This window comes from Mytilus californianus, unplaced genomic scaffold (assembly GCF_021869535.1).
Source record: "Mytilus californianus isolate M0D057914Y unplaced genomic scaffold, xbMytCali1.0.p SCAF_2, whole genome shotgun sequence".
In the NCBI taxonomy this organism is placed as follows: Eukaryota; Metazoa; Mollusca; class Bivalvia; order Mytilida; family Mytilidae; genus Mytilus; species Mytilus californianus.
In genome coordinates this window covers 17,635,837-17,696,368 of record NW_026262668.1, presented here as the reverse complement: position 1 = coordinate 17,696,368, position 60,532 = coordinate 17,635,837, and the positions used below count along the sequence as shown (strand labels likewise).

The following is a 60,532-nucleotide window of genomic DNA, read 5'->3' as shown; positions in this document are numbered from 1 at the left end:
TTTTTCATGACCCATCCTAAAATTTCAGTGTTCCATTGCTTTTGGTATACCACGTTCGTATATTGTTCTTAATATGGTTATAACTGCTGATATTGATCCCCTTCTGGTATCTGTCCGAATATTCAATCAGTTTCTTCTTCTAAAATATCAATCTTCGGTGCAGAGTTCATAACCGTTCCTGACGGAATCCACAATATTCAAATATTCAGTGTAGTGTTACGTAGTATGGAACGGAGCGGATATGAACTCTGTGTGGAGATTGCTAAAAGAGTTCTAAATTCTCATTTTCTAGATATAAAGATAAGTACAAAAATAGGCGTTTGTACGTGTACAAAATGCTGCACAGAAAACAATGTAAACCTGGCGCTATTTTACAAGATGTATTCATCAGTTAGTTTTAAATACTTAAAATAGTAGTTTAGAAGATTTTAACAAAAACAATCAACCAACAACCATTATACGTATCGGATCACCTTGAAATGACGAAATAATAAAAAACAAGAAAAACCCAAGTCCAAAGATTGGTGTTACGATACCAATAAAAGTAAAACTGAGAACAAGATGAAATAATATTATATAAGAAGACAAACGTTTTGGCACTGAAAATGGCTTTCGTCAGTGTCAATCGTTTCCCAAGGAAAGTACAAGTGTGAAAGTTCTCATATCCATATAAAGGTATTATATGAAGATCATCTTGAACTTCATAGTACGAACAAATTGGTACACTACTGACTGGTAAATGCATTTTTTATTTTCATTATCGAATGCAAAGCGAGCTAATTATCCTATCAAGTATTGTTTACTACTAAGTTTGAATTGTTGAATTTAGTTCGATTAACATATGCATATTTTGAGAATTTAAAACATGCATTACATTATCCCCATAATTACAGCAATAAAAGTTTTACATAAAATACCGCCCTTTCGAGGTGTACCACCCAAATAACATTAGGGGATGTGGCACACGCTGCCACATCTTATCTCGGCAAACATCAGACACTTTTCACTTGATCGAGATAAGATGTCCACGCGATAAATAATTTCTTCATGATAACAATCTTCTCTACTTTCAATTCTATTTAAATTTTATTACGAATTAGACATAGTTGTATTCATATCAATCTAACTTGTACATATGTCACAAATCTTTTTAAATGTTATATTTTCGGCTTTGTTTACCGAATAATTTAAATGTTATCTTTCAAAAAACGGTTCGAAAAGGAAATTATAATGCTTCAATTATAGATTAAATTTTTTCCCTACTTATTATTTCGACAGATCATCGCTAACTTGTTCTGATATGTTTCAAAATATATATATATATTTTTTTTCATTTCGCGATTTAACAGATAGTTACAAAATAAGAAATAGGATTTACGTTGTAAATGTCAAATATTGGTATTAGCGTCTCGTTCCGCCTTGACTTTGCTATGAGATGTGAGTTTTTGAAACTTCTAACAATAAGTCTTGTAATACAAAGGTTTGATATTCTTATATCGGAAAATGCCTGTTCCAAGTTAGGAATAAGGCAGTTGTTTTCCAGTCGTTTCTATGGTTCATAAAGTCGAGCGTTTTCTTTTGTCAGGTTTTATGGACTTCTCCCTTTTTTAATTTACCTTGGATCTCGGTATTTTGTGAATACATTTTTCTATCATGAAAGACCATGTCGTGTACAGGACTTTTATTCCTGAACCCTTCCTTGGCATAGATATCAAACAAAAATGAAGTCATTGATAGTAAGCTTTCATCCGTTAGTTTTGAAATTATACAAACATATTTTACTTTTAAATGTAGCTTATTCTGATAAACATTGTTAAAAAGGATTAAATTTGCCCGACAGCATTCCAAAAATTTCTATTTTGCCATGTTTTTATAAAAGAGAGGCGAAAGATACAAAAGGGACATTCAAAGTCGAAAATAAACTGACAACGCCATGGCAAATATATTCTCATGAATTTGTTCTCAAATATGATTCCCGTAAATAAACTTTCAGTCTTTTTGTCATTATTAACAGTAAAGTCATTAAAATTCCGGCGTCATATAGAAAAAAATGTTCACCAAAAATATAAGGCTTTTGATATGGTATGCCAGATTTTCAAAACTCATAAATCAATTTTAAATTTACAAATTTTGAAGGAAAAAAGTCCTTAGGGAGTCTTATGAACTCAAAACATTGCAAGACTGACGTAAATTTGACCACTGACCACAATCAGTGAATATCTTGACATTAATGACGTTGAAATTAAATAATTCAATTATATTCTCTTGTTGCCTTTTTTTGGGAACGATTTGATTAAAAGAAGTTGAATAAATCACCTATTAGTGTTCACGATTTGAATAGACTTAAGGTTTGTTGACCGATGTTAAAATCTTATAAATCGATTAGACAAAGACAAATCAAGTGACAAACAAAAACAGTGGGAATCGCATCAACTCCAAAAGGAACGAGACCGCGTGCGTTCACATGTTAAGCGTCTACAGCTATGCATGTTTCATCTGCCATGCAAATTTACATTTGGAGCAGGATCTGCTTACCCTTCCGGAACACCTGAGATCACCCCAAGTTTTTGGTGGGGTTCGTGTTGCTTAGTCTTTAGTTTTCTATGTTGTGTCATCTGTACTATTATTTTTCTGTTTGTCTTTTTATTTTTGGCCATGGCGTTGTCAGTTTGTTTTCGATCTATGAGTTTGACTGTCCCTCTGGTATCTTTCGTCCCTCTTTTACAAGTCAAAATGTCGCCATCAGGAATAGGATACAATCGATAAAATTACAGTCTTCGGTTTTCTATGTTGTCTTTTGTATACTGTTGTTTGGTTTTTTTTTTTTTTTTATCGTTTTTCGTTTTTTTTTGCTATGGTATTGTCAGTTTGTTTTCGACTTATGAGTTTGAATATCCCATCCCTTTGGTATCTTTCGCCTCTCTTTCATATGCTTTTATCATTTCAAAGAAAATATTGAAATGAATTTAAAAACATTATCACAAGTGAATACTTTAATGTTAGTATAAATTTCTATTTTCTTGTTCTTTTTTCTTGAATTTGTCCATGAAACTTCCTAAAGAGTAAAATAATACAAAGACCACTGCTAAATTCTGCAAACTATTTAGGAGTTAAAAACATAATTTTTCTCAGTGGACAAACCTCATTGTTTGAACATGACTTGCAAATAAAATTCTACAAATAATAAGACCTTGGGTCCTGCACCGAAAACCTTTTTTTATCATAAATGCCATAGTATTCGGAATAATATGCTTTGATCGTGAAAAAATAACCGGTGGATGTCCGTAAAACCATTTCGCTGAACTACGATTGACTAGATCAAACTCGATGATAGCTACTGATTATATTCAAAGTGTACAGATTTATGATTTAAAGTTCTTATATTTGAATGAAAAGGTGCAAAATTTGCACCAATGGTGCACAATGATATTAGTTTTTAAAAAGGTAATTTTGATACAATGATAGTTTAATTAGAAATTGATTTATTACAATCGTGACAAGATGTACAGATCTCTAAATAATAGACACCAAAAAATATAAAAGCATTATCATCTTAGTCCTTATGTTTTTACTTTGAACTTTGTGGTCTACTTCTTAATTCATATCAAAATTAGTTTATATAATAACTCCTGTCAATTATCAAACCTCTTTACATACCTCAAGGTGCATTTGTATGAATTCATTGGGTGCGATTTTTTTCTCTAAATTTGTTTGAAATAATTGTAAAAATCCAACGATTTATGAAGGAACAAATCAAACATATTCTTACATTTAATTGAAGACTATGGTATAGATACCTTACAGCGAAATAGATCAAATTAAGAAGTAACCATAGAAGCAAGTGAATTCACATAAAAATCTTCAGTATGGTCTATTTCTTCTACTTTGATGGAATGATAGCCCTTTTTTGTAAAATCATACTTGTTTTTTATAGTTTGAAATGTTCAATCAATAACAGAATGTGTTAGGTACTCTCAAATATGGTTAGAAAGAGAGGTTGGCACCAGCAAATTAGTTTTACTCCGCCACATTCTGTATGTGCCTCTCACAAGTCAGGAGCCTGTAATTCAGTGGTTGTCGTTTGTTGTTGTATATCATATTAGTTTTTCGTTCATTGTTTTGTACATAAAGCAGGCCAGTTTTCTTGTTTGAATTGTTTTGCATTAGTCATGTAGGGGCTTTTATAGCTGACTATGCGGTATGGGTTCTGCTCATTGTTGAAGGCCGTGTGGTGGCCTATAGTTGTTAACTTCCGTGTCAATTGGTCTCTGTTGGAGAATTGTTTTCCTGGCAATCATACCACATTTCTATATTATGATCGCTAAACCCTTCCCTTAAATATAATGCAGTGTTGTAGCATCAAAACATTGACAAAATATAAAAATCAGTTGGAAAAGGCTTGAAGCATCAAATCGACATGAAGCGCAACAGTAAATAGACAAATACATGGAGTACTGATCGTAGAGTACTCGAAGCTATTGGAATCGAGTCAAAATTAATTTCAACTAATAAATAAACCATGTTTTCCCACTTTAAAGTATGAATCTGTTCACATCCAATGGATTTAAACATTTCATATTTAGTTATGTTTGTACTGTCTCTGTATTGTTATGGTCTTTGAAAGTTACCATGTTTGACTTGTCTTTCTAGGTAGCAACTGAACTACCAATCAACGCTACACAATAAATAAAATTGTTTTTTTGTAAAAAAAAACCCAGTAATTTGAGAAGAATCCACATGATTGCCTTGCACGATTACGATATAAGAAAATATAATTGATTACAATAAGTCAAAATCTCACCCTTAATCTTTATATTCAGTCTAAACTTGATCAGATTGATACGCCTTTGTTTTAATTCATCGTTGATATTGATTTAATATTAAGTTTTGTAATTGGTGTCGTCATCGAAATCGACATCTGGTCACGTCATTTGTAAATAAGTTAATCCATATCGATTGTCGATATCTACGATATGACGATATTAACGTTATGACGATTTCGACTTCTGAGTTAGTTTTGGACATGTATTATACGTTTCGGGTGCTTCGTCTTTGTTGAGAACGGTAGGTCGATTCGGATTGTGAAATCATTGATTTTGATGCTTTAAAAAAGGGGAGAAACTAAGGCGAAAGTAATTTACCGATGTTCAAATCTCGAAAATCGATTAGTAAAGGATAAATCAAGGTATCCAAAAAAATTGAGTAATTCACATAAACTCCAAAAGGAGAGAGATCGGGTGCGTCGACAGGGTAAGCATGTCCTGATATACATGCATCACCCGCTATACAAATTTACACTCAATCAAATTTCATATTCGGGGATAGGACACTACCGATAAAATTGCACGCGGCTTTATTTGTATCTAAAAGAGAAGCGAGCGATATTCGAATTCATTAGTCGAAAATAAGCTATGGCAAAAAAAAAAAACAAGACCTATAGACAAACAACAGTATACAAAACTAAAGGTTAAGCAACACGAACCCCACAAAAAGTTGGGGGTGATCTCCGGAAGGGTGAGCAGATCCTGCTCCACACATGGCACCCGTCGTGTTACTCATGTAAATACAAACCCGGTGATAAGATCGTAGACCGCGAAAACATGTCGTTAGCAAGTTGAGACATCGGAAAATCGTATCAACCAAGAGGCAACATTTTTTCTTAAAATTTTATGAAAGATCGACAACACCATGGCATAAAGAAAAATATGAAAGCAAACAAGTCCACAAACCACTATCCAGAAAAAACTAAAGATGGATTTATACGAACTGCACAAAAAACGGCTATGAAACTATGAATTCCGGAGGGATAAGGAGTGCAACCCTCTTGTAATTCATGATTTGCGGATTGATAAGGAGTGCAACCCTCTTGCAATTCATGATTTGCGGATTGATAAGGAGTGCAACCCTCTTGTAATTCATGATTTCTGGATGGATAAGGAGTGCAACCCTCTTGTAATTCATAATTTCAGGAGGTGTAAGGATTGCAACCCCTTGTGTTCTTGTTCATAATTTACGGAGGGGTAAGGATTGCAACCCTAGTGTTGTTCATAATTTCTGGAGGTGTAAGGATTGCAACCCTGGTGTTGTTCATGATTTCCGGAGGGGTAAGGGTTGCAACCCTGGTGTTGTTCATGATTTCCGGAGGGGTTAGGAGTGCGCAACCCTCGTGTTGTTCATGACTTCCGGAGGGGTAAGGAGTGCAACCCTTGTGTTGTTCTAGATATTCATCATTAATGTGTACTTTATATTAAAAACTAATGTGTACATTATATGTATCATTAATATACATTATTTTTAGCATTAATGAATATAATATAAATATCATTGATGCGATCATTTATTCCAAATTTTATAATCATTCGAAACACTACGTTTTTTCTACTACCGGGCTATGATGAGTTCAGTTTGACACATGTTGTTTTTATTTTTCGATTGTTTTTAATGCTCTTCAACTTCTTTACTGATTATACCTTCCCACTTCCTTGATTGCAATCATGCGTACTTATCATAAGCCTGGTATTTTGGCAGTGAGCGATTGGGTATACAATAACATTGGGTCCTGTTATGAGGAGATATATGTTCTAGGTGTTGCATAGTTCTGGTGATTCGTACACAATTATCCTAATTCCACCATTAATACGTTACCCTTCTGGTCTGTTCATTTCTAATAAGTAATTAAAGATTTTTTTTTATTATTTTACATTTTTATACTTTTCTTTTTTAATGTATTGAGTGTTTTGTTGTATCAATTAAATGATGCAGTTTGTTAAAAAAAATCAGATAATAAATCATATAGTTGTACTTAAATTAAGGTTATATCGGCTGTTGTCTGCTCATTGGTCGGGTTGTTGTCTCTTTGACATATTCCCCATTTCCATTTTCAATTTTATATCTCCCTGAAACAAATCTGACTTTGTGTGATAATTGTTGTTCTTTTTTAACCATTCTCTTTTGATGTTTAATTACTGTTTTGTGATTGGCTTCCTTAACTTTTAAATTCGGTATTCGAAATTATATAGAATGAGGAAATGTGGTCATATTGAAAAAGAGAAAACTATCCACCAGAAACCAAAATACTATAATGTAAAGTGTATTCTTTAAACACGTATCGCTGAAACTAGTATTAAACCTTTTTATTAATGACCATACATTTTTTGAAAATACTTTTTTTCAGAAAATAAATAACATCAGTAACGGTTGTGCTTCTAAATAAGTTTAAAAAATGTATTAACAAACTTTATGAAGATTTGCTTCGTTAAAGATGATTTAATTAGCTTCAAAAGAATATATAAGACCTCTGTAAAACCATTACCCTTTAAATAGTAAAATTAAATAATGGATAGAAAGAGAAAAGAGAGTGTCGATCGTCTCATAGGGTATGTTATGGTTGAAGTTTAAAGCTTTAAATGTGCATTGACTGTACGTTAACACTCAATTACCCATGTCATCACTGGCATATCATTTCAAACGGTTTTATTCATTTTGTCAACATGTAGGAACTCGGTGGAGCATATCTCTAGATGATGTTAGGGGTTGGCACAGATGGATGTCACTTTTGTTCTATTTTGTCAATATCTTGTATTGAATAGGGACCATGTTTTCATTGGATAAAATTACAATCAGTATTTACAAAACGTATTTGCGTAAAAATTAAATATCATTCAACGACACGAGGTTCGAGTTTGAGCCTCTAGAATTAGTAAGTAGTCATGCTACCTTTTGCAAAATAACGTTGTATTGATGTTTGTTTATTGTATTTGAGGTGTTATTTTTAGAAATGAAAACTTAAATTCATGGCTATTATAAGTTAAATGAACTCTTTTTCGAAATAAAATTATCTCTGTTTAATAATGATGAAATTCAGATAATATCAAACTAAAGGCAACAGTAATTTACCGATGTTCAACTCTCCTTTATTCATTTGGAATATACAAATCATTATTTTAAAAGAACACAGATGGAATCATTATACAGAGTTGAATAAATGCTGAGAATGTTTGAAGCAAAAGTACTTTTTTTGTTAAAGCTAACACTTAATCAAACTTATATACATTACGCTATGTCTTGGTAGTTTAAATTGTCAATTTATTGCTTGTATCATCTTCATAAAAAAATATATTCAAAGCATTGAAACTATACAACTTATGCATCATGTTTAAAGCAAGTATCACAAAATACGTGTATTTCTATATGCATACCAAATTCAAATACAGATGATGGATATTTGTTGATTTTTTTTCATGTACTGACTATGCACATTGAATACTTTCTGTCGCTGGGTTTTGGAAGTTGTTGAATTGGCCTTATATTATAACTACTGTTACGTTATATTAAGATTAAAATTAGTCCTTACGTTAATTCGGTATCTTTTTGAGATGAAAAATAAACTGAGTTCACAAAACTGAATTTTTCGAAATACTAAGGATTTTCTACTTTCTACTAACTCAGCTGTATTTGACAAAACCTCCCGGAATTTTGGGTCCTCAATACTCTTAAGCTTCAAATTTTTTTTTGGCATTTGAAACTTTTTTTGATTAGAGCGTCACTGGTGAGTATTGTGTAGACAAAACGCGCGTTTGGCATTCGAAATTTTAAGTCTGGTATCTATGATAAGTTTAATTGAAGTGACAACCCAACCGATATAGAACAAAAAAGCGGTATGATATGCATAAAGTTATAGGGACTTATAAATCAAGATCTATGATAAATTGTTACTATCAAAATTCATATAATGTATACATGTATGTTTCACCTAGTGAATAATCTTTTTAGATTTATTATATAAAGTTTAACAGTCGTCTATAAAAGAAACATATCCCGAGAAACTTAAAATTTCAAGATATTATGGAATTAAAACTACATTATAATTTTGTAATACGAGTTTTTACATAAGATGTCGGTCGAAACTAAAGAAAACATAAATACCATTTCGGTATAATATTATTTATTACATTTTTTTTTGTACTTGTAATTTCGCTTTCTATTATAACGTTATTTGAGAGGGGAGTGTTTTCTTTTACTTATTTTCATTGTATTTTTATGTGCATTTCTTATTAGTCAACTGATTTAGATTATTATGGGATTGATATATCAAATATTGAAAAGGTTAAACCTGCCACTTATTCATGTAGGCCTATTTCTCACAATCAAGTAATCTTGTCAGTTGCTGTCTTATTTTATATCTAAATGTTGTTTTTTATAAACTTTTCAGAAGTTTGTCAGATTTTAATTTATTCACATCTTTTCTAGACATAATAAATACAATTAAGAGCTTGACTAATTGTATAGACACCTCTGAATTGTTTAAATATGTGTTTTGCCCATTTAAATGTCTTAAAACCGTTAATGGCATTGGGTAGCTGTCTCGTTGATGTGCACCCATATTTCTTTGTAAATGATATGAAATCATAATAATATCATCATTTTTATGTGAACAAAATTTAAACCACTTATAATTTTGCTCAGGTTTCAATTCAAATAACTGTCGTTCTAAGTCTATGAATAGTTTGAAACAAACAAATAAGGACAATCAGAAAACAATTAATTCACAAAATAAATATAATACTGCTCTAGGATTAGTTCAAATGCAATGCCGGAATGGCGATATGTTTGGTTCATTTGACGTTTGAAGTACCACATTCTTTTGTGATTGTATTAAAAAAAACGACGTTAATGTCCCGATTAAATTGAAATTCTCTTACTTAGTGGCTAGAAACCTTAAGTGACCGTAACTAGTCCTCGTACCTACGGTGTATTACACAAAAATTGCCAAATTAGTAAACCGCTATTCGTCGCAAATAAGAGGCGTTAAAACCCAGCCTATTGTAGTACACCGACAAATTTGGTAACCTTTCAAATGTAAAAACCATTTTCCAAACGGAAATCGACCAAACAATATCAGTCTAGGAAAGCTATGCATTTCTAACTATCTAGTTCTAGACCGGAATGCTTCTAATATACAAACAAAGGCTATATAAACAATTATTCCCGACAAATCCAGAAAAAGTTTCAACCTTTATGTCTATCGTACCAAATTATAAGCCTTGTATTTTTGATGAGTTTTTTTTAGCTAAAACTTGGACCCGTAAAAACTCTGGGACACCGAATGTCTATTTCACACGTTTCAAAAATTCGTCAAACAAATTAGCACCTTTCATTGTCAATAAAAAGACAAGAACTGACCAATTTCCCACAGTGTATTTGAATGTTTTCTTTTCAACAGCAGCCGATAATATGCCGGAATATTTGACGAATTATCCCATGACGTCATTGACACTGGATGCTATAGCGTGCAAAGAAGAAGACGCAGTCGTAGTCGACTACATTCTCAAAGGTACTAGTTACATTTTTACTTTTTATACTTCAGTCGTTACATAATGTACGACTGTTAACCACCTATGTAGTGTTAATAGTAAAACTTATTTATTTAGGGGTTGACAGTTTAAATTGTAGTGATAGCTATAAGTCTAGTAATCATAGACTCTTTGGTCGGGTTGTTGTCTCTTTAACAAATTCCCCATTTCCATTTATTTTACAATGCCGAAATCTAACTCTCGAATTTAGTAGATTCCTGTTAATACGTTTCCGAAACAACTTTTTTTTTTCAACCAGAAATGTGTATATAAGACGTGTGTTAGTTTTTATTTTTGAGATATTTAGACCCCTTTTGATCATAAAGCAGTAGTTGCACATACTTGGATGTCATTTTTTGGGTATGAGCGTCCTGTTAAATGTAAATCAAGAAAGTGCTTCAGACGTTACAATTTTTTAAAGCGATATTTTCATTTTTCTAGCACTTGGTCGATACCGCTGCTGCAAACCTGTAGACCCCGGGGGATGTCAGTTTATTCATTAATGCTTTGGTACTGACATGATTAATTATAACACACGTTTGGGATTAAATTTTCCGTTGATAAACAGAGAAACTATCAAACTTTAAGGGGTAAACTCCCTCAGCCAAAGTTGGCATTAGATAGACTTTTTATTCTTTTAGGCCCCTTTTGATCGTAAAGCTCTTTCGAGTTTATGTAGTTATCCATCTTTGGTTATCAATGTTTTTGGTATGAGCGTGTCTCGTGAGGTAAATCCAGAAAAGCGCTTCAGAGGCGCTAAAAAATTATAAAGTGTTCTTTTCATTTTTTTGGTGATATCTATCAAATTCGTTCCGTAATCCATATGTTGATAACATCACAGATTAGTTATGTCACGTAGTATTTTGAAATACTAGTAGCAGAATATTAACGCATATGAATATATGGTTTAATTTCAATCAATATTGAGAAAACCATAATCCTTACTGAGCTGAGACCATGCTGATGGAAACATTTTGATTTAATTCTGAATTTTGAAATGAATTACATAAACACTTGAATCAGGAAAACTATTTCATCATTGGTCTTGTGCTTAGTGCATTTAGCCGTTTATATGCACTTATAGAAATTTATAGAAATTTGATTTATTAATTATCATACCGTGGGAAGTTTAGCTAGCTATAAAACTAGGTTAAACCCTCCATTTCCTTCGGAAAAAAACTGTTCCAAGTCAGGAATATGACAGTTGTTTTCCACTCGTTCCACTGGTTGATATAGTCTAACGTTTGATTTTATCAGGTTTTATGGATTTCCCCCTTTTTGAATTTATCTTTAAGTGCGGTATTTTTTTAATACTTTTTACATGTTATGTTAAAGGCATCAACTCTTTCAAGGGCATAAAAAATAAGCCAAAATGGACAAAATTCAACATTGCCTGAAAGATCGTTAGTTAATCATTTTCTGTCGTTTTGCATTTTAAAAGGGAAAGGTATTTAAATCTACTGATTGTTTCAATATGACAATCTTCATTCGCTTTGTAAAGAAAGTTGATTGAATTTACAGGTCAGTTGTATTTTGAACGACGTTTTATGTGAAAGGGTAATTTCTTTTGGAGTTGCTTGCCTTGAAACTCGATACACTCTTTTAAAATGAAGTCTTGTATGTTGTTTTCCATTCGTTTGATGTGTTTGAGCTTTTGATTTTGCCATTTGAGCTGCCTCGGATAGAAATCGACCTTATGCAGATGAATATCAACTCATTTCGGGTTGAAAAAATATCTCTGCAAAGTCTGTAACTGTTTGACAATTGATTTGATATAAAAACACTACAAAACAGACCACAATTCATTTTTTTGTTTGTAATTGTATGTTCCAAAATCATTCAAAGTCATATACATGTACATGTATACGTGCACTTGCATAAGGTCGATTTCTATCCAACGCAGCTTATTTGATAAAGGACTTTCCGTTTTGAATTTTCCTTGGAGTTCGGTATTTTTTTTATTTTACTTTTTACATTCTTTTAAAACAGTTGTTTTCTATGATATTTTCCTTTAATCCAAATCAAAATGGTTTCTGCCTTACGTGTCTTATAAGTCTGCTTCGAACGTAAAGGTGTTCTAAATTGTCCTATAATAATCGAAATAATTCATTGGGGTAATGCATCGTTTAATATTGCTCACACTTTGGGTTAAGACGTTACGCAAACAATTCAATCCATAATACAATCTGAACTAAACCTTGGCCACCATGATAATTTCTTGATTTAAATCTTATAGTGTCTTTTATACCAATCAATGATATAAAACATAATAGCTCTTTAAATAATAGATATAGACATGCATTCGCTCTTTCTAAAAATTTCAAGTTGTCAATAAAATCAATGAACATGTATAGCAAGTAACATGTACAACATATTATGTACAACATAACAACATATTAAGTGCAGATAATTACTATTGTATTATTTTGACATTTTATTTATAGGTTAGACAATACTTGGTCATGTTTTATGAAGATTTAAAGAGCATGCATTGGTCACATTTTGAGTGGAAAACAATGATACAAAAACACTTATTTTTTTAAGTTAATAAGATTGAAAAATATAATTATAGCCACTTTTAAAGCTGAATTTTCAAATTAATGTTACTAAACATACCACTAGCATGCGAATAAAAACAAACACTTTTATCTACTTCCTGTTATCTTATCTTAGAATTAATACTCAGAGCTACTGGTAACGATAGCCAAAGAAAAGGTAAACAATATTAAATTACAACTGCCTGAAATAGCAGCAAAATCCTTTTAAAGACAGTTTTGTCTGAAGAATTTGGAATCCAGGTTACGAAAATATTTCTGAATTAAAAAGCTATGTTAGAATATTTATGATCAACAACAGTCAGTGCAACGAATTGGCCACTTGGTGAATGATATTATCGTATCCATTACATTTCTTGATCAATCTATTAGTAATGAAATCTTAAAACCACGCGGGTTTTTTTTTTTTTAGAAAAAATTAAGGAAAAGTAAGTTGAAGTTTCACAAAAAAATAAGCTTTAAAAACACATTGATTTGGTGCCTGTTCTACATAATTTGATTTTACGCATTAGCAACATTTTTCCTTTCCTTTTATTTGTTTCTGTTCTTTTATCTGCTGTAGTCATTTTAAGGTACAGATATGTCTTAATTATTGACATGTCAACCATTGTTCGACATAGGACTGTCATGAGGTATAAACTTGCATTGTCTTATTAGTTACGGCATACTTTGTCTTGGTATTCAATAGTGTAATGACGATTAGTAGCTTCGAAATTGCACTTATCAACTTTAAGATTTATGAGTTTAAATATTCCTTTAGTATCTTTCGCCTTTATTTTTGATGGAGAATACTTATTTTATGATACAGTTTTAAACGATCTGTCACCGTCTCTAAACAGTCTACCCTTTGGATCCATGATAGCAATATGAAAATAATTGAATGCATAAATTCCATCAAAGAGGAGCCCTCCAATCTTCATTTGAATCAGTCGGTAGTTTTAGTCATATTTTATTACAAGGCAAAACATTAACTGTTTTGAAGGGATAGAAAATATAGAATAGTGAACAAGAGTGTTGAATGAAATACTAAAAAATATAGTTCTTATATTTTTTCTTCTGACTTATTTTATTTGAAAGCATTTGAATTTTATGTTCAAGCTTCATATCGTTGTGTAATGATATGTCAATAGCAGTCGTTTATTCACTGCTGTATTACATCATTAATTATAAAAATTATGATAGCATATTTGTCCATAGAATATAATTGTTTGCAAAAAAGCGTATTTATCTATTTGTACGAATTATCTGATAATTATTCTGCCTGTTGGTGTTCTAATATTTAACGGCCGTTCAACAAACTTGTAGAATGATAATTGCTTGATTTATATTTTCGAACTGCTAAAATTCTGCAAAACTATGGAAAAAAATCAATAGCATAGCAATAACTAAAAATTGAGATGTTTTGTTGAATATGATTGCCTTTTAGTTGACGTTTTATTCCAATGATCAAAGTTCTTTAGTAACTGGTCTCCGTCATGTTATGTAACGCCAGTGACAGATTTATTTCATTACTTTATACTAAAATTGTCATTTGAATCTGCACATCAAACATAGATGGGCTGTATTCACCATAAAGATATCGCCTGGTTAGAATGAATTCACTGATTGATGGCACTATATGGTTTTGTCATTCTAAAATCATAACTATTTGATTTAAATAAACTATTAAGTGAAATTTGATCACAATTTTACCAAGCACTTAATTTAATTTCTCTGATTAGCGAGCTTTGATTTTCATACATTAAATCTTCAACTTAGATCAACGATGAAACACTACAATTGAAAAACGCTAAAACAGTTGCATTTCATTAAATGTGTTTAATGTTAAAAGATGTTTTCCTTATATCAAGACTTGTAATAAAGATCCTAATAACAAATAATACTTTGTCGAATATTTAAGTCGTTAAGTGCTTTCATTTTACTTATGTGGTTCTTTAGGCCATGTCAGCTTTCCAATCCTGTTTTTACGTCATCATTTTACCATACGGAATTTATTAACGCAGGGATACGCTACTTTCACAAATACTGCTCCAACAGAGTTATGAGCAAGAACGACTGAAATCGACACTTCATAAGTTTTTACGGTTATCATCACGAATTAGTTGACCGATAAGATGTGTCGGTGACTCAACTCATAAGCCACATGTTTTCGCGGTCTTAGATCTTTACATACTAGTATAGTCGTCTGCTCTGTAATTTCACCGATTGTGTCCTATTCCCGATTATGAAATTTTGTCTTAGTGTGAATTTGCATGGTGGGTGATGCATACGTAGCAGGAGACGCTTACATGGTCGACGCATCTGTTCCCACTCCATTGTGGATTTCATGCGATTCCCTCAGATTATGTTTATTGTCTTGATTTGATCTTCCTTTTCGACCTATGGGATTTGAACATCGGTAAACTACTGTTGCCTTGAAACAACTTTTCAGAGAACACTTCGCTTAAATCCATCTTTCGAGATAATGTTGCGTAGGACCTGCTGGTCAAAATTTTTTATGTCATCTAATTCCAATCTTAGATCCGGCATGGAATACTGCCACTGTTAAAGTTAAGGGATACCTATTTACTAAAAATAAAAATAACCCTGTTGATTTTTAAGTGACATTGTCGTTTCCAGAGCATAATGTATTTTTCAATCTTTTGCCATAAGCTTTTGATATTTGGTATTAAGGCACATCACCTCAAGAATCTTTAAGAAACCAGTATACGTGGAGGAATCAACAACAAATTCTTTGCTTGAATGAGTTTGCAACCTTTTAAGTCATCTAGGACAATAGGCTTAAAATGTACTACGATAGACGAGCGTTTCGTCTATATAAGACACAGCAATAGACAAAAACCTTACACATTGAAAATTAAAAAATTAAAATAAAAAGAAAATGTGCGAAATCGGACAAAGGCAACCTCAAAGTCTTAGTGTATTTATAGCGTTACAATTTAAAAACTATATTCTTAATATTTATTGTGGATTCACTCAATCAAACAACTTCCATATGTTGTTCTTGTTTATCTTTTGAATATGCTAATGTATCTTGCGCCTTCCCTTGTGCCATTACGAAGTTAATTTGAAAAAATTAAACGTTTACATTGTTTGAAATTTGACTTATGACAGGATAGATTGCTCTTGGTAATGACAATACCACATCGTTAATCATATCATAGTTGATGGAACTGATTTCATACATCATAATTAATTCCATACAATTTACGAAAATCATAAAATTATAAAAGTGAGGAACGATATTAAATTCTCATTACTAGCACCATCACAAATGACAAAATTCTACGTCACTATGATTGAACATGCAATAAATATTCACAAATTTACATATATTATCTAGGATTTAACTGACAGGGAATAGACATACCCGACGTTCATTTACCATATTATAAAGAATCAGTTTTCCTATCTTATCCGAGTGTCAATTTTCAGGTTATCAACTTCTAAATCGTAATAGAAATAGCGTCAAAAGTCTTTCATTATTCAATTTATACCTAGTTTGTCTTATTCTAATTTAAAGGAATGTTAAAGGAGTTTCTAATGTCTATTATTCATTTAAAAAAAATAGTACAACTACAAAATAATACAATAAATACACGTATTTTTGTATGTTTATCTGAAACAGATTGTATATCACAATTATAAAAAAAGCCGATAAATGGTTTCAAAGTTTGTAATAATTAGACAATGTTTAACTTTAAAGTAAAAAGTCCAATTTTACTAAGTCAGAATTACGACCGCCATTTTTATCATTGTTCATGGACATGTTTCACATTTAGTGCCGAAGTTTTCCGACATTCGATATCTGTATTTCACTGGTACTATTTTAAAGTTTAACGTAAACAGATTCATTTCTCGCCAAATGACACTGCTTTATACTAAAAAGCATGTTGCTGCAAATTGAAACCTTAACTTACAACTTTTAATCCAATTAAAATGTGGACATCATTCTTCTTTTAATCAATATCAACAAAGAACAAAAAGTACCATGATAACACATGCTAACAATACAATGAGATATACTCGCTGTTTTGCTATATGATACATGTATACAAAAATATTGAAAGCATATTTCCACATGGAAATGACATTATTGAAGTTCGATTGAATAGTCTAGTCGGGTCTTGAATAGAAAGGCGTTCTATGAGCTTAAGATATCAAATATCCGTTCGTTTACTCACTTGTATCAAATGACATAGTGAAACGCTTTTCATCAACTTTTAAACGCTGAATTGATTACTCAAAAGACACCTATCAGATTCATATATTAGACCCATTGAACTAGAATGAAAATATATTTTAAAACGTTTCGGACATTTATTCATTGAAAATAGAAATGTAAAACCTTAGATTGACATTGTGCATATGACTTAATAATGCTTTATTTATTAAATTAAATGTTGAAAACAATACTAGGCACAACATAATTCCGTTTCCATTCTTTAAACACCAACAACAACAGTACGAAATATTTGTCGTTTTTTTAATTGTGAAAAAAATTTCAGGGCTGTAATAGGTACTAAATTACTCTACATTCTTAAGAGGATTGGAAAACTGTCAAACAACTTTGACTTTTGTCTTTCAAAAAAGTCCTTTCTGAAGTAATATCATATTTAACTTAAACAAACTCGTATGATCTAATTTTGTACGACAGACTCGCATTTTGTCCACGAAAGACTCGTCATTGACGCTCGTAAAAAGTAGATGATTTATCATTCTGTTCAAAATCATTTTAATGAATAAAAGACCAAAAATAATATTTTCTCAAACATATGTGTTTTGACCGACTTACATTGTCCCAATGCAGCCTTGTGTGTATTGATTTGATAACAGTGGGCTACTATCTAAATTGTAAATATTATTTTATTGGGTAAATAATGCAACAATGAAAATCATTTCTTAAATCAGAAGACAAGTTTAGATAAAAATTATAATTCAAAATGAAAAAATAGCATGCCAACAGCTTGACAATATGACACATAAGACGCTAAAATTTTCTTTAAAATTAATAAGCATTGACGTAGAAGATAGAATAGATATTGGGTCGGTCAATAATTCTTTAGTTAGCTGCCCCGTCAATAACTCTTGTCTGATTTTAGCAGTTTTTCACATTTAAATTCGACATACAAAATATAGCAATTGTTGAAATATCCAATCATTTGAATTGCAGCGGCCTTTTATGGCTAACTATACTGAATGTGTTTTGCTCATTGTTGAAAGCCGTGTTCTGTAGTTGATAAGTCTTCTTCCTCTGGTCTTTGTTGTCTTATTGGCAGTCATACCACAGCTCCTTTTTATTCAATGGTTAATGAATTTTATGTTAAATCATTTTTACTTACAACTGACCTCAAATCCAACTTTTTGGGAAAATGTTATTTCAAACGGTTTCTCATCAGAATAACTTTAAATATACAAAGTTTGATATCCCATATATATTTTTTTGTTTGTAATTTCCTACTTTAAATTTAGTCATTAGACGCGAAAATATAGTCATCAATAAAGTCCTTTTCAAAACTTTGGATAATTGTGTTATTCTACAACAACAGTGTATGCATTTATACACTATAAAAGATCGATAAGTTCTTAAACGAGATCATCTAGAAGATGCGAAGATCTTACTGTCTTGAATGGAGTGCAGCTATAACTGGTCCAAAAATTCAGAATTACTAACACGATTAGAAGATATATATCATCATAAGTCCATCACTAGACTAGTAATGGACTTCTGATATCATCAATTCTCCCGCATTACCTAGTTTTTCATTCGCATACTCGCAAAAAGATATATTTAACGATAGATTATTGGACAATTATACCAATTTTAATGTATTAAGACTTTAGTTTAGCTTGCACAGACAATTAGACATCGAATAACGTGCGACCATCTGCCACAGTTCTTCTCCCTCTTCATACAACTTTTTTAATGTCAAATGATGGCTCTTCTGTCACATCGACAGAGCAAAGCCAAATTCTCATGAAAAGGAAAGAAACGGGTTTTAATCTGTGTTTTTCAAAAATTATTGTAAATTGGAATAATGGTTATTCTTTGTATCCCAGTTCAAGGAGTCGGATATTAAATACCTATATATTATATGATTTAATAATAATGGTACCCTACCCCCGTATTTGTGATTCAATTTATGCATAAAGAATCTATAAATGTTGAACAAATATTATTTTATATCCAAACCTTTGATTTCTCTCCCTCTCCCTTTTCTATTTATGTAAATAATTATTTATATATTGTGATATTATCATTCTAGTAACCTGTGTTTTATTTTGATCTTCCCTATATTAAAATTACAAATATATTGAACCCTATCAGATTTTAGATTATATATATAAAAAAAAAATTAAAACTATAATTAGAAACCTTTCTTAAAGTAGACTTTAGAAAGATAAAAACAGCAGTTAAAAATTTGGTTTTTATCTTTAAAATTACATTCTATTGACATGATGTCTTGATAACAATCTGCTGATTAATTATGTTGATTAATAGACCATCAAGTGCGCCTGCTTTGTGTCAGCTATAACATACACTACAGGCGACGAAAACTAGTAACCCAATATACGAAAGGGAAACAAAAGTTGGAAAAGATCTTCATTCTGATACTGTTGACATCTTAGATTTTATTGTTTTCAAATAATGATAAAAACAAGAGATTCAAGAAAATGAAAGTCATGAAAACAATGAGTATCCGGACAAAATGTGTAATACCTCCTACAAGGCTTTAAAACTTTAAAAATATTGTTGATAAATTAATATATTTATAACATCGTATCAACACTAAATGTAATCTTTGGGTATATACCAGTTACTAGTTTAAGCCTTTATTCTAATGAAAATTTCTTTTTTTTCCTAGTGTGGACAGTGTATAACTTGCAAATTTTGTTCATACACTTTCCAAATTTATTTCTTTATATTTTATGCCTGAAATATTAAGTATGGAGATGAAATTCGTGTTTAAAAAAATTGGGTGGTGAATTTTTATGTAAAGTAGTGATTTGGTCCAGTTAAAAAAAGGTCAAAAATTAGTATGTCTGAAGCTGTCAAACTGAATTATAGACCCCCTTAACATAAAATTGTCCCGATGATATTTTGAGTTAGAGCTGGTAGACTTTTCTATAATTTTGATATTATTTGTCCCAAAAGTAGTACACTACACTGTAAAATATTTTTGAGATAGAGCAGGTGCGATTTTTTTAATTTGAATTTATTGTCTAAAAGAAATGCACTACGAAATAACTGTGTTTTCGGGCCTACTGTTGGATATCATTACATACTATTTTAACCATTTAAGAACATTTACTGGCATGTATATGTATACTTGCTGGCATGGTGTTCATGTTTAAGTATTGCTTGTTGGTTTAATAAAAAAAGATATGGTCAATACACTTTTTCGATATGTGATTTTCTGTGTAAAGAAAGACTTGTGTTTTAAAATTCTTTTTACGTCGTACAGTAACGGGTGTAATAGATTAGATCAATATTTGCTTTATAATCTATATTTATTATTTTGTAAGATATAACCAGTATTCAAGATTCAAAATAACAAGCCGTACTTCCTTTTAAGTTTTAATTACTTATAATAATGTTGTCATCGAAATTGTAGGGTCTGTGACCCATATTTGTAAAAATAGTTTTAGAGATTATAAAGAAAGTGTTTTGTATTGATATATCAATTATCAGTGTGTAATACAGGGTATCCCTTTTGCTCTATACAAAATACAATTTCAATTGCTCTTCTTTTCTACTCTTTGGCACACATAAAAGTGAAGTAGGCGTGGTTTAAGTGTTATCAATTTTTTCGCCAAAAGGTTTGTAGAAAACATCAGAGAGAGACCACCAGCAACAGTTCAAAAGGGTTAGTATAACGTGTGTTGACGTATTACCACTTGTACTTAAAATCACCTATTCCAACTACACTTTAACTCACTACAAAGTCGGTAAATTCTGAACAAAAAATGTTTAATTCCAAAACATCAAATATAATTCATTATATTGCATTCTTTCAATTAAATTACCTATTCTCGAGCTTTTTTTGGTTGAAAACAAATGTAAAGTTATTTTTCTTTTAATCTAAATAAAACTATACTCCCACAAAATACTATAATATGTATGTTACTTGTATCCTTCTTTCGTTATAAAGAATATAATGGTTTGAAACACATTGCAATACTACTTTTTATTCTCAACTCATTATTACGCATGCCCTGTTGTGTACATGTCTACAAAATAGTCAGCTTTACTTACAGGAGCAACACGATGGGTACCACATGTGGAGCAGGATCTGCTTACCTTTCCGGAGCACCTGAGATCACCCCCGGTTTTTGGTGGGTTTTGTGTTGCTCAGTCTTTAGTTTTCTTTGTGTTATGTGTACTGTTTGTCTTTTCGTAGGTTTTTTTTTGCCCTGGCTTTATCAGTTTGTTTTCTACTTTTGCGTTTGAATATCCCTTTGGTATCTTTTGCTTCTCTTTTACATTTCAATTTCAACACATTTCCCAGTCTCATTCTGATTATTGTCGTTAGACTTTACTTTGTCGATTACTTATATTTTAACAAATACAATAAAAGTGAAAACTACTACCCTTTCAATAAAAACAATGATAGTAACAATAATGATATTAGAAATGTTGACTATTGTCATTAAGTTATTATATAGGTTATGAATTTTAATATTGTATCATCAGTATTACAAGAAGGAAAATATTTCTGTCTTAAGTATACTTTTCTGTTGACAGATGGTATACGAACATAAGAAAAAAATCAGCATAAATGTTTAATATTTAACAGCATCAGTTTTGCTGATTAATTGATTTCTAGTGTACCAGTCATCACAACATTACACCGATCCAGTCCTTTTAATTTACCAAAAGAGTACGGCTTTTGTGTTATTTCAAGTGGATATCAAATATTAAAGTAAACTGTATTCAAAGGAATACATGGGGCTTGTTTTTATCTTTTTCACATTGAAAATGTTCAAATGATATCAAAGTAATATGGAATTTAGAAAAAAAAGGCATTGCACCCAAAGCAGACCACACAGTTTGTTTTAGATAATTTTAATGTCAAAAATAGAATTTTTTAACATGACAATCGTATTTGTCATTTTGTTTCTTGATTTTTCGAAAAGATAAATTTAAATAAATACGGAACAATACGAAACCTAACCCCATAATAATTATTGCAAACCCTTTTCTGGAATTATATCTGATAAAAATTATTATTAGAAGTCTGTCGGTGCGGATTACGTTTAACTAGAAAAAAATGAAAGCGTTATTTTATCAAAAGATTTAATCAAAACCAACAGAGTGGGAGTACAATATGTATATGTACATGTCATGTATAATTCATCTTTATTTCAATGTTTATAAAGGATATGTCCAAAAATAACAGTGACGTTATGTTGATAGTATTGACGTTGCCATTTTCTTAATGGACTACTGGTTCTGAAGTAAAAGAACATTTCATTGATATCATAAATTAAAATAATAGATAATAAGTCTATCTATTTGGATATCAGTTAATTTTACTAACGTTACAATCTGATGTTTTCCATCTTCTGGGGGCCTCGGTGGCCGAGTGGTCTAAGTAGTTACTACTGTAATCACTAGCCAGTCAACACTGAGGTTGTGATTTCGAACCCAGCTCGTGCGGGTGCACTCGTCTCCAATCTTAATTGACTAGGATTGTCAGTTTTCCTATCGAAGGTCGGTGGTTTTCTCCGGGCACTCCGGCTTCCTCCACCAATAAAAACTGGCCGCCACGAAATAGTCCAAAAGCGGTGCTTAAAAGTGGCGTTAAAACACAAAAAATCAAATCAAATCCAGCTTCTGTATTCGGCATTTGGCATTATAAAGATGTATAGAAATAGGCCGGTTTTTTTTTCATCTTCGGTTGATCGTGTTGTTGTACTTATGCTATGTTCTTATTGAATGTTTCATTGTATATATGTCACATGTTAATGAGACATATTAAAGGTAACAAACTTCATAATCATTTCAATATTATAACTTTCATATCAGGCTTTACGAAGTTCAAGGACGGAATCTGTACCTAATTTTGTGTGTAGTGCATTAATTTTGTTCGATTTACAAATATCTGCGGGATACACATTTTCAATTGAAGCCTCTTTTTGTAAATAAATAGATGTAATAACTAGAATTATTATCTGCACATGTGTCAAGGACATAACTAAGTGTGTCAAGGACATGACTACGTGTGATAGTTTTGAAAAGCAATATAAATAAATATCTTCATCTAAAAAAACGAACCATATGTTTTTCACAAATATTAAATTTTAATTTTTGGTTGTAAACGTTGGGTTTAAAGGGATCTTATGTTTGTGTTTTCATATGTTCTATAACACAGATGGACCAATTCAATTTTGAGTCTGACAAACGTAATGATTTCAACCCGATTGCCATCTCGTACGGCTCCATCAGAGTTCTGGGATGAAACGACTGAAATCGCCAATAATTAAGTCATTATCATAGCTAATTTCACTCACTAGGGACATTATTTTGCGGTTTTAGATCTTTAGATACCAGAATAGTCGTTTGATCTGTAAATTTGCTGATTCTTTTCTGAGTTTTTTTACTACGTGTTGATTCACATGACAAGCGATGTATGCATAGTCGGAGACGCGTACCCTGTCGATGAAACCGGTGTCGTTTCATTTAGAGTGCAAAAGATTCCCTCAGTTTTTATCTTTAACCATCATTTGCATCTTTTAAGTGGATTTATGAAATTTTAATAGCGGTAAACTACTGTTACCTCTAAAACACGTATGTGTTTATAAAATTCTTTAATTCAAGAGTAAAATGTTCGCACGAGACAGGTTTTAATGAAGGGACTCATATTAAATAATAATACAATATGGTTATCTATTATCAAATGACGTCACCACTGAAATGATAGGAAGACCAGAAACCAATATCCTAATTATTTTCAATGGTCACATTCATGCTTAAATTGATAAATGATAATATGATGATGATATCTTTTGGTTATATTTTTAAAATCTGAATATCCAGATTTGTTTTCTTTAACAATGATGCATAATTTAATTTTACAACGGGTGCATTCTTTTTATGTTTGAAAAATTAATGATTTAATTCTAACAGCTGATGCAGCTTCTCCAGAAAAACGATAGCAAGGGTTAAGAAGTTAGAAAAGGGAATAATATCAGATAATAAATCTAAATTTTTAATTGATTACGTGCAATTAAATCAAACCACGTGTGCACAGAAAATGTTTTTAATAGAAAGAAGACCTTGTTTGCTTGTTTTTGACATCTTATATAAGATAAAATTAGATTTTGTGAAATAAAAAAATTCTCTTATTTCACAACATAGATCTGCAGACGCTGTGGAAAGTTCGTGTCTTCAACATGCACGCTGAATACGTTGGTATATTCTTCTTACATACATGAATACTTTCCTTGTGTTCTATTAAAAACAATCTTATAAATATATGAATATTATTAATATTCATGTTGTTTATGAACAAAGGGAAATAACTAGAGGTGCAAATTGTTATTCTTGATAGAAAAAAAAATCAATTTTCATGTATTTACTCTAATTTAGTTTCAAGTATATGGGTTAAAGCTTTTTGATCATTCAAAAGGTGCAAATTCATAATGATCTGACGGTTTCTTGCCGTGTCCAGATCATGATTGTGACCGATTCCAAATTTGTCCTCACATAATAATAAGTTTGAATATAGCTTTGAAATCAGCAAAATTCCCTTAAAGATATATTTTTTTATCATAATTTTGTTTAGGCTCTACCTGATATTAGTTGTTTATTCTCGGAATAACCTATGTTTACAATAGTTATTTGTATCATTTATAAATTACAACTGTCAATCATTATTTGTCTTCGTAACGATTTAATACCGAAACCTTAACTACCGAGTTTACGACTCTATTGAAGTCTGACAGTGCACTGGCGTTACTATCGGTCCACTTAAAGTCATAACATTAACGGAAATTTTACTGCACCAGGTGCACGTTTCGACAATTAATGTCTCTTCTTATTCGATTCCAAGAGAGGCGGATGATACCAAAGGAACATTCATACTCATAAGTCAAAATAAACTAACAACGTCATGGCAAAAAAAAGGCGTAAAACGGTCAAAATAAACTAACAACGTCATGGCAAAAAAAAGGCGTAAAACGGTCAAAATAAACTAACAACGTCATGGCAAAAAAAAGGCGTAAAACGATCAAAAGACAAACAACAGTCTACAAAACACAACACAGAAAACTAAAGACTGAGTAACACGAACCCAACCAAAAAACGGTGATTATTCCAGGTGATCCAGAAGGGTAACCAGATCCGGTTCCGCATGTGGCACCCGCCGTGTTCTTCGTGTAAGTATAAATTCTGGGATAAGTCCAAGTAATGCAAAAATTATAGTTATACTCGCGGCGAATTAATCTTTATATATGGGTTTGAAAGTGTTTATCGTCTACTCTTAAAGTCCGTATGCGGACCTCTGAATTTGTATATTGTGTTGTTGATGTTAAAATTATTCCCACATATCATTTTTATTTTCATTTTAAGATAATTTAAAGGAACTTATTTTACTTAGGAAATGGGGTATGGACAACGAATTACGGTTGATATAAGATTAGGTTAAACACGTATTTTAAGGCCTAATATCTAAAATGAACGATACCAAATGAGTCATTACTACAGGAAAATCTGTCTGTTCGCGTGAGAAGACATAGTGATCATTATCACATTTTTGTCACCCTTATTAAATATAATTTTGTTTTTTAACCTATGTTGAGGATCAGTAAATTAGAAAAGAATAGATTTGATCAAATTGTTGGCTTTTCTACACCATTTTCACGGCTTTATATTGAGAAGTGAGAGGAACATAGATAGCATTACAAGGGGTGGGATTTATGTATAATTTGCCTTCTTTAGAAACGCAAATTTAAAGAAGACGGTCTTTAAAATATTTTCTTGTCACTTCTCATCTTTGTTGGGGATCTCTTTCCACTCAACAAATAACAATGAATTATAAATAATTAACCTAATTAACATTCAAAGAGGATGCAATCATTCCCCACGGTGAATCATCGGTCAATTATTTCTCGGTTGCAAATCTTTGATAATAATATAATATTATGATGTCACCATTCCCGACAAGGCTCATTATAAAAAAGGAGATGTGGTATGATTGCCAATGAGACGACTATCCACCAAAGAGCAAATGAAGTGGATGTAAGCAATTATAGTCAATCGTACGGCCTTCAACAATGAGAAAAACCCATACCATATATAGTGGGCTATAAATATATAAATTTCAGAATAACAACATTCTGAAGAAACCAAATTGTAGAATCCTGATCTACATAGAAAATATTTTACTTGATTGACAGAACAAGTAGCCATTTATATCGACTGCAGGAACGCTAACAACACCACAAAAAATAAAATACAAATATTTAAAAATATGCGATATCAAACGAATCAAATATAAAAAGAAAATAATTGGCACAACCAGAAAAGCCATTTATATCGACACAAGGAACGACAACAAACAAGTTAGATTAAATAAAAATATATAAAAATATGCGATATCAAACATAATAATATTTTCTAACATTCAATTTTAGTGTGTTTTTTTTTTTCTTTTTTCCCCCGTATGTTTATTTTAGTGATTATTTGTTTGTCCATTTTCGTTTTTTTTTTGCGTGGTTTGTTTGTTATCAATTCTTCCTCGTCGATAATCAACGATGACGTAAGTTTTCCTATCCTACGTATCTTACGCACACCCGACCTTTTACTTGTACCACAGACATTGTTGTCCTCCTTCGTCTTGTCAGTTTGTGATTTTCGATGCATGGGTCGATATAGCACTTTGATTAAACTTCTGTATAAATATTATTATTTTCGCTATTATAATTTATGGTTCTACATACTATAGACTCGTGACTTTTCTATTGATAGGATTAGAAGAAACTGGTGCATGCGTATACGTCATTGACACATTTACAAACAACACAAACAAAAAGATTTATTATACTTCACGTTAAAATGCCAAATTTTGATTGGCTAATACGAGGGAGGCAATTTACTCTACCCCATGGCTGAGCCGGCGGGAGACTATTTTTTGAATGTCGCCCCTCGTGCAGTCAAATCAAAAATCGGTAATTTAAAGGACAATAAATTGAATTTACATCAAATAATTAAAGACAATGCTCAAGTTCTACGTTTTGGTTCAGAATTTTTTTTATAGACTGTCAAAATAAAAAAAAAAAACATCTTGCTTCACTTCTGTTGAGTTTTCTAATATCTGTAACGTTGTAATGTACATGACGTCATAGTTAAACATTTTAAAAATTCAACAGTAAAATACAATAATGGTAGGACATTTAGTATAATAAATTAAATAACACATAGCTGAGAGGGTGATAGAGCAGATTGGTACCCCTCGAAAAAACATTCTCAACCTTGGCTTCGCCTCAGTTGACGATGTTTTCTCGGGGTGACAATCTGCTCTATCACCCCCTCAGGTATGTGTTATTTATATAGTGTCTTTACCTGCATGACAAAGTTTTACTTTTTCGTTGAATATATAAAATTTAAAAGGAAACGATGTTTTATCTCTTAAAAGCTACTACAGATTAGATAGCATCAAATTTTGTACATTTTTTTTTTATAGAAGTAGGAATGGTAATTTTTAGTTGAATCTTCATTTCAGATTTGTTGCATTGGAACCGCTTTTAAAACTTTATTAATCTGCATTTGGAAATAATGCAAAGTGCAAAAATCGGCGCGGATAAAGATGTATATATACACTTATATACCGCTTTTCTGTAGAGATAAAAAAAAAAAGAAGAGGGCCTGGATACTGCTAACAGAATATTAAATAATGGACAAAACTTTCTGAATAAAGAATAGAGGAAAATTAGAAAGAAAAATAAATAGAGAATAATGGGGTATAAATATATAAAGAAACATGGTCGAAACAGGTAATGAATAAATATGGAGGACCGCCCATCCACACTCTAATAAATCATCATCAGGATAGCTCGGTACAGTTCATTAGCTTAAACTATATCAATAGATGGTTATCTATATAATATGGTAAACAATTGAAACAGCACAAAATTTCCAGTGCCAGCTTTGACTGAGAGAACAAGAACCTTATTTATTATAATTACCAATGATTTACTAATTTTTGACCTCCAGAATTTAGCCTCGCTGACTTCTACAGACCCTGTTCAGTATGACCAGAGTTTTTTTTAAAGAAAAATAAATATTATCTCTGAATAAACTATATATATTTATGGTGGTCTGTTTTACAGAAGTTTTGAAGTTTTAAAAATTAGAGAAGATGAAAAGAGAGATAGCAACCCAACAATATATGTTTACGGAGCTAAAACTGCTTTGGTCAACCGTGCCATAGTTTTTTGTTTGTAGAAATTTCAAAACAAACAATGTATTAACTAGAGGACAGTGCCAAGTCACTGTTAAGAGGGCTTAATATTTTCTTTGGGAGTCACAAGTCAGTCGTAGTAAATATGTGTAAAATACCGGCTTTTGAGATTTGCCTTTAGACCAAATGTCATCAAGAACGCTCCTGAAAATCCAAATTTTATGGATATCAATATCGAAATTTATATCTATAGTTGTTTGTAAAAATCTTATAGCAATGCTGGTACCAAAGCACAGATTGTTATTATTGTTTTCACGTGTCCTCTCAGTATTCTATTGACTTCATTTTGTTTTTACAGTTAAGCAAATGTTTGTAGTAATAGGTTGTAGACTTTGGTGAACTCCAGACACTTTAATTGAGATAGATAATGCAACTTTCATATAAAGCTAATCGTACTTTACTAAGTCTTTAATCCATATTGAATGGCAAAGTGAAATGGCAAAAATTTCAGCTTCATATAAAGTGCAATTTAACGTCACATGATGTTCGCATAGTTACCGGCATGACCATATACTTGATCTTTTTTTCAAATCAAGCTTTAAATTATCTTCATTTTAAAACAACTTAATTACGCCTGAAACTTCAGATCTTTCTAGAATATTATTTCGTGTTTTTGCTGACTTTTGCATAATCGTTCCTTAAGAGCCGCTTGTAACATTTCTTTACTGAAGTAGGCACTTCACTGTGCAGACACTGGGGATCACTGATTGAAATTTTTGTTTTTTGTTTTTTGTTTTTTGTTGTTTTTTTTTGCAGCAGCAGCAGCAACCCTGTTTTGCTTTGCATCTCCAAATGTGGAATATTAAAATTTTGAATTAATCTAGTACTGAGATTTTCACTGTAAATTAAAAAGATGTATAGAATTATTTCCCGTGCTTTTTTTTTCTTCGATGATTAGATTATTATATTATAAATGTACCTGCAGATAATATTGCAGTTATAATTGTCAATAAAGATCAATATTGCAATCTATCGTAGCGGTTAAGTACCTTCTCGTACCTTGTTACACCTTTTAACTGATTATCTATAAACCTAAGCACTTCTATAATTTACTTTCCATGGTTCATGTCAAAATTAGAACATCTTATCAAAATATACATATATATTTGAAAATAAAATGCTTAAAAGCGACAAAATTTATTATTTTCGGTTTACTGACTAAGTTGTTTACTCTTACTGTCCAAATGTGTCCTATTTTCTGGACTGAGCATGCGCGTTAGTATCTAGATCTATTTGTTCAGTACTAAAACCTCAGGTCGGATTACAGTTTACAGATGAATTGGTTTTCTTTCTCAATATTTGGATGTCTTAATCATTAATATAAAAATCTAATGAACGTTACTAATAATGATTCAACATACGGAAAGACTTGATTTAGATATTTCGGCTCAAAATTCCTTATCGAATGGAGAAAATGGTGTCGAATCTGCCTCTACTAACGGGCCTCTCGACGTTGAAGGTAAGCAGGAATACAAATATTTGCGGCATCCTTATATGTTTGAATTTTAAGTTCAATTATTATTTATTTCTGTTAAATAATGGTTTTGGTATAAACATTTTGCTGTTCTATGAGTTGTCATTCAATTTTATTGGTTTTAAAACAGTTTTATCAGCGTCCAAATGTTCGCCGGCATAGATAAGTTTGACATGCGGTTTTCCGCGAGGTCCGCAGAGGGTTAAATCAGCTGATTGAAATTTTCTTTCGGAATTAGCATGACACATATGCAGATGTCATTTTTATATAAAATTATTACCACATGCTTTTTCTATTGAAGTATAAACATTTCATATAAAAAAAATGTGTTAAATAAAATTTAGATAAAATTTTGTTTATATCCAATTAAAATTTTTAGAAAAGATGAACATGCAAAATATTCAAACACAGAAAGATTCTGAAAGAATTGTTAGGTGCTAATTTTTGAAATTTGTTTATATTTAGCTTTCAAAGATAGTTATGTGGAATCTTTGATTCTTTTTCTTAATATTAGTGTTTGTTAAAATAATTGTATTTGTCGTTCATGGTTTAAGAACATGAGTATATTATTTCTGACATCTTTTGATCAGTTGATATGGCCAATATAACAAATTTTGACATTTTTAACAGTCGGAAAGGTATTTCATTTACAGATTGCGGCATTGACGGTCACTAAGTTGTTTTATTTGTTTTGTTATAGATTTAATATAGCCCTTTATCACTGAATTGATCACTATTCCGATTATACATTTTCAAACCAACCTTTAAATAAATCTTACGTATCATTCTTTTTTATTTGAATTACTTCCTTTCAAAACAGGTCTATTGAAATGTTGGCATATTGGTATTATACAATTTTGAATTATTTCCCTTGTGTTGAACTCTCATAAATTGAAGGTGCCCTAATTATGCACTAAAATGGATGCTGTCATTATTTTTATGAGATGAAAATTTCAATATTTCATCAAAATGGACGAAACAGAGGAGCCAGTTAATTTGAAAAGTTAGTGGAAACGATACAGAATTTCTTTTACAACTGCCTTAATCGTAGATAACCTTTCCGTGAAACCCCAATGGGCTGTTTACACAAAGTAGTTCAGAGGTCGTGCCCTGCTGTTGGTTGTTCGAGAGTACAATAACCCCGATAAAATAAATATTTAAACTTTCAACAAGTATTCAATTATGTGTTTTCCGTGGTTTTAATTAAATTCTTTTCATAACTCACTATTGGCCAGTACGGAAAATATTATTCTTTCACTGTTCATAAGCTGATAAGTCATTTCTGCACCAAGTTGAATTTTAAAGTGCAGAGTAATAAAAGCTGCCACTAAAATTATAGAAAGGATATATAAACATGGCATTTTAAGAGATGATTGTAAATTATGGGCAAGTTTAAAAAAAAAGTTGGGACCACTTAATTACCCAAACATGCAATGATAAAATTGAGAATGGAAATGGGGAATGTGTCAAAGAGACAACAACCCGACCATAGAACAGACAACAGCAGAAGGTCACCAACAGGTCTTCAATGCAGCGAGAAATTCCCGCACCCGGAGGTGTCCTTCAGCTGGCCCCTAAACAAATATATATACTAGTTCAGTGATAATGAACGCCATACTAAACTCCAAATTGTACACAAGAAACTAAAATTAAAAATAATACGAAGACTAACAAAGGCAAGAGGCTCCTGACTTGGGACAGGCGCAAAAATGCGGCAGGGTTAAACATGTTTATGAGATCTCAACCCTCCCATTTAGGATATTAAATATGGCAGAGGTGCAGACAATTGTGGAACCTAATGAGCACAAGTGTTTGAAGGTATGGCCAAATCAGTGTCAGACCTAGGGTGGGTGAATATTTTGACCACCTTGGGCATGTTGGGCTATACTGTAGTAAACAAAAATGTGTGCCAGTCTTCAGTACTTCTGGTTAATCTCTCAAGAAAAACACATGAATATTTGAAAAATTCCCCTAGAACAGCTTATTTGGTTTTCTGAAAGGAGAAAAAAAAATAATTTTGTAACAGCGTTCCAGCTAGCGATTTCTCTGCTGCCCTTTTTAAAGATTTAATTTAATGATGGCTCTCTGACACCTTTTCATGGACTATCTTTCTCTTTTTACAACAACAAAAAAATTGACCATCAATTTACTTCCAGCTTGGAATTATAATTAATGAGACAACCAAAATTAATTTGGACAGAACACATAATAAATGGAAAAGCTTTTCAGCTTGAGTATCAGACATACATACTGTTTATCAACTTCCTTTGCCTCAAGTATGAAGATAATGTATGATATGCATTTAAACTGCTGGTACATTGTACTTATGATTCATGAAGAGTTACAAACAAATGTATATAATTACTCCCCTTGTATTATATTTCCAGGATTTTTTTTTTATGAAAATAATAAATTTATTGAACATGTTAAAGAAAACTGAGAGAATCTTGCTCTAATCATTTTATTTTTTCTATACATTGATCAAATTAATATAGTTCAGTACTTGTTTGTTATCTTTAGATATAAGAAGATGTGGTATGAGTGCCAATGAGACAACTCTCCATCCAAGTCACAATTTGTAAAAGTAAACCATTATATAGGTCAAAGTACGGCCTTCAACACAGAGCCTTGGCTCACTACGAACAGCAAGCTATGAAGGGCCCCAAGAATTACTAGTGTAAAACCATTCAAACAGGAAAACCAAAGGTCTAATCTATACAAAAAGCGAGAAACGAAAAACACTCGTGAACCACATCAACAAACGACAACCATTGAACAACAAGTTCCTGATTTAGGACAGGTGCAAACAAATGCTCATTATGGGTTTCTGCAGGGCTTTAAATGGACATTTTGCACATATGTAATATCTTTTCTTCAAACATGTCAAAGGAGAAATTCAAATATTTTCCTAATTATCAACAACGTTTTAAGTGAATATCATTTCCATACAAAGGGTAATAATAATATGGAGATTGTCTTATGTTAAGGGTGCTTGGCAATGACTGGAAGCCTAAATAGTTATTTTTTATATAACTCCTAATGTTTAGCCATCACATCTACTGTACTGTCCTGTACATGCATTAAGTAATTTCTACTAGATGACCAATTGCAGTCCCCTTTGAATCTATGACCACTGAAAATGTGAGTGTGATTGTTATACTGAGATAAACATTTTTATTTCTAGCTTCATCCTCTGGTAATGACATGCAGTACTCTGGTGACTTGAAATTTGGTTGGGATGAGCTCTGTCCAGTCTGTGGTGATAAGGTCTCTGGATACCACTATGGTCTACTAACATGTGAAAGCTGTAAAGGTAAATATAATACTGACAGACTTACAGGTCGTATTTTTCTTTGAGTTTATTGATTGAATAAGATAATATATTTTAGTACATGTAAATGACCTAAACTGTACTGGTAAAATTGTTCATCAATATACACCTACATTTTGTAGTGACAAGAATTAAATCTCTCAATTTGTTTTTAATTGAGCAAAACCTTTGATATTCCCATACTAAGAAGAGAAAACCTATTAACATGTAGGTACTCTTGAGCAAAATATATTTTAAGCTTATATTACCGTAGAAAGGCTTGTATAGTCCGCGGTTTTATTCTCCAAAAGTGGACCTTCCATACGGGGTGCGGACTATAGAGTACAATAAGCAAGAAATAAGAGAAAAATTTCAATTTCACGGGCGAGGTGGTTTGTTTACTTTCCGCCATCTTTGTTATTTATATTGTAGAGGGCGCTCTTATCATTTTTCAAACTAATAATTTTAACTCATCCTTATTAATAAGTTATTTCTATTCAATATCAAATTAATACTGATAAATATAAAAACTAAACCTTTCATTACAAATTTCTCGTTTCTTTTCAAATCATTGGTTGAAATAAACTGGTATCTGCTTGATTGAAACGATACAAACATAGTGAAAAAGACAACCGTAAACCAGCTTAGAATTTGTAAACTACAAAACGTAATCGGTTATTGTTCGTTCCGTTTTGGTGTTTCATACTGACTAATATGGTTTGTATTAGCTTAAGACCCTTCAAACATTAATGTGATAGATCTATTAAAGATTTTTTTACAAAAGGATGGAACTGTTTTACTTTCAAAGTCGTATTATAGTGATATCTGTTATGTACGGATTTCGACTCTCACCGGTTAATTTCTTCTTTTACACGTGCTTTTTAAACTTCCTGTTTAAACATACACAAGTTTCTAAATTGTTTTTTAAGTGAATTAAACTTATTTTAACAATCATGAAGCATTCTAGAATCATTTACAAGCAGTTTCAGCTTCTGTTTGATGATGGAAAACAGGTTTTTCCAAGAAAATACCGCAAACGACCGCACAGGATTTGAAATTACCGGAGTTTCATTAGACCTTTTCTAACAGTTACAAAAAGTTTTTTTACCTAAAATTTCGTGGGGAGAAGGGGGTGCGGACTATGTACCAGTGCGAACTATACAATCCTTTCTACGGTACTTGTAAAGATCATTTATAAATAAAATATTGTCATCATAAAGCAGATCCAGATAAGGATGTTTTATGACGAACCCTTGATACCAGTTATTCTCAATTTCTGTTACCATGGTTACCATGGTTATATTATCCAGGACAATGAAAGCAACACTATCATGACTATACACTGCATGCAATTTAAGATTTAACACAAACTTTTTCAGTTATTGTACAAAACATTCACATATAAAAATGAAAAAAAATGTTAAAATGGGAATTTGCCAAAACAAACAAAAATCCTAACTAAACTTGTCTCAATGCTGTTCATTTATTTACTTATAAACTTTAACAATTTTCAGGTTTCTTTAAACGAACAGTTCAAAATAAAAAGGTGTACTCTTGTGTGGATAATAGATCATGTCTAATCGACAAAGCACAGAGAAAGAGATGTCCTTTTTGTCGATTTCAAAAATGTTTGAATGTTGGTATGAAACTAGAAGGTAAGTTTTGATCGTTAGATGATAAATAATTACATCAGTTACATGTGAAAAATTAAATGCTTATGCACTATAAATTTTTTTTAATTAAATAAGTTTTTTATATATGTTGTGTATTCAAAAGTAAACAGACTTTAGACGGGGACAAAGAAAATTGAATGTAAAAACAAATTAAGAAGACTTTCACAAAGTAAAAATATTTCATAGTTCTTATTACATACACAGAACAATTGAATTGATAGGTTTAGCGACTGACCCAAACAATCACAGTTTTTAATGTTTTTTTTTATATAATTATTGACTTCCTGAAGTTATTTTTCGTAGCTATTGTATATAAAATTGAAAATATTTTTTTAGCTGTAAGGGCAGACAGGATGAGAGGTGGAAGGAACAAATTTGGCCCAATGTATAAACGAGACAGAGCACTGAAGCAACAAGCAGTTAGACAACAGCAACAGATGCTGGCACAATGCCAAATACGACTACAGAATGGGATGACAAGTCCGGATGAGGATATTAAACCAGACCCAGCAATGTTACAGCATATTTCACAGATGGTCTCAAATAGCATGGGATACAACAGCTCAAACATGTCAGGCATGCCATCACCTTCCATGCCTGATTCTCCTAATTCTGACATCAGTTGTGTGTCGTCCTCCCAGCCGTCACCCATTACGTCACACCCACAATCGCCATACACCATGACCCAGAACTTCCATCCACCTTCGATGATGCACGACCCCAGGAACCATTACTCCATGCCATCATATCAATATCATCACCAGATGGCACCACCAGTTATACCAATTGTGCCTCAGACAATTATAAATATGAAAGCAAATATGACTGATGAAATGGAAATCAAACACAAACTATTATCATTTCTTCATAATGCATTTGGTGCTGAAGATATTCTTAGTCAGCCAATCAAATTATTACAGATGATTTGTAAACTGTCAGATCAGCTACTATTTCTAATGGTGGAGTGGGCCAGGACTTCTACTTATTTTAAAGAACTAAAGGTTAGTACATTTAAATCACAGCCATACAGGGATAGAGGTGGGATTGATTTAGGTTCAAATATATGTATATGTTTCTTTAGCTAGATTCCATTGAACAATGTATGTAGCTGTCAAGAATATGTTAACAGATATACAATGTACATGTACTTTTATGCCCCATCTATGATTGTAGAGGGGCATTATGTTTTTCGGTCTGTGTGTCCGTTCGTCCGTCTGTCCTGCTTCAGGTTAAAGTTTTTAGTCAAGGTAGTTTCTGATGAAGTTGAAGTCCAATCAACTTGAAGCTTAGTACACATGTTCCCTATGATATGATCCTTCTAATTTAATGCCAAATTAGAGTTTTGACCCCAATTTCACGGTCCACTGAACATAGAAAATGATAGTGGGAATGGGGCATCAGTATACTATGGACACATTCTTGTTAAAACAAATATAATAAAGTTGATAATCATGATAATCAGCTATAATTGTTGTATTATGTACATGTATAAGGAATCAGATCAAGCCTTAAACTGATTACTTCTTTGTAATGAGTGCATATTTGATAAAAAGAATTTAAGTCACATTGCAATAAACAAAATGAAATGTACTGGATGCCGTCTTTCCTTTTAATGTAAGAAGACACTTTAGAACGTTACTACATGTATTTGCAAAGAAGAAGAAGATATACATGATATATAAACATTCTATTTATCTGTGAGTCCCATGTGGATTTTACAGGTGGCTAATGTGAGTTACACTTAAAGAACTGTAGTAGATAGCCCTTAATTAAGTACATGTACACACAACTGTCAAGTTTAAAAGTGCTTAATGCTATAAAATAATAATTTATTAAAAACAAATTTATAAAATGTAACAGTACATGTATGCTTGACTTGCAAAAACATTAAAGAAATGTGTTTTATGTTATTCAAATACACTATTTATCATATTTATACCAATCTGATTAAACATGATAGAATATATATCATGTGTTCAAGCTTTGCTTACAAGGATCTGACAACACTCTGTTCCACTCTTTTCTGGTATTAAAATTATTACATCAACCAATGAAATTTCAGCCTTCAAATTTTTGAAGGTGTGTATTAATCCCAAAAAAAATAGGAGGATCCCGAAAGTTCTTAAAAACAGAAATTAGAACAAAGTGTTGTTAGATCCTTGTAAGCATGGTAAGCAAGCTTGGACAAAGGATCTGTATTCTAATCAGATTGTATTTATGCTGACTTATTTGCAACAAAATAGACCAAAAATGGAGAAAATAATTATTGATTTTTTGGTTAGAAAATGAAGTGTGGTGCCTTCCATCCTTATTCTTTTGTGACAGTAAGCAGGAAACAGACATATATGTTTTACCCTATATGAAAAGAATATTAGTCACAACACATGCATCTTGTCAGAAAATTCCATCATTCACATGTACAGGGACTACATGTGTACTTAATACTATGTACAAATACATTGTCATAAATTACAATTACATAATATTCATAAGTATAAAAAATATTATAGTTATACAAGTGACTGTACAATGTATTTACTAAATAATTACATAAACACAATGTTGTGCTACATTAAAATGCATGCACACTGGGTGATAAAAAAAATTGTACAAGTAGCTAAGTACATGCATGGGTGAAAGTTCTAATAATATTTCGTAAAGAACTTTAAATGCTCTATGGACTTTTTAATGGAAATGGTTGTTTTTAGAAATTAGAAATACACTTGTCACTGTCATGATTGTAGACAAAATATGCAATGCCATGATAATGGACAAAGACAGGCACCATCAATAAATTATATTTTATGGGGAGTTCAATTTATTGCCACATTTAAGATAAAAAAAATCTTAATCTTGCATTGAAACTTGCATATTTGTAAGAATAAGCAAAATATTTTGTTAAGTTTTTTTTTGCATATACGTGTACATATATGTGTACAAATGATGCATTGGTATGATTGCACACACTCTGTATTAACTCTATTCTATATAGCTGTACGTAAAAAATAGTAACATGTATATAGCTGTCCCTTGATTTAAGTCTTGTCTCTAAGCAAAACAAAAAGTTTTAAAAAAAAAATACCATGAATATAAGAAAAAGAATAAATGGCAACCTAGCAAATCATAACAAAGCAAAACAAATGAACAAGTAGATATCTTCATTTGATATTTTATGCTAAACAGGATCCAATAAACCAATTGTTGTCTCGCCTTGACAGAGTCAAAAAGCGAGACTTAGGTATGCTTTTTCCGGCGGCGGCATCAATAATGTTTGTGATTAGGTCTAGTTTATAGTGAAGTTAAGTGAACCACTAGTGGTAGGTCAATGATATTTGGTATGTAGCTGTATTAGCATCAGCACATCTCATTACCATGGAGATTATATGGCCCTACCCCCTCAGTTATGGTCTATTGACTTTGAAACTTTGCTGAGTTTACATGTATTAGTTTGTGATTAGGTCAGTTTATGGGAAACCACTAGTGGTAGGTCATTGATATATGGTATGCAGTTGTATAAGCATTGGCATATCTCATTTCCATGGAGAATATATGGCTCCTCTCGCTTAGTAATGGTCTATTGACTTTGAAACTTTTGCTTTGTTTACGACATGTATTAGTTTGTGATTAGATCAGTTTAAAATGAACTGCTAGTGTTAAGTCTATGATATTTAGTATGCATGTTCGTGGGTTTATGTACAAATGTCTGTTGTTGACAGTTTGTCTCCTTTGAAATAACAGTTAGAAGCAGAAACTGTAATGTTTGTGATCTCTTAGCTATATATAAGCAATATACAATGTAGGAACAAAACTGTAGTAGCCAGTAACTAGGCAGAACACTCCGTTTATTGTTATTTCTGTATATTTTTAGGTTGAAGACCAAATGAAACTATTACAGAACAGTTGGAGTGAGATTTTAATATTAGACTTTGTACATAGACTTGCTCATGATACATGGAGTGGGGAGGTATTAATGGTAAGTTGGTATCAACTTATTCTGGAAACTTATTTTCCAAATGAATTTTTAGCTTTCCTTATGTGCATTTTAATGACATAAACAGATTTATGTTGTTAGAAGACTTTCTATAATAGTTTAGACTAAATGAGGCAATTTAAGTTAATGAAAAGTTAACATTTAAAAATGTAAACACAGTTACTATGGTTACAATCATAAAGTTTTCTTAAAGTTTTCTAAAGCTCATGTATATTGTTCACAGTATATATGTGTTACGTCTCTAAATAAAAGAGATGGAATTAGTATTTCAAAACTTTTTATAGAATCATGTAAATAAAGTTTTTAAGAGGCAAATCTCATCAATCCATTAAAAAAGATGCAAATGAAAGTAAAATTCAAAAACAAAAACTTATGGAATCCCATAAACCCCAAGAGAAGCAAGACCGATTGCATCAACAGAGTAAACCATGGCTTTATGAACAGGAACCAATTTAACATCCATGCCGCAATGATACAAAAATTTAATTCCCTGATACAAAATTGTCTTTATTATGTATATTAGGGAAATGGTCAGTGACTTAATATAGATTGATTATTTCTATTTTAGGGAAATGGTCAGCGACTAAATATAGATTGTTTAGATAAACTAGGATTATCAGACTGTAAAGATAGGATTAGAGACATGGTACGAAAAATGAGAGAACTGAAAATTGACGTCAACGAATATCTTTGTCTGAAATACCTGATTCTTCTTAATCCAGGTTAGTCGACCAGTTGACATTCTTTATACTGTAAAATCTTATTTAATTTATTATCTTTATGGACTTAAAGTTTTCAACGAACGAAATGAAAAACACAAGAAATACATATAGGACAAAATACAAACAGTACCTCTTTTTATGAGGATATCTTTAAAAAAGTTTAACCAACATATCAGTTTTTGCAACTGCTCAATTGTTTTATCAAAACATGTAAGATAATTGATCAAACCAAGTTAAGCATTGTCACAATTCTCATTCAAAAATTGAAATTTGGGACCAATACCTAAAGAACAAAATGTTGAGGTGCCCAACCCTGCTTCCCATACATTTTTTCATGAAATAGCTCAACACATTTTTGTATGTATTTTTTCACATAATTTATATATATATATATATCTATAAGGATATTTGCATTTATCATGTTAAAGATGTTTCCTTGAGTGAAAGAAAGAATTACAGAATTGAAAAGTAAAATTTGATGAATAATTTATTTTAGATGTCCCTGGGCTTGAAAACAGACAACATGTGGAGCAGTGTCAAGAAAATATAAATGCAGCATTAATGGAATACTGTATTAACTTTTATCCAAGTTTAAAAGACAAATTTGGCCAAGTGCTACTACGGCTACCAGAAGTTAGGGTTATAAGTATTCGAGCAGAAGAATTTCTTTACTACAAGCATTTAAACAATGAAATTCCGGACCAGACTCTTTTAATAGAAATGCTCCATTCTAAGAAAAAATAGTGATATTTATATATAAACTAGATTTGACTTGTGCCATAGACAGGTGACTCCCGCTCCTTTGTAAAATCAGAATATTGGTACCATGGAAATGGTAAGAAGCTCCAGGCAGCGATATATAATGATCAGAGAATGAAAGGTGTACTACTGGTTTGTACGGATGTTGACCTCAGAATGAAATCTTTGCAATATTCATCTTAATCATCTGTGTTTTCTGAAGTTCGAGCCTATTTAATATTCATGGCAAGTAATCTGAGAGCGATACAGGAGCTTTTTAATAATAAACAGGGATAAGGGCTAGATTTTAGTTCAAATAGATTAAGCATTATTGTGAACTATTTACATATTTTCCAGTTTAAAAAGGTTATAGTTGTCCTGAATTTGTCTGAAAACTTTGTGTTCAGTCTGAATTGTGAATTCTTTTCTTTTTATATTGGTGTATATCAATCTTTCCGTATAGTTATCACATGAAGTTTTTATACTGTTTCATGGTTTCCTCATACAGATCAGCTCAGGTTTTGACTTTTGATTTGACCTTGGTCAGAAAATGTTATATTTTTGTGAGAATAGTGAATTAGACAAGTCAAAAGACAAATAATGTTTCCATTATTCATATATATACTGTTTATGATATATATGTATATTTTGTTATTGACATGCATTTATGCATAAGATATTTCTTGCAAATGCATACAAATGGAATGAATATTCAGGGATGTAAATTTCCTTTTGTTAGTCACAAGCTTTCAAAATTGTATATTCCCCCTCCTGAGAAGTGGTTATTAAAATCAAATATTATACTTGTCATTACATTTCAGATAATGCATTTTGTTGTGGTCTACCTCTTGTAATAACAGCTAATTAGGATGTTTTTTTTTCTAAAACTACAAAAAATTTAATGCAATCTGAATTCTTTTTACACAACTAAGACGAAAATTTTTATCAATATCAATTTTGGTTTTATTTTGACAATTATAAACAAAACACACATTAAAGGTTCTTATATGACTGGTTATTAACATTTTCAGCTAAATACCACTATGGTGATATTTTGTTTGTCGTTCTGGTGAATTCTTCACACATTTTGTCCTTTTGGGGTCATTTATTAAAAGTCCTTTCAAAGAGATTTTATGTATAACTTTTGTTTCCTGTTTTTCTTGATTTCCCAGATGTTTGTTATTGGAAATTATACTTGTTAATGATCATGATGATGTTATATCTTTCATTTTCTTTTTTTTAGAACTAACGTGATTAATTTGGATATTTCTAAATATCAAGTCAACATTGACATTATCTTTTTTTTTTTTTTTTTTTTTCATTGACATTATCTTGAATGCTAATTTCACACATGTCACTCAAATGAGAGAAGAAGTCACGATGTAAACAAAGTAATAATTCTAAAAATAGAGACAACTGACTTCATATACTGTGGATTCATGCTTTTCATATGTTAATGATTTTCCACCTTCCGTTTACCTTTTTTTTTTAGAAATAACGCGATTGATTTGGATATTTATAAATATCAAGTCAACTTTGACATTATCTTAAAGTACACTTTCACACGTATCACTCAAATGTGAGAAGAAATCATGAAGTAAACAAAGTTATTATCCTAGAAATAGAGACATTTTGCTACTGAAGATTGAAGAAGAAAAAAAAAAATTGTGGATTTGCCAAAGTTTACTTCATACAAGCCCTATAGGAAATTAATACTTCATTGAGAATTTAAATTCTTGGTTCATCTTTACTAATGAAATCCTTGAAAATTAAAACCCTATAAATAACACTGGCTCCACTGTAGTACAGAATGTCACCAATCCTATCCTGTTGATCACTGTAAATTCATTTGATCAAAGGCTCAGCTTACTCTTGAAAGTTACATTCTATTGGTCAGATTTTATTTGGAAAAATAAGAAAAGGCAACGCATTCACTTAAAACCGTCATAAGTAAGAATAAGTTATTTCTTTGGCATTCAATCTTTTTTCATTTTTTAATGCAAAATTTTTGCTCAACTATGATTTTTTTATGTGCAACAACAATTTACGATAATAAAACATCTAATATTGATTTTTTATATTATTATGCACATGTCAATTGTACAAATGTAAATGTTCCCTTGACTTACTGACGATGACTTAATATGTAAATGACAATATATGTACTGTCCATGTGTTTCAGTATTAACATTGTTCAAGGTTGGGACCGAAATTTTGAAGGAAAGGTGTATCTGAATACAAAAATACTACTGAAAATATATAAAAGAAAAGTAAAGGAATAGATCTCTGATTTGAAGCAGTATTATTTTAAAATACCAAGTCTAGTGGACTTTTCATAATAAAATGCGTTGATATTATTTCTTAAATTCTTTGAATTGATAAAGTTTCTATATAGATATTATATTTCATCATCGTTTTGAAATTGAAAGCAAGCAATACCTACCATTGTCTTAGGACATAATTATATAATCATTGAAGAAATAGTATTAATTCGTGATGGATTAAACAATATCTTTAATTTTATTTCTTCCTGTGAATAACATATATCTTAAAAAATTCTAAACCATTTTCAGATTTACTATGCTGATATATAATTTCTTTCAGTTCTTTGATTCTAAATTAAATCTACAATTGATTGAAATATTCTTTTGTGGCCTTTTGACTCTCTTTTTCCTCTTTTTGTTATTCATAAGAGGTCCACATAAACATTTTTATTCCATTTTTTTTATGGGAATATTTTATATTGCATGTGGAGAAAGTGACTAACTATATGTAGGTAGCAAATATCTTAATTGTCCATAGAAACGAAAAAATTTGTAACAGTAAATACTTAATAGTATTAAGATGTAAATAAAAAATTAAAAAAAAAGAAACAAATATAAAGTGACCCATCAGTAACAATGTTAAAGGCAAGACTTAATGACAGATTAACTTGTTTACATGGTCGAGCCATGCTAATCGATAGTATTTTATTTGATGAATATCATGTAAACAAGGTCATATGTTAATTTATTTTACTTTTTGAGTAGTTTATTTTTAAGCAGCATCAGTTATTCAAAGTCGGGCAAGTAAAAGAAATCTTAACTTTCTCTTTTTAAGAAGACTCTTCTTTCTTCTGAAAATCTGTACCTATTATTAAAATTGCTTGTTACATACATAAGTGCTGTTTTATTCTCTTTTTTGCAATTTGATAAATATACCCATGTTATGAAATAGGGCAGCAATTTGTATTGCAAAATTATATGGGATGTTTTTCAGACAATCTTGGTGATTTACTCTCTGATGAACATGGAAAAGTGCTACAAATTTTGTTATTGCATCACAAATGTTATATTTTTAAGAGATATTTTTAATTTGTTCTATTGTTAATTATTTCTAAGAAAAGTGCTTTTTATCTTAGATTTTTATTTTTAGATAGCATTTTAGCTTCTTTTAAACTAATACAGAATAAGTACTAAAATCATGTTTATGGATTTTCCTGTGTTAATGATATTTATGATATATATTTTTGTGGATTTATTGCATTTCCTTGCTAATAAGGAATAATTGCATATACATTCATTTTCAACACTATATTAAAATTTACATCATGAAACTTTAGAATTTCTCTTTGTGATAATATAATAATGATTATAAAAAAAATCTTGAAAATTGTGATCCTTTAAAATGAATTCACACACAGGTTTTTAATTCTTGGGCCAATAAGCTGATTGCAGATGCATAGAGGAGGATGAAAATCATTTATTTCTCTAATATGCTGCTGTCTTTGTATAATTTATGTTATTTATAATCAGAAAGTGCTTATTGTTTATTTATTATTCACTTGTGATCTCATACCTTCATAAATTGTGAAAAAGTGAATTTATATCAGACCTTTCCATCTGCTATGATCAATTGTATTTATATTTCATTTCACAAATAATAACGATTCTGTGTGAAAGGAAACACAAGGACAAGTGACATCACATTAAAACTTTCACAAATATAGTATTGCAGTGTATATATATATCATTGTGAAACCCCTCATAATAATTTTTTGACAGTACACAAGGGCATAAAATTTGTGCATGTAGCTTTTTGATGAGTTCAATACATCTTTAGACCTGATGAAAATATATTGACTAGGGACTTAAAATGGGAAAAAGTGACAAGAATTAACAAATCACAGCTTTGGAATAATATGACATTAAATAAAAGTTATCGAAATTAAAGCAGGCCATTACACCTAAACTTTATTTTAAGTGAAGCTATTCAGAATAATAAAAAAAAACCAGTCCCATGTTCCGTTTAGACGGATTATTCATTGTTCAAATTAAAAAAAAAAATACAATTGATCATATCAGATGTTTACTCATAGACTTGTTGTGATGTAGATGATGTAAATATTACAGTAACTAGTGCCATGTTTTTATGGGGTCATTCATTACATTTTATATATATGTGTGTGTATGTATTACAATTTCTTGTTATTTTATAAGTATGATTGTTAAGAAGGTTTATGATGTATTTAGACACATCAGGTGTATTTTAGGTGTATTTATTATGAAAGTTTCATTTAAGAGTTCACAAACATTTTCAAGATTATAATGATTTAAGAATTTTTATTACATATTTTTTTTTTGCATCATTTTAAGTCTATTTTAATGTATATTCACACAGATAATTTGATATTATAGTATATGTTTTTGCCATCAACATGATAAAATAGACTTTTTCGAAGAGCATTTTGTTTGATCTCACTTGTTTAAGGATGAAAGAAGAGTTCATTTATGATGTGAAACTGGCAGTCTCTGCAAGGACTACAACCCCATAAAATCTTAATATTCAAAGATCTAAGAAATTTCATCTGTAAAGTTGAAATGATATTTCCTTTCTTAAAAAAACTAGGATATCAAAACCTAGAAAAAAAAATAATTGCAATCATCTTCTAGTCACAAAAAATTTATAATGCAGAAATACAAATTAGCCTTTTAGTTTCAATTTAAAGTTATCAATCGGATCTTAAAATTGTAGTACATATATTTTCTTATGACTAGATCCTTTTGATTAAAAAAATTAATTTGTGCTGTGAAAAAAAAACTCATTCCATTCTTTAAGTTTGTATGTTTAAGCAAAATTGAAAGTTCTTGGCCAAAGGCTCATCTACAAATGTATACAAATGAACAATTGTGATTGATTAAATCAGATAATGTTAATGGTTTTGTTGTAAACAAGGGAGACAACTTGGCTTCATTCATTGAGAATTGTATATTGATAATAATATATATTGTTGATTGTACTTTTGACTGAGTCTTTAACAAGTAGAGAAATATTACTAATGTTTTCAGATGTAGCATTTATAATGTGTACATTCTCTTGTTAGACTTGTTAATCCAGAGACTCTCTGGAGAAATCTAAACAATAAAAGATAAAAATAAAATGTTTTGTTTTCATGAAGAAAAATATATATTGCATCCATTTTGAGAGGCGTATGTAGATGTCTTTATGAAAGAATTGCACCACACACACACAATTCTTCAGAAGTTTAAATACCGTGGATTCATTATCATTTGTTGAGTACCAATTTTCTTTCATTTCTTGAGTATATGTTAACAATGAATTTAAAAGTGCAATAAGGTATAAATTGTTTATAGGCTTTTATACAAACTTTTGTAAAACCAGGAAATCAAATCTCCACGAAAATTCCATTTTTCCTCAATCCACGAAAATTGTTACCTAGGAAAATAAATGTATCCACAGTAGGACGTTTAAGTACCCTCAATGTAAACCCTTTAGTAGCCACTACATGGTCTAGAGCAGGCATTTTGTATTATCATATATCTGCTTATATAACCCATAGACGCTTACTCATTTGCCAGTGTGTTAGCCATTTAGTAAATGAACTTGGCAGTTTGGAATCGTAGTCAAATTCTGTGTTTTCCTGACAGGATTTGCCATAGTCGTTTCTCAGAATGGATATTTAGTACTTGTATGGCTTGTCATTACCTCTTATTGCTTTTGCTGAAAATATGGGGATATCTTTGATCTGGCTTGGTAAATGCATTAAAACTTTACAGCAGGTAGAAAGGAAACAAATGTTAGAATTGTGAAAAAATATGTAATAGAACAGCATTTACTAAAGCTGAGAGAAAATAAAAGGTAAACAAACCGGAAAACCTTTCTAGAACTATTGCTACATATATAAATATTCTGAGCAATCAAATCATTTTGATATTTTAAATTATAAATCAGTCTTTAAGTTTTTGAAAAACCTAAATGATTTGCTGTCTCTACACAAAAGTTAATGAAAAAAAACATGAAATGATATTAAACAAGACAAAACAATGTATTTACAACTTAGGCATACACAATGTGCTTCAAATGGATAACAATTACACATTGACCAAAGCAAGTTAAAGTATGAGCAGTATCAAAATACTAATGTGATTTAAAAAAAATGAGTTATGATTGCCAATGAGAAAACTACCAACATGTGACCACATTTATTCAAGCAACAAAAGTTCACTGCACGGCCTTTAACAATGACCAACACCAATACAATAAAGTACTGGTAAAATATAAAAGGCCCCAATCATACAAAATGTAAAAAAAAAATCAACAAGAAAACAATTGGCCTTATTGGTAATATAACAAAAGGGGAGAAAATAACCAAAACCAACTACCATACACATTTTTTATGACCTTTGGTCATATATGTTTCAGAATGATAAATTTTCAAAAAAAATGTTCCTCTTAAACTTCAAGGCAACATCTTTTCAAACATTCAGTGGATTGAGGGTTGGATAAACCGCAACAAAACTTCGACATTGAATATTGATTGGGTAGCAGACTTAGTGGCAATGGTTCTAATGTTACCAGGCGAAAGATACCAAAGGGACATTCAAACTCAAATGACAGTTAATCTGTCTTTCTGACACTAGTTGGCAATAAATAATGCAAGGAAAGTCCTTTATATTAGAAAAATAATACTTTCGTTCTAAGATTAATAACATGATCACAACAAAATCTTCTCATTCAAAACGAGAAGGCAAAATGTTTTTTTTTTTTCTCAGGAGATTGGTTTTGAAAGACCCCCTACAAACTACTGCCATTAATTCTTAATAGATAAAAAAAAACATGGTGATACTGGTGTCACAAAGTGTCAATAAAACACTTTAGAAGATAATTTTGTCATATTTTCTTTGAAACTGCGCATGCTTTGCTGATTTTAACCAAACAACAGGTATATATATATGGAAAGTCCCTAATGACAAATCCAAATTATGTTCTGATCGGTTGAAATAAAAAACATATCCGCCAGAGGCAATCTTTGATTCTAATTGACCAATTTACGATAATGTTCTCCTCTGAAACTTTGAGCATTGATTATTCGATCACCTTCTACAAACGATAATAATTTAATGTTGATTTGCATACGTCCAGGCCGACTTTTGTGTTGCTAAATCTGTAGTTTTCTGTTTTTATGGACTGCTGCGTGTCCTTTTTTTTTGTCACGGTGAGGTCTGTTTTTCTTTAACTTATGGTTTTTGTTATCCACTTGGTATCATCTCCTCCTTTTTTAGCTCACCGTTCCGAAGGAACTGCGAGCTTTAGCCATCACTTGGCATCCGTCGTCATCTGTCGTCGTCGTCCGTCTGGTGTAAACTATTTCAAACATCTTCTCCTCTGAAACTACTGAACCAATTCCAACCAAACTTAAGCTGAATGATCCTTAGGGTATCTAGAATAAATTTTTGTTTTATTTTCTGTTTCGTCAAAAAACATGGCCGCCATGGCTAAAAATAGAACATAGGGGTAAAATGCAGTTTTTGGCTTATATCTCAAAAACCAAAGGAGTTAGAGCAAATCTAACAATAAGTAAAAGTGTTCATAAGGTAAAGATCTATCAGCCCTGAAATTTTCAGATGAATCTAATAACCCATTGTTGGGTTGCTGCCACTAAATTGGTAATTTTAAGGACATTTTGCAGTTTTTGGTTATTATCTTGAATAGTATTAATGATAAAGATAAACTGTAAACAGCAAATATGTTCAGCAAAGTAAGATCTACAATAAGTTTATATGACCAAAATTGTCAATTGACCCCTTAAAGAGTTATTGCCCTTTGAGGACAATTTTACATGATTTTTTTATCATGTTTACTAACTTTAAAAAATCTTCTCCTCTGAAACCACTGAACCAATTCCAACCAAACTTAAGCTGAATGATCTTTAGGGTATCTAGAATAAAGTTTGTGTTTTATTTTCTGTTTCGTTAAAAACATGGCCACCATGGCTAAAAATAGAACATAGGGGTAAAATGTAGTTTTTGGCTTATATCTAAAAAACCAAAGGAGTTAGAACAAATCTGACAGAGGTTTAAGTGTTCATTAGGTGAAGTTCTATCAGCCCTGAAATTTTCAGATGAATCTAATAATCCATTGTTGGGTTGCTGTCACTAAATTGGTAATTTTAAGGAAATTTTGCAGTTTTTGGTTATTATCTTGAATAGTATTAATGATAAAGATAAACTGTAAACAGCAAATATGTTCAGCAAAGTAAGATCTACAAATAAGTTAATTTGACCAAAATTGTCAATTGACCCCTTAAAGAGTTATTGCCCTTTAAGGACAATTTTTCACAATTTGTTTATCATGTTTTCTAACTTTAAAAAATCTTCTCCTCTGAAACCACTGAACCAATTCCAACCAAACTTAAGCTGTATGATCCTTAGAGTATCTAGAATAAAGTTTGTGTTTTATTTTCTGTTTCGTCAAAAAACATGGCCACCATGGCTAAAAATAGAACATAGGGGTAAAATGCAGTTTTTGGCTTATATCGGAGTTAGAACAAATATGACATGAGGTTAAAGTGTTCATTAGCTGAAGTTCTATCAGCCTTGAAATTTTCAGACGAATCTAACAGTCCATTGTTGGGTTGCTGTCACTAAATTGGTAATTTTAAGGGATTTTGCAGTTTTTGGTTATTATCTTGAATATTATTAATGATAAAGATAAACTGTGAACAGCAAAAATGTTCAGCATAGTAAGATCTACAAATAAGTTAATATGACCAAAATTGTCAAATGTGTCCTTAAGGAGTTATTGCCTTGTAAAGACAATTGTTTACATGTACAATTTGTTCATCTAGTTTGCTTACTTTAAAAAAATCTTCTCCTTTGAAACTGCTGAATCAATTTCATTCAAACTTGGGCTGAATGAGTTTCAGAGTATCTAGTATAAATTTTGTATTTTATTTTCTTGTACGTCAAGAAACATAGCCACTATGGCTAAAATGGAACATAGGGGTAAAATGTACTTCTTTTCTTTTGAAGAAAATATGACAGATACAAAGAACATCTCAATGGAATTTTTAAGACACTCATTAATATATATAAAAAAAAGCAAAAATAATCATTGATGAAAGATTTAAGCAAAAAATAACAGGTGAGCGATTCAGGCTCTTGAGAGTCTCTTGTTTTTTAATTTAGGAACACATATATCTGCCGCGTTCTTTAAGTGGGGGTTATATTGCATCACCTTGTCCGTCTGTCCGCCCATCCGTTTGATCGTCCGTTCGTCAAACAAATATTTTCGAGACACTTTTCTCGGGCACCACTAAAAAAAAGGACTTAATATTTTCTTAGTACCTTGATTATCGTAAGTTGTAACAGACAGAGTGACACTTACTTCTTGTTCGCTTATATCTTTAATATTCCAACATGTTAGTGTTGAAATAATATATCATGTTAATCAAGAGTTTAAATGCCTTGCTTGCAAACTTTGTTTGGTTGTTTGCTCAGACATAGTAATTAAGATTGACACCTAAATTCAATGGGTAGGCGGAGTAACAGTCTGTTTGCTACATACACAGGTTTGATTGGTCAATGAATATCCAAAATTGTTTCCATAAGGCACTTGAAAGATAAAAAGAAGCATGGTCTTAAGGGGGTACAGGAAAGGTAAAGCTAACCAATTATGAAATGGATTAAAAACGTAACGCATGAGCAGATTTAATGTCATATTTTAATTCAAACTATTATAATGTTGACATGAAATATTATTTCTTGTTACTTATTACAGAGACATATAATACATATGTGTCTGCCGGCTAATTACATGAAATTTTGCACTTTAAACTACTGTATATATTCTACAAGAAAAAATAACTTCAGATCACTTTGTTGAAAACTGTACGAGAAATCAGTGGCTCGCAATGTTCTAAGGGTCAATACAGTATAGTCGTTATAAAGGGAATATGACCATCAATATTATAAAGGCACTCTTCGACAATTACAATAATTGTATATTTACTTACTTTTATTTAAGTAATATAGTAATACATTTTTAAAACTCACTCTCTTATTTGCATAGTGCATTAAAATTTGACAATAATGCACTAAGATATGAAACCATATTCCATCCACATTATTAGTTATTTGATATACAAGTTTCCCTGTATAAAATTAATGGTTCCCAATTCCTATTTCAATTTTTATGACGATCTAGTACTTTAAATATTTTGGCGAGAAATGAAATCTACATTATTTCGTCATTACGACTCAAAAAGAAGCGAGAAATCCCAAACCAGTCAAAATTATTTGCAGACAGCAGTTTTTTTTTTGGGGGGGGGGGAGGGGGGGGGTGTAGTTAGAATTTTTTATGGGTAGAAAGATGAAGCGGAAACAATGAACAATTCAAATTTATTTTTTATGATTCTACAAAAAAAACAACATTATCTAAAAAAACACACACAACTTAAACAAAATATTCAAAGCTTATGTAGTAATATCTCTTTTATCTTTTCGTGTAAATTGTATTGATAATATAAAAACTAAAAGTATTTATATTAAACATGTTGACAGAGACATATAATTATATGTCTTTGATGATGATAAATGATCATGTTTCGTCTTCCAATATTAAGAATAAAGCAATTGTGTGCAGAAAACTTTTCATTATCATTTCAAATAAAAACAATCAAACCATCAAATCTTGCTTTACTGTAAAAAAATGTATTATTATTAATCAGTTTTCAAAATTGGTTAACATTTAGCTAACTATTCTTTTTTCTGTATACCCTTTAAGTGCCTGACTAGAAACAATATGATATTCATTGTACAATCAAATCTTTTATATAGTAAACAGACTGTAACTCCGCCTACCCTTTGAATTTAGGTGTCAATCTTAAAGACAGGGGATGACCTAGAACATTTTACACCCCTACAGCAATGACGCCTATTTGGATATGGGCGGTCCTAAGATAGATAAGAAATGGATTAAACAACTGATGATGATAATGTAAACAATAACACATGTTGAAATGGACAAGAAATATATGTAAATAAAATAACTTACTGTAAACATTATTTACATGATTAATATCCAGATTAATATATAGAAAGAAAAATAACAATTAAATAAATCCACTTTCTTCATATTTTTGCCATAATTCCAAATTTTTATGTAGAATTTTATAGTTTTGAAAACTGTCTTGTAAATCTAAAATGTGGTCACAGATAAATGAAGTTTATTTGTCTTTTCAATATATTGTTCCAATAGGAGTAAGATGGAGGTTTATAATCTTTCTTTCCTTTCATGCTTCTTGGTGCATTTCTTCTTTCAGGATTCCAAATAGATGTAAAGCCTCTGTCCACATTTTCATTCTAGTGAGACTGCTAAACAGGCTCGTGTGTGATAATTTGCATCACTAAACACAATTGTCTTGTCCTGAAACATGTTCATTGTATTGTTAAAACTCTCTACATATGATGTATCACGTGCAAGAACAAACTGATCTGACCTTATGAAAATTACAGATTTATGGATCACATCTAGAAGTAGTTTTTCTGTAATAGGCTTAGTGAGGACTATCCTTTTGGGTTCATAATTTAAATCTCTTTCGCATCTTGAGTCTGGGCGACATTTATTATGGTTGTTTTTGCAATGTTCCACAACATTAAGCAATAGGTCCTTCAGCTCTCTAGGATTTTGTTCGCAATTACGAATTGCCTAGTGAAAGTGGGTGGCTACTGATTCTACCTTGTCCTCAAGCTGGTCTGACCATGTTTTATCTCGTAAATATTTTGGTCCAGAGGACACTTTTTGCACTTTTCACTGCTTTTATTCCATGCCATGAATCATTCTGGTTTACTACATCAGAATCACGTACAAACTTGTTTATACTCATGTTCCTGTCATGTGAATGAATACCCACTTTTACATCATTATCATCTTACTACTGGTATATTCTTTGAGTTCCAATTTTCTCGTGTCTCTGTGATACAAAGTCGTCTACTTTAGTTATATGTTCACATTTCAGTACCTTGTGCATTTTCTCTCCTATGGCTACAACACTTGTATCCTTAGCGTTTTTTCTCTAGCCATGGCGGGCATCAGTCATAATGTCATTACTTGTCAAGTCTTCATACATGCCAACTTCTTCCATCAATGCTGTCTCAATGCTGTTATTGTACTCCTCATCTACAAACTGTTTATATCTATTAAACATGTAACTTTTTGTTTAGATTTGTTGATATGTCCAATATTGGCCCCCTGTGAAAATCTGTTGTAATGTACCGGTAACATTCCACTGCATTCATATCCGTGGAAGATTCTTGAATTAACCATATATTCTCCATTTGGCAAATACGGAGATGATGACCAAAGTACAGAATGATGCTTATCCTTGTCACATGTAAATCTAATCGCTGCTACATGTCCTTTATGAGTTAGTTTTTTTAACTTTTAAGTAACCTGTACAAAATGATAAATGATTTTCTGAAACACTGACCAATTTCTGTAATGAAGTTTCAGCTATGATCACAAAATGCTTTTTCTCCACCTGAATATATGTGCTTAAATTTATATTTTCCATTTTGGTCTCATAGTCGTCCAGACTGTGAGTAGAAATTAATTCATCCAGTACCTTCTCCAAAATGTATGCATTATTGACAGAGTGATTCATCTTTTGGACTATGATACTTCGGACATGTTGTAATTTATCCAATACAAATTTTTCTTACTATCATCACCAGGTATAAAAATTTTGAAACAAAGAGGTCTTTTAGATTCTTTTTCCATCATTTAGGTATTAACAACTTGCACAAAATGGACCTAAGTATAAGAGGGAAACTTGATACCTACATGGTATATGAGCCTGTATCTACAGGGTATCAACAGGAGTTCTGTAATCATGTAGAAATGATCTAACTTGCTCATTGCAATATTTTTGTTTTGGAATAGTTTTCCTCTTTTCTTTAAATAAAAAGAAGAAATCAATGATGAAGAATTAATTTAAGAAAATAATAAATGAATTAATTTATCCTGTACTGACCCCTAAGTTAAATGCTACATAAAAATAACCAGGGATCACAGCAGGACAACACCTATTACTTGTCTTTTAATTTGCTTGATTATCTTCTTCATATAAAAGTTCTAGATAAAACTCTTATTTTTATTATGGCTGTGGAATCTCATCTGTTCTACACACAAAATAAATAAAATTAATAGAATGTCTTAAGAGTTCCTCCATGCCATGTGATAGAACATGATACTGTCCATAAATCTTAGATAACAATTTTGGAGGGAAAGTGGTCTTTACACTAGTTTCTACATAGAAGTGTGGTCATCTCTGCAATTATGTCAAATGAGAGCACAAAATTATCACTTTTTTGTCGAGCCTGCGACATTTGTCGCAGAAAGCTCGACATAGGGAAAGTGATCCGGCGGCGGCGGCGTTAGCTAACTTCTTAAAAGCTTTATATTTTAGAAGGTAGAAGACCTGGATGCTTCATACTTTGTATATAGATGCCTTATGTTACAAAGTTTCCATCTGTCACATGTCCATTGTCCTTGACCTCATTTTCATGGACTACTTGAAAAAAAAGTTTAGATTTTTTGTAACGTTAATTTCTCTCTTATTATGAGTAATAGGATAACTATATTTGGTATGTGCGTACCTTGCAAGGTCCTCATGCCCGTCAAATAGTTTTCACTTGACCTAGACCTCGTTTCATGGATCAGTGAACAAGGTTAAGTTTTGGTGGTCAAGTCCATATCTCAGATACTAGAAGCAATAGGTCTAGCATATTCGGTGTATGGAAGGACTGTAAGGTGTACATGTCCAACTGGCAGGTGTCATCTGACCTTGACATCAGTTTCATGGTTCAGTGGTTATAGTTAAGTTTTTGTGTTTTGGTCTGTTTTTCTTATACTGTATGCAATAGGTCTACTATATTAGGTGTATGGAATGATTGTAAGGTGTACATGTCTAGCTGGCAGGTGTCTTCTGACCTTGACCTCATTTTCATGGTTCAGTGGTCAAAGTTAAGGTTTTGAGGTTTGGTCTTTTTTTCTAATACTATATGCAATAGGTCATCTATATCTTGGTTTTATTTGACCTTGACCTCATTTTCACGGTTCATTGCTCAGTGTTAAGTTTTTGTGTTTTGGTCTGTTTTTCTAATACTATAAGCAATAGGTCAACTTTATTTGTTGTATGGAAGGATTGCAAGATGTACATGTCTGCCTGGCATGGTTCATCTGACCTTGACCTCATTTTCATGGTTCATTGGTCAATGTTTAGTTTTCTTGTTTAAGTCTGTATCTTAAAAACTATAAACAATGGGTCAAATTAATTTTGTGTATTGAATGATTGTAAGGTGTACATGTATTTCTTGTTTGGTTTATATGACCTTGACCTCATTTTCTTGGATCATGTTAAGTGTATGTGATAGTTGTAGTAAAGCTTTATATTTAGGACTATCAACACAATTCAATGATTAGTAAAGAAGGCGAGACATTTCAGCGTGTGCACTCTTGTGTAAATGAAGAACAGAAAGAAACAAGTCTAAGTTTGTTTGGATCCTATAACTTGGAGGTGAAAGAATTAAATGATGAACAAGCAACATGTGTCAATGAAACAACCCAAACAGATCAAATTCTTGAAAATGATGATAACAATGCATATGAGGAAACAGACGAAAATAGATTTGTTACTCAGCAAAATGAAGATAGTGACGAATGTCCTTTCTGTTTGTGTAAACCATGCATTACTGATGAAAGCAACAGGCAATTGTGGTGGGAGACTGTGTGTCAGTAAAGACACAGGAGAAATAACAGTTTGAGAAAGGAAAAATATAAATATTTTTGTACAATGATGTTTGGAGAGATGATAGATATCAGGAAAGAAAATTACAAGCTTTTGCACGTGATCCAAAATTCAAAACTTTTATCTGGCATAAACGAGATATAATGCAAAACTGTGTATTGAAACTTGTGCGAAACTGGCACCCTAATCCTGATAACATCCCATACATGGGCCACCTGTGGGAATAACAATTTGCAAGTCATAAGTTTTACAATTAATGATCCTTTATTTAACTAGTTTTGTTTTTAAATAACTCATAAGATATCTTATTCTGTTCATGGTTAAAACAAATACTGAAAAAGTGAATACATGATTGACCACATCATGGTTCATCTTTGAAATTGAAACTTGTACTGATAGAGATTTTATATAATTCCTGTGGTGTAAAATACATTTATCAGTGACCATTTCTTGGATTTCTTGATACACTGACTAGGATGATAATACTCATTCCCTTGTTGATTGGTAAGTGGAATATCGGTACATAAGTGCATGAAGTATGATCTAGACATGAATTTATTCACATGTTGCACACTACCTTCTGTGAAAATTTAAACAAGAAGCTGTTGCCATGGGTATCTCCTCCCCATCTGTAAATCACCAGATTTGAATTTGAAAATTCTTGCACCTCAGATTTGATTTTGAAATGTTTTAATTATTAATCGGATTTTTTTTCAAACTGTTTGGCTCTAAATAATTCTTGTTTATGTTCCCACCTCTGTGCTTTTTTTTATAGTAAAAAAAGAAAGTAATGAATTAGAAATATCAAAAAATGTTCCATAGACCTAAACCCTGCCTTAAATTTGAATATATCCATATTTTCATGGATTGGTTCCCTTTCATACCCTAGCCTCGGTCTTTAATTACTATGTCTGAGCAAATAACCAAACAAAGTTTGCAAGCAAGGTAATTTAACTCTTGATTAACATGCTATATTATTTCTACTCTAAAATGAAAATAAATATTTCTGTCACGCTTGTTCTAAAAACAACTGCTCAGAAGAACGATTTCGTATTTGGTCAACAGCTTGAAAATGATCAGGTAACGGCTAAGAGCTCTTTGGTTCTGATAGGTATCTATGATGAGTTTATTTACTACCTGTTCTCTGATAACATGCATTACGAATGGGGATATGCTTAGCGCGACAACTCTAGCATTCTTGTTGCTTGAAACAAAAGTCTAAGTAGCCACTGTAAGCTTTTGAAAATCGTATGAGTTGAGAAATGTATACTCCATACGAGGGTAAAGCAGGTTTATCGCGGCTTAGGTGAGAAAAAATTATAATTTCAAAATTAATATTTTCTCGTGTGTCATAGATTCTGGTAATGAGGTATATATCTAGAAATGAGACAGAGGAAGCGGTATCTGTGGTTTCTTTAATCTCTTGTTCAGTAGAATATATCATTGGGACCCAATCATAAAAAAGTTTTTTTGAATTGTTTATGGAAAGAACATCGTCAATATACCTGTAACTGAAATTAAATTAACTAGCTTCTTTGATCTTCTTGTTTTGTACAAGTGTCTGAGGAACACCGACTTGTTTTTCGGTATATCATGTTTTATTGTCAGGCTCATTTTTGACAAATATGCCGAATTATATCCGAATACAATATTTTTTTTCGTATGGTACCATTTTTATGGAGGAAAGCAATATGGATTTCTTTTAGACTGATTTTTAAATTTTCATGTGGTATGGTGGTATGAAAAGAGAAAAATCGAAGGCTTTGATAAAATTCATTTCAGAGAATGACCGAGATTTTAAATTTTCCAAAAGTTCTTTATAGTTCTTAAGAATCCACATAATTATGGTTAATCCCACTACGCGAGTAAACAGTATCACAGTATTTCTATAATCCCTCTTTCACTAGGGACAAAGTTTTGAGCTAATTAATATAGAAATAAGGAGCTGAGGTATGATTGCCAATAAGACAACTATCCGCCAAAGTTTAAATAAAGTGGATGTAAGCAATTATAGGCAACAGTACTTTCGTCGAAATATGAAAGGGAACAAGACAAGAATATAATGGTTAACGCAGCCTATATAGGTAATAAAATTATATGTAAATCGCATTGCCCATTACAGGTAATTGAACAAATATACATAGGAGTAAGTCGTCACTCCAATCTAAAATTAGATATATTTAGCGATCAAAAGACGATCTGGTGTCCTCAGATCTAAGATATGTTACTTGTGAGTTGAGACACAGACACATTGTATAGTTCAACGGATCCGGAATAGGGACCGAATATCTTAAGAAGTGCCGATTTCTTTCGCACTATCTAATAATCTTATTTGATTCGTGTTTACGTTTAAGGCACAACCATGATGATGAATTCCGTATAATCCGACATTCCATGCAGAAAACGTTTTTCGACGGGGAAAAGATGTTTCTACGGACAGATAGGAAGTTTACAATTGGAAAACTTAAATCGTCACGTCACGAAATAGCAAGAGTCGCTTTCCCTGTCGACGCACACGGTCTTGCTCCTTTTGGAGTTCATGCGATTCTCTTTTTAATCGATTTCAGAGATTTTGAACATCTGTAAAATACTGTTGCCTTAAATTGATATAGATCTTTGGTTAAAGTTTATTACCTGTGTGAATTTCCAGAAAATGATCTCGATGTGTTGCAGACCATCTTGTTTCCATAGTGTCCAAAATGTCAAGTACACTGGTATATGCGAGATCAAGTATTTAGATAGTCGCGAAAATGTTGGCTATTGAGTGATAGGACATCATCATCTAAACGTGAACCTAAAGAATTTTCCAAGATCGATTTTCTGTTTGTCTTTGAGTCGATGATGTATGAACTCTGTTTCATAAAAATACAGTAGGACAGAGGGGGATACAATAAGTTCTTCTGTAAATCAAGAAATTATTGCGTGCTTTTATTATTGCAATTTTTAAGACTAAATAAACGTATGTGCGGCCATAGATCAGACATCAACAACAGTACTAGCGACATTGTTTACCAGCATTTTAACCAGCCTGATTGTTCAATCGTTTCTATGCAAGATCGCATCCTCGAAAAAAAATATACCACAGGACTTACAATCCTCATCTTGCAACACCTACCCGTAGACAGAAAAAAGACTACTGGGTTCGACTATTGGGAACTGCGACACCATATGATTGCATTGACAAAATTTATGGTATAGGAATTCCATCTAGTCCTTCCTGTAGCTCGGTGAATGTGATGAACATTTTCAACTCTACTCCTCGACGTAGACGCAGTCATGGTCATCGTCATTATACATCACCTATTCTCCATGATGTCTCTATAAATGACCTGCTGCCATTTATACAAAAGCAGTTAGGTAATCATCACATTCACGCGAAGCTTTATTTATTACCCCTTTTTAAACTTCATTCTCTGTTCAACTTATGTTTGGAACCCTCATTCAAACCAATACAAACTTACAGTTATCATTTCGGATATTGCAAGTCACAGACTTTTCAAACCAGTTCGCATTGGAAAAGATGAAAAAGAGAAAAGATCCTTTCTTAAACTTTCCTTTGCCAACAAAGTTCTCGGTGCCATCAACTTGAGCAATATCCTTCATCATAAAATAGTTCACTCGAAAATACCTCCCTTTTGTAAAGATCAGTCTGTACCTATCATTTCTTATACCTAAACCAAACCAATTGCAACTAAAATTTTCAATTTCAAACACGTGTTGCAGGATCTCAATATTGACGACTTCAAGTCTAGACCTCCTGATTGCACCTGTGCTAGTTCCCCCATTCATATATAATCCGACTGGCCAAGTTATTACTGGTGACCTAAACATTATCAATAACATTTCTCTGCGAAATGTGTTATCCAAAGGCCCGAAACATCGTGAGCCTGAATCCATCAATTGGAAACACAACTTCAAAATACTGATGGATTCGGTCGAGGATTATGCCAGGCAATGGGTTAAACGCGAGAAAGAAGACGTAGATACTCTTACCAAATGGATTTAGGCTGTGAGGTCGTTAATACAAATCACAATTAAGAAATTGAATGGGTCTAATAATACCCATGCTACATCAATCTTTAAAGACCCAAATTGTCCTACCTCCATGACAAATATGTTGTTGTCCCCGCAGATTAAGCCCCAGACAACATCGTTTTTGTGTGTAAATCACATTACATAAACCGCTTGATAAATGAACTAGGTATTAACATTTCACTTTGAAACTCAACATATACCCCCACGACACTTAATAAAGGGGAAATCCTGGATAGTCAGAGGTCTGTTCAATGTTCCTTCGGAATTTCAACCAAAGATGAAGAACTGGATCTTCCATCACTTTATTGGATACCTAAACTACATAAGTGTCCTTACAAATAACAGTATATTGTTGGGTCTTTCAAGTGCTCCACGAAACCTCTTTCTAAATTATTAACATCAATTTTATCAGCAACCAAAGCCGGGCTTCAAAGTTATTGTGAAACAACCTATTCTAGAGGTGGCGTGAATCAGATATGGATACTAAAAAAATCCAAAGACCTTTTAGAGTACACACAATCTAAGACTATTTCATCTTGCAATAGTATTAAAATATTTGACTTTTCTACACTTTACACAAGTATTCCCCATTCCAAACAAAAAGACAAATTGAAAGAGTTGGTCCTGCTTTGTTTCATAAAAAAGAATGGCCAACAAGTATCTGGTCTAGGGAGGGATAAATCCTACTTTGTAAAAAATCACTCTGAGTCTAACAAAAAATTCTCTGAAACTGACATTATCAAGATGCTTGATTTCTTGATTGACAACCTATTTGTTACGTTTGGAGGACGTGTTTTTCAACAAACAATCGGCATTCCCATGTGAACCAACTGTGCCCCTCTTTTTGTCGACTTGTTCCTTTATTCATATGAGGCTGACTTCATGCAAGAACTTCTTAGGAAGAATAAAAGAAGTTAGCAGTATCCTTTAACTTTACTTTCCGCTACATAAATGATGTTCTCTCACTAAATAATTCAAAATTTGTTGACTATGTTGAATGCATCTATCCCATCGAACTAGAGATGATGGATACAACAGATACAGTTAATTCTGCCTCATATCTTGACTTGCATCTAGAAATTGACAATAAGGGTCGGTTTAAAACAAAACTTTATGACAAAAGAGATGAT

At 31.6% G+C, this 60,532-nt stretch overlaps 1 protein-coding gene across 3 annotated transcripts; it reads left to right on the top strand.

Annotated features, from left to right (window-relative positions):
* The first annotated feature begins 7,644 nt into the window (after window positions 1-7,644).
* On the top strand, window positions 7,645-45,698 carry LOC127729379 (nuclear hormone receptor FTZ-F1-like). 3 transcript variants are annotated; one of them, XM_052237201.1, is made up of 8 exons: window positions 7,645-7,699; window positions 10,223-10,333; window positions 33,030-33,158; window positions 34,670-34,810; window positions 35,165-35,829; window positions 38,697-38,801; window positions 39,388-39,541; window positions 40,038-45,698. In XM_052237201.1, exons 2-8 carry the CDS (start codon window positions 10,234-10,236, stop codon window positions 40,283-40,285), a joined length of 1,542 nt encoding a protein of 513 aa, XP_052093161.1. In that variant the 5' UTR covers window positions 7,645-7,699; window positions 10,223-10,233; the 3' UTR covers window positions 40,286-45,698. The 3 variants fall into 3 exon arrangements, with proteins under 3 accessions (XP_052093161.1, XP_052093160.1, XP_052093162.1); XM_052237200.1 differs by lacking the exons at window positions 7,645-7,699; window positions 10,223-10,333 and adding an exon at window positions 29,588-29,830; XM_052237202.1 differs by lacking the exons at window positions 7,645-7,699; window positions 10,223-10,333 and adding an exon at window positions 30,733-30,848.
* The last annotated feature ends 14,834 nt before the right edge of the window (window positions 45,699-60,532 follow it).

What these genes read in the sequence shown, in the direction of transcription:
- LOC127729379 (XM_052237200.1), top strand. Translation starts at nt 29,719, where the DNA reads ATGATTCAACATACGGAAAGACTTGATTTAGATATTTCGGCTCAAAAT. An exon ending in TGTTGGTATGAAACTAGAAG is followed by an intron (nt 34,811 to 35,164) that starts GTAAGTTTTGAT and finishes ATATTTTTTTAG; the next exon opens with CTGTAAGGGCAGACAGGATG. An exon ending in GGAGTGGGGAGGTATTAATG is followed by an intron (nt 38,802 to 39,387) that starts GTAAGTTGGTAT and finishes TTTCTATTTTAG; the next exon opens with GGAAATGGTCAGCGACTAAA.